Genomic DNA, 72,089 nt, shown 5'->3' with positions numbered 1-72,089 from the left:
GCAGACCGAGAAAGCACGGTTTGTCAAAAAGATGGGCTAATACCAAATGCTTTGGATCTTTCTACATTCATTCCAAATAAGAAATTTTGATTTAGTAGTGACTCACCAAATATTCAGAGACATTAGATGTCCATAAACCAACATTATTGCAAACAATTTCGAAGCTAGATATGAAAAAAATTGGAAACAGCCTAAATGACAGGTTACCGTAACACTATAGAGTCTATACAGGACTTCATTCATCCCACCAGTTTCTTCATTAAGTGAAACCCAATGTCTTTCTATGCTATACTTGAGGATAACATTCTTGACACGGTTCCCAAAGTAATCAGCCATCCCAACGACCATCTGCAATGCTTTGACATTACCAGCTAATATATATTGGTCTAGAAGACCAGCCATGATCTGCATTTAAATCAACATATCATCTAAAGTCAAAAACACAAGCAAGACAAACCAATAGGCAATTCATCTTGAAGAAACTTTCTCGCATTAATCATGTGAGAAAACTCATTAGATTACCTTATGAATGGTATAATAAGGAGCCCAAACACTTACGATAGCTTCAAAACGGTCAAAAAATTCAGAAGGAAAAGCAGAGAGATATCCTGTGCCTATCTTTTTCTGGCAATCATAAAGTGCATCAACAACTAATGACATTTTCTTGTAAAGAGTCTGATTATGGGTGCTAGCCCACATCTGAGCTGATGCACTCATGTAATGGCCTGCAATGTTCTAAAGTTAGGATATGTCACAAGAACATTAAAAAAATCCAAGTATTAAGAATTAAAATAAAAGGAGGAAATTCCAAAAGATACTTGGTTGACTCCATGAGTATGTAAATATAACTAGCATTTAACTTGATTGAGTAATGTCCTTTCTCACCCGTCCTTGCTAAAATTTAATACATAGATGTGGATGTCGACTTGCACATGGAGTTAGTGAGTTCCATGACTCAGGGTCAGTGGATGTTAATGTTTATATTATGGAGTTAGTGGTTAGTGGATGAGAAGTTGGGTTAATGTTTGTATTATAGAGTTATTGGTTAGTGAATGAGGAGTTAGTGATTAGTGGATGGGTTAATGTTGTGGAGTTAGTGGATTATGATTGAGGATTTAATGGGATAGTGGTTAAATTGTTTTAAGTTATGTATTAACACATAAATAGGTTGTCTGTTCATCAACAAAAATAAGTGAGAAAAAGTTATTCCCCTTATCTTCTCTATACTATTTCATTGTTTCTTAACAGTGGTATCAAAGCCTAGTTTCTTAAAGAGTCAAAGTGAAACTGCCATCCTTATGATGGCCACTATGACCATTAAAGCATGCTCATGGAGAATTTCTTAAGGTCCAGAAAAATATTAGAACAACTGTGGTTTCTCGAGTAGCAAAACTAGCAGAAGATGTAACATAAGGACTGACAAAGAATTATCTCTTCCAAGTTATTAATCACTCAATCTTGGAAACAATTCTCTGCAAGGATACCGCCAAGCATATTTGAGATTCCATAAAGAAGAAATACCAAAGTACAATAAGAGTTAAGAGGCAACAACTTCAAGCACTTTGTTCAGGGTTTAAATTTGAGAGGCAGCAGCTTCAAGCACTTGCAGTGCTGTTAAATTTGAGACAACACCATAATTTCTATTATGGGGAAAGGAAAGATGACAATCCAAACGAAAGGGAATTCCACCCATACTATTGCTAATGTTCTTTTTGTTTCCTTTGTGTGGGTCAATTACGAGAAAACAGATATGAGATTTCCATTAAAGATGGAGTATGTCAGATTGAAGATACAAGGGGTTAATTATTTAAATTAACATGACAGCAAATAGTATGCTCCCCTTTATCTCCATACTATAGCTCATTCATGTTTTTCAGTGAAATTAGAAAATGACACATGGTTATGACACTTTCGCTATGGGCATCCAAATTGTTGAGGATTGAGGTGATTCGCGTTCCTCAAATTGCAGCTCCTTCTCAAGTTTGTAAGAATGTGTTGTTAACAAAAAAAACACCGTGCTGAATTCCTAAGAAAATCTTAGAGAGCAAAGGCAACATTGGAGATTGTCCATTTTAGTATTTAGGGGCCAATAATACCAAATTCTAATGGAGGTCAAACAAATTTATGGTTACCTATATTGATAATTATAGTCACAGAATATGGGTTTATTTCTTGTAAGAAAAATCTGAAGCCTTTGAAACTTTTAAAAGCTATAAAGTACTTGTTGAGAAAAAACTAGAAACCCAATTAAAATTCTTCATACAAACCGTGGTGAAGAATATAACTCATCTGAAATGGTAAATTTTTATGAGAACCATAGGATCAAGAGACAACTTACAGCAACTTATACACCACAACAGAATTGTGTATGTGAGAGGAAGGACCTCACTATATGAATATGGTGCAAAGCCTTTTGATGACAAGTGACATTCCAAATTTTTTTGGCTAGAAGCACTTAATTGTAGCATCCATATATTGAATAGAAGTCCGACATTTTTCGTCCAAAATATAACACTAGAGTAAGCATGGAGTGGAAGAAATCCGGCTCTAGATCATTTTCAAATTTTCAAGTGTATTGCTTGTGCCCATATTTCAATTAAAAGAGACAGAAGCTAGACAACAAAGGTGAAAAATGTATTTTTCTTAGTTTTAGTAGTACGTCAAAAGATTATAAATTATACAATCTTAGCACTATGAAAATTATAATCAGTTGTGATGTAGTATTTGATGAAAAAGTTACTTGGTCATGGAATCAAAATGATATTAAAGGAAATATTCCTGTAGGTTTTGGTAATGATGAGAAAGAGCAACAGCTTGTGGAGGATGAGCAACATGAGGAAGTTACTCAAAATGTTCCAACAGCTGATCAAAGTTCACTCGCAGCTAAATCACAAAAGTCACAACATGTTCGATGAAGACTAACATGGATGACTAATTATGTGATTGGAATTGACTAAGATGATGATCCGCTTATGCATTTTACTTTGTTTTCAAATTGTGACCCTACTACTTTTGAAGTGGTTATTAAAGAATCCAAATGGAGAAAGATTATGGATGATTAAACTATAGCCATTGAAAGAAATAATACATGGATGACATGATATATAAATAATTAGTGTAAAATAGGTTTACAAGACAAAGCTAAAGAAAAATGGCGATGTTGACAAGTACAGGGCACGCTTAATAGAAAAGGGCCATAAGTAGGAGTTTGGTGTTAATTATAAAAGAAGTCTTTATCCGGGTTGCAAGGCGTGATATAGTCAGCTTATTGATAGCGATGGCAACCTAAAATTTAGTTGAACTTAAAATAAGCTTTTCTCCATTGAGATTTACAAGAGGTATTTATCGACCAACCCCTAGTTATATGAAACTTGGCAATGAGTATAAAGTCTATAAACTAAAGAAAGCTCTATATGATTTAAAACAAGCTCCACGAGCTTGGCATAATTGTATAGGAATTGAAGCAATGATTTTAAAGATGTCCTTATAGTATACACTTTTCACTAAGATTGAAGGAGGAAAAAACCCATAGTTTGTTTATATGTAGATGACTTAATCTACATTGCAAATAATTCATCCATATTTGGAAATTTTAAAAAATCCATAGTGATTGAATTTGAGATTTTGATCTTGGTATGATGCATTATTTCATTGGCATTGAAGTGGTGCAAGCTTCAGTTGGAATTTTTATTTCTCAAAAGAGGTATGTGCAAGAAATTTTGGACAAGTATAGATGTAAAATTGTAATTCTATAACAACTCCATCTAAGTTTGGAGTGAAGCTAAACAAATATACTGAAGGAGAGAAGTTTGACAACACTTTCTATAAATAGATAGTAGGGATTTTAATGTATTTGATGACAACAAGACCTGAGTATAATTAGTAGGTACATGGATCGTCCTGCATAGATTTATATCTTGTCTACAAAAAGAATTTATAAGGTACTAAGGAGTTAGGGATGTTCTACAACCAATGAGAAAAGTCAAATCTGTATGATTTTACACATAGTGATTATGTAGGAGATTTAGATAGTCGAAAAAGTACATTTGGATATGTTTTCATGTTGGGGGAAAAATCCCTTTCACCATAGATATATAAGTAATATATAGACTTGCAAGGACCCTAAATGGATTGAAGCTATGATGGTTAAGATTGATGCATTAGAAGCAAACAAGACTTGGTATCTTGTTCCCCTTCCTTCTGGCCATCGCCCTATTGGATGTAAACAAGTGTTCAAGATCAAGTATAATTCTAATGGAGTTATTGAACGATATAAAGCTAGCCTAGTTGCCAAAGGCTTCACACAACAATAGGATATTGATTACAATGAAACATTTGCTCCTGTTGCAAAACTTGTCAATCTCCGATATATTCTTGCTATTGCTTCTATTCATGGTTGGGGACTTCATCAAATGGATGTTCAAAACGTATTCCTTCACCCGGTTTTCATTGACAAGGGAACCACTTATGTGTCGACTCCACAAGTCTATATATGGATTAAAACAAACTTCCCAGTCATGGTTTCATAAACTTCTTTCCGCCATCAACAAGTTTGGTTTCAACAATCATGAGTAGATTATTTCCTTTTTACAAAAGTGTGTGGAAATTCTTTTATGGGAATTGAAAGGTTTTCCAATGACTTGAAAGGTTTTCTTGCTAGTTGCTTCAAACTTCAACAATTAAACTATTTTATAGGAATTGAAATATCACATTCTAAAAAGGGTATTATTATCAATCAATGCAAGTATACCCTTGATATTCCTAAAAAAAACAGAATTACTTAGTGCTAAACCGGCTAAGTTTCCCATGGAACAATCTTTGAAAGTCACTTCTTTTGATGGTAACTTACTCAAAGACCCAACACATTATCAACGTCTAGTAGGAAAATTAATTTACTTGACCATCACAAGATCGAGAATCTCATTTTCAGTCAACACTCTTAGTCAATTCATGCATGAGCCTAGACGACCTCATCTTGATGCAGTTCATACTAAGGGTTCACCTGGACAAGGTCTACTTTTTCCTTTTCAAAATAATTTAAACTTAATAGGATTTTGCAACGCAGATTGGACTGGCGATATTACTACATGACGATTTGTGACTGGTTATTGTGGCCCTCATTTCCTAAAAAAGCAAGAAGCACACTACTGTGTCACGGTCTTCAACGGAAGTAGAATATAAGGTTATAGCCTCAATCACTTGTGAGATAATTTGGCTGAGACATCTATTATGAGATTTGTGTGTTGATCATCCTCAACCAGTGACTTTATATTGCGATAATCAAACATCCATACATATTGTTGTCAATCTTGTTTTTCATAAGAGAACAAAACACATTTAAATTGATTGCCATGCTGTTAGAGAAAGAATTAACAAAGGAGAAATTAAAATGGTCTACATATCATCAAAAAATCAAATTGGAGACATAATTACCAAAGCGTTAGGTGAAGCAGCATTTCGTCAACTTGTTGGCAAGGTGAGCCTTATTGACATTCACACTCAAACTTGTGGGGGAGCATTAAAGGAATGATTTATCATCATTTTTTTGATTTCTTTAGTGATCTAAATTTATATAAAATCAATTCCATCTATTATCATTTAGGATAGAAATTTTCTTTTCCATATTTAGAATAGATTTTAATTATTGTACTTGTGTATATATATTTATAATTATCTAATATATTTAGAATTATCGCTAAAGATGAATATAAAGAAAATTTTCATCCACTTTCTTTTACCATTAAAATTTCCACAAAGTGACAGTAGTCTACCAAGGCATTGCTCCTTCTTCATGGGCACCTTTTTCTTGTAACAAAAGATCAACAGAGTATCTTGATGGGAAAAGTTCAAAAAGTATAGTGAAAGAACAAAGGCATTGTCTTCAATTTGAAAGAACAAAAAGTATAGTGACAGTAGTCTACCAAGCCATCGCCTTCAATTTGAAAGAACAAAGAAGATATATATTCATATATACTCCAAGCTAATCTTTCACCTTTACTTCTTAATTTAGTGAAAAAAACAATTAGAGATAAATTGTAAAATAATAACAAAGACTTAGCAGATATAGAGGTGTTAACAAAATACACTTTGAGGACCATGTATGAAAATATTAAAGGAACAGAAGAAAAGAATTAAAGTGAAATAAAAACAAAATATTTCCTAACTTTTGTATGAAGATGAATTCATATATCATTTGCACTTGGGATAAAGTGTGATAATTTCTATGACATATGAAGAGAAACAAGTTGAATTTCCATGAGGAAATTTAAGAGGATACCCTATGTGCAAATAAGGAAATACCAAGGAAAAAAGACAAGAAGTCGTAGTTTTTTCATAAATAACAATCTCAGTTTTTCCTTCATATGCTCCAATCCAAAGACGAGAATATAAGGTAATGTTGATCTAGAAGTAATACATGGATTTTTTGCAAGCAGTAAGGAATAAGTTAATGTGAAAAACAAGTTCATAGTACCATTAAATAAACAAGACAGCAAAATTCATAGCAGTAGTAATGGAACAAATGGTGAACTTATTAACTCCAAACACGTACCCACAAAATGTCCTCTAAGCTCTATGTTTGGACCTTCCCATCCTCCGTAAGGTTGGCCTGGAGTTGGCATATTAGCTTGATTCCTGAAGCTCCAAACTAGTCGATCAACATCAAGAAGCAACAAGTACTCCAGATTTGTCTGTTGTGCTCGTCCAAACATGGTATCCTGGTCAAGGCGGACATCATGGAGAGATACTTCACTAAGGAAATTTACTCCTTCCTGATGCACATTAAACCTGCCAAAGCCTTTCATGCTCCGGTACAACATCAGCCAGTTAAACTCCTCAATGGGGGTGTCCTTGTTCAATAGCTTTCTCGGTAGTAAATCCATCCACGCTGACTCATCCGTAGGATTTAAGTGATAGTAAGAGAGCATCTCTGTTTTCCATGTTTCATTGGTAGACATTGCAAGCTGAGCACGAACTGTGTGAGAAGATAATTGTGTAGGAATATTGGTGCATTCCTTTCCGTGGGTGAAGATTGAGGACGTCAAAAGAAAGAAACCAAGGATAGAAAGCAAGCCCATAATTTTTCTTATGAATCAATCTGATGCACGAAGCGAATCAAATTGATGAAGATAAGAATCGCATGACAATTGAATTGAACTGGAAAAGAAAGAAAGCGAGGTAACTAAGTAGCAAGTCTAACTTACACAACTCCTTCCTTTTTAAATACTCCTCAACAAGTTCCAGTGGAGGAAGTGCAGCTGAATGATATAAAATATCATGCTCAACAAGTCACTGCGTTACCTTGCGGGGGTTTTATAGGACAAACAGGTCAAGGAAGCAGTGATTGCAAGCGAGATGAGTGTGAATTATTATAGTAGACGCACAGTAATACTGAGAGAAAGGGAGATTATTAATACTTTTTTTGTTGAAAGATAAATGAAGAAGATAAAAAAAGAATTGCAGAGTCCTTTTGAATGAAAAGATACCTGGTTCCAATTATGGAGGAGAAAATGAAGTATGAAGCGAAAGAAGGATAAAGCTACAAGCTTTGGCCGACAAGCAGAATTCCAAGCAAGGAAACTGATGCTGAGAGCTGCAATGTGGATATTTATGTCCACCGGCAGTTACAACATGCAATCTGAAGAGGAAATAGAGAGGCGCACAAGAATTGGTCCCGTGAACAAATTGAAAAAGGACCTAACCTTTCCCCCTCCCTTTCCTTTTGCTTCTGGTTGCCGGAATTGTTAGGCGGAGGCAAAAAGAAGAATCGCAATCAGAGGAGGCATCACGGGATGGCCGTGTCACGAAGCCGATCAAATGAGCAGGGATCAGTATACGTGCTCGATCGCCTCGTATTCCTCATCCACCACACATATCGACGCCGTCTACCTGTGACCGCGGTAAATGTTTCCACCGCAGGCCCTTTTGGCTTCTACTTGAGCAAACAAAGCTACCGATTACGAAAGAAGACAACGGATTTTATCGCTTACCTCTTCATCCCTTATCCACCTCCCAGTGGATGAGTAGGCATCGTAATAGGCACTGCATTGTATCCGAAAGGGGCAGGATGAACGGCAGTAGCAGAGTGGAATTGGCACTGCTACGACAACAAAACAAAGGATAGCGACACACCACGCACTCGTTTGTTTGTACGTCTCTGTCGACCCCATGTTAGCATTTAGGCGAAAACAACCAAGATGAAAAGGGTATCGAAGCAATGGATTGTCCTCCCGTCCCGTGAACTCTAGCCATGCCCATGAATCGACTGAGCACTTTGACTGCACAAATTACATGATGAGACCAAGAAAAAAAATAATACAAGATATGGATTCATGCGAAATTAGATGGATCTCCAACCCACCTGCGTCCGCATCTCACGCACAACAATGCTTTTTTTTTTTTTGTCTTTTTTATAATACAAAGTCGGCCGACTTTTAAAATATTCATTCTTATTTTAATAATCTTGATGGCCATGTTCATTCCCATCTTAATGATAGTGTTCCGACTAATTAGAACGGTTAATGCATTCTCTTCTCCGAATTTATGATGATTAATCTCACTGTGCATGCTTGGGCACACACCAACAAATTAATTCACAAGGAACAAATAGGTAGATAGTGCTAAGCTGTTTCAGTAATTGATCTGCCGGCGAATGATTGCCGGAAGATGATCATTTATTAAGGAAGAAAAGACTAAAGATCACTATGCCTGCACGATCCACCATACCCAACTTGCCAGTCACATACTTTGCACCTTTTTTTTTCAAGATAAAAAACATTGGTCAACAAAATAAGGTAAGGAAAGAACGACAATTTATTTAACCACAGTCAAAGTTTTGAGCTTTAAAATTATCACCTTGGGGACATGACTGAGTTGATTAATACGAGATAGATTTGCTGAAGTAGACAAAGATTGAATCTTGACGAAGCTAAGATAATCTTTTCTTTCATAGTGGTCAATTATAGTTTATCGATTTACCTCCTCACAAATAATCATGAGATTGATTATGTGGGACTGATAAGGTGGCGAATTTCACTTTTTTGCTGAAGTGCGTTTTAAAATTATCATCCCCGGAGCATGGTTGAGTTGGTTAGTGTGGGATATACTTAAGTGGACAATGTTCGAATCTCGATAAAGCTGAGACAATGCTCTCTCCGTACGTAGTTGTTAATTGCAACTTCCTGATTTGCCTCCTCACAGATGGTCGTGAGACCGACTGTGTGGAGCCACTGGGGTGACGGATTTTACCTTTATTGAATTGAGTTTTAAAATTATCAAGATTGTATACCTCCATACAAAAAAATTCAATTGTTATAATATAATAGTCGATTAAATTATTATTCATGATCATAAAATTAAATTTAATTGATTGCTATACTACATCAATCGATTAAAAAATTTTATCAAAAAAATATTATTTTCAATACGTACGGTGTATTAAATTAGTGTTTGAGGGTATGAATACATTCAGGAGTACTGCAACTCTCTAATCCATCAATCGATTTTGTGGATGAACTTAAATATCTCAAAATAATATGGAATTAAATCCTATATACTGTAAGAGTGTCAATTCGGATGGATGGATCGGATTGAAACAAAAATATTATTAAAATATTTCAACCTGAACCAAACTCATTCTAAAATCTTAAACTTGAACCTGAATCTATATAATCCAACCAACTTGACAACTCAGAAAAAATCTCTTTTTTTTGCTATTTTTACCAATAATTCTTCACTTTTATCTCAATATATTATCATTGCCATATTAAAATTACATAAAATATCTTAATTTTTAAAATAAAATTTGACTTAACTTAAAAAATCTCCTAAACCCGAATTAACCCAGGTCAATCTACCTGAACAAATCTAACTCAAAAACCTCCAACCCAAATCCAATAACCTGAACTCGAAAACTCCCAACCCTAACTTGATATTTTTTGAGTCAACTCAGATCCGGTTGACGGGTCAGATTAATTTTTGTCACCCCTATCAACCAGTGCTCCCAAATATATCCATGTCTTTAAATATTAATTTGATACACTATATTGAGAGCAACAAATTTTTATCATAAAAGACTTTTAAATTGATTTCTAAAAAAAATTTAATTGTTTGCTACATTGTAGCAATAGATTCGAAATGTTATTGTGACCAATAACTTTAAATGTTTGCTACACTATAACAATCGATTAAAAACATTAGCCTTCCATGGTCAAAAAATCGCTGCTCTCAATATGATATATATATCGAATTAGTATTTAAGGGCATGGCTATATTCAAGAACATTGCTCAAGTACATAAAATCTAATTCTATGTCATTCCAAACTCTTTAGGTCCATCAACCAATTTTGGACAAAATCAGCTAACCTTAACCATTCAAAAAATCAAAAAATTTATATCTTCAAAAAGAGAGAGTCTAAAGATCTTAATTATGGTGTTGATCAGTGAGTATCATCGTTGTATTAATTATAAGGAGTTTCCAACATCATTTTCATACTTGATTCATATTAAAAAATTTGTTGCTATCAATATGGTATATTGAATGGATGCTTGAGAGTATGGATATATTTAGGAGTACTGCCTAAGCATATAGAATCTAATTCCATATCATTAATTTCAAGCTCTCTAGGTTCATCAGTGTGTCGTCTAAAAGTGACTATGCCCTCAAATACCAATTCTATACAATATATTTAGAGTGATGAATTTTTCATCATAGAAGATTTTTAATAGATTAAAAAAAATAATCGATTACACTTTACTATAATGTAGCAATCGATTAAAATTATCGTTCATCGTCACAAAAGCAAATTTAATCGATTGTTACACTATAACAATCAATTAATTTATTTTTTTAACGTATGGGGTACGCGATTAGGTAATTTTGAAACTTGTTTTTGAACTTTGACTATGTAGTTCAGTAAATTACCGAAGAAAGAAAGAACATGGCAGACCTAGAAATCTAGAATAAAAACAATAGTTAAAAAGGGACTTTGGGTATTATTTGTTGTCTATATCCGTGAAGAACATTAAAATCTAGAATGTTTCAAATGATCTCATCTTGATACTCCTATCAAGACGACCCCAGCTTACTGGTATGTCTCCATTCACAGTTTCATTAGCTATCTCATAAATAATGGTCTTATCTTTATTTATACTGAACAAATATAGATTATTATCCATTTGAGAGGACCAATTTTAGCCCGCCAACATGCTCATAAATGGAAGATAAATATGGATTTGCTATAATTAAAGCAAATCAGCTTGCTTCTATGTTTCTTTCCATGCTTTTTTCCTTTGACTTCTTCTTATTTGGGCCTAGCAGCAACAACAATATCAACTCCTTTTCCTTTTCCCTTCTTGTACCATTTATTCTTATTCTTAGATCAAGATGTCTAGCAGAACCTTTAGCTATAAAAGTTTGTCCAAAAATCTTTACGGATTAAATTTTCTTCGCCTCCCGTTCAACATAACGTGAGACATCAGCAAAAGTCTTGATACTTTTGAGTTAGATTTTGTTTCATCATCTTCTAAAAATCAAGAAGGGAACAGATTACTGCTTGAACTTGTTGCTTATGAGGTTGTGCTCTCTGGAATTAGAGTGACTGAGTCGATGAAGGAGTCGAAAAGATTATGTCATTTAAAGTCAGCTATTATTTTACTATCTCTAATAGTAATAGTGCGAAAAGAAGGTCTGTGTTCAAGCCTTGACAGAGGAGGTTGTCGAAGTGGTTGTGGAGGAGGCCACGGTGGAGGTTTTCTCGATGGTTGTGGAGGTAACAAATTTAACCGAAGGAAGTGATACATAATTTTTGAATATATTTTCCTTATGGTAGTTGAGGTTTGAATTTTCAAATAGATTTTATAACATCTCAACTATTGAAATTTAATTAGGGGGAGCAGTGGGGCATCACTGCTCCTATGTAGCAAAATTGTTTGATGTATTATTTTATGTAAAAATTTATTATGAAATAGAAAAATAATTATAATAGTTGTGGGTTTAAAAAGATGGAAAGTATCTCCATTGACATGAGACATTTTGGGGAGAGCCCAAGAACAAAATCATGAGGGCTTAGGCCCAAAGTGGACAATATCATGCCATTGTGGACTTTTATATATATATATATATATATATATATATATATATATATATATATATATATATATATATATATATATATGATACGGACATCCTTATATATATATATATATATATATATATATATATATATATATATATATATATATATATATATATATATATATTAAAATTAAGCCAAACAAATGAACACTAATATACATTAATTTTAATACAAAATTATGTTTATAAAAATATTATAGATTATATCAAATATCATAGAAATAAATTTTGATTATAAATATTTATTTGTAATGAAAATTATTAAAATAAAATTTAATGGTGCATTTTGAAAATATTACTGATAATAATTTTAACATATTTTATTTTATTATTAAAATACCGTTATTTAATATAATCTTTTTTATAATTTTTTTTGGATTTCAAAAATAGAAAGAGAATTTGAATTATTTATATTATCGTAACGGCAGTTGTGCCGCGCGATGCCTAAAATTCAAAACCCTTCGGCTCTTCCCCGTCATGCGATCTCTTCTTTCTTTCCCGCTCGATTTTCCTCTTCGTCGCCGTCGAGTTTACCGCCAGAGATGGGTGTCGGTGGAAGCTTCCGGGACCTTCTGAAGCCCTATGCCCGCAATGAGGGCGTCGACTTTCTCCTCGACAGTCGCGTCGCCGTCGATCTCTCCTATTGGATCGTCCAACACGACGCCCTCATTTGAAGACGAAACCCTAACTCTTGGAACCCTCACCCGCGCAACACCTTCTTCCGCAGGGTCTCCCTCTTCTCCAAGGTTCGATTTTCTTGACCCAGTCCTCCCCTTTTCCTTCCAAATGGAGGAGAACGAACGGTTAGGGTTTGTGCTCCATTGGCTTGATCGGTTGCGTGGTTGTTATTTTGCTTAGATTAGGGCGTATCCTCGTGGTGGACGGGGAGCCGTCGCCATTGAAGTCGCAGTCAAGGATTGAGCGTTTCTTCCGGATGTCGGGCTCGGATCCCTCGGAGCTGCCAAAACCCGTAGAAGGTGAGGGGGAGGAGACTGACCTTGTTTATCTTGTTCTTTATCATATTTGGCAGAAGTTATTACTTTTTTGGAGAAATAAAATTTCCTTTGTGTGAAGTGGAAACCAGAGGCTTGGTTACCTAATAATAATCATCTGTTTGAAACAAATATGATAAATCCCTTCAACATTCATGTAGTGATTATATTATGCCGAGTTAGATTTCTGTACCAAGTCTCTGCCACATGACTCTCCCATGGTAAGTTATGGTTTACTTAACGAGTAACCTTTCTATAATCAGGTAACCCATCTTATGAAACTTCCGTGGGATCGGGCCGGCCACCCCCAGAGATTGAGTCCACGACACTGATTGGGATTTATCATTTTTTTTTCTTTCCTATCGTTAGCCAATGAAAATGTATTTGACTGAATTACACTGTTCCTGACTCCTTGCTGCTACCTGTTGATAGTGCTTATATCACTGTTAATATGCACGTACATACTTTCTACATGTGGTTTGGTTTGCTGAACAGATTGTCTGCGACAAAATAATTGCATGTTTGAAAATTAATAAATAGCACAGTGCTTTGTAGTTAGATAATCTAATCAGTCAGCATTCTTTGCCAACATTAACAAATTTTTTACTTGATTTTCTGTTAAAATTTTATTGAAATTGAAAAGAATGGTTAATGTTGTTTTCCATAATTTAATTTTATCGAGAACCTTGTCTTCTAGATTGCTTTTCACAGTTAACAAAAAAACAGGATCTTTCTTTTAGCTGAAGCTACAACGAAAATTTGTTCTTTGCTAGCTGGGAGCTGTTCACTTAGTTTTCCAGTATTTTCCCCCAACTTCCTGGTTCTTTACTCACCAACTTCTACTTTTGTTTCCTTTTCTTCTTCAATGATCATTTACTTGTTCATATTTGTTAATTGATGGAACATTAACCTACATGTTTCAAAGACAATAAAATTAGTCATGCTTATCTGGTACAGTTTTCTATTTACAGGAATGGGTGATCCCACTTAATATGTTCATAAACATGCTTACTGCTCAGAGTTACATAATGTGAAAGAATGCACAACATTGCATAGCATTACAAACTGGAATGAACCTGAAGTTGCAATTAGAGAAATTGAATTTTGTATATATATTGTTCTTGCATTTTTTAGTTTTGAGTTAAATAGGCATCCTCAGTTTAAACGTCAGTTTTGGTGTTTTGCAGGAGCTATTGACGATTGTGCCAAATAGAAAGCTTTTAGCAGGAAAGATATTCTTGAAAGAGTAGAAAAATGGTTAATGGCATGCGAGGAGTACCATATGACTTCTATATCTTTTGTGCGATCTACTGTAGGATGAGAATCAATACAATGTTGGAAGGGTAAGTGTTTTTAAGTGAGAAGGTCAAATACTTGCTAATGCCTGCCTTGTCACCATGTTTGGTCAGATAGATGTCAAAATTGTGCTGTAGGATCACCAAGCTATCAAGCCCTCCAACGAAAGAAGAGTCAAACTTGCTGTTTGTGAAGGTTTGGGTAAGTGTTTTTAAGTGAGAAGGTCAAATACTTGCTAATGCTTGCCTTGTCACCATGTTTGGTCAGATAGATGTCAAAATTGTGCTGTAGGATCACCAAGCTATCAAGCCCTCCAACGAAAGAAGGGTTAATTTGCTGTTTGTGAAGGTTTGTATCCATATTCCTCTCCTATGTACTCCCAAAGATGTTTTTGTTTGAATTATCTCTGGATAGCAAACCCAAATTTTTGTGGTGTTTTATTAGAAACAATCTTTTGTAAAGCAGGGTAAGATTGCGTACAATAGATCTTCCCCGGGACCCTTTAATTATTAGTGAGAGCTCCATGCATTGGGTTGTCCTTTGTGATTTGCCTAAACTTCTTTTTAGCCAAACTGAATCTTTTAACTGTACTGCAATTTGATATTGAACCTGTTTTGCTTGGATACATTGAGTCATAATTAAACATTAAATTGTAGATTTCTCAAGACAGATCATTTTTCTATTTTGCTTTTTCAATTGCAGAGAATGATTTCAAGGAAATTCTCCAAGTTTCATCGTCCTATTTTTCAAGTTTCAAATACTACTTTCTACATAATTGTAACATCTTAATGAGGAAATTCTCATATATTTGTTTAGATTATAATTCAAGGAAAATGAAGAGGCTACATTAAATAAAAAAAATAAATATGTGTATTAACAGCAAATGTAAACTGAACTAAGATATCATTTCTTTGCTTATTGCGAATTCATTTTTTTTAACTTCTCAAGCTCACACATTTTTCAAATATTCCCTTTAGATTTTATTTCTTTTTTTCCCTTTGGGCCTTTGGTTTCACTTCATGTTTGAGGATTTATCCTCTTGCCTTTCTGAGCACTTATTTTTGACTTTAGCTAAACTTTGGGTTAAAGGTCTTATGCCTTTTGTTTTTTCTGTTAGGATGCCTCTTAGGGCTCTTGGTCTTAATAGATCTGAAAACTTATGTTATTGTTTTTTTAGGATATCTCTTTGGACCTTTGGCTTCCCTTCATTTTTTTTAAACATAATTTTTTTATTTTTTAAATATATATAAAATTATATTATTTTATTATTTTTTATAAACAGTACAACGCGAGCGGGAATGGATTCCCGCCCGCGCTGACTTTTTTATATTAAAAATTTATTTTAATTCTTTTATTTTTTCTATTATATTTTATATATTATAATAATTACTATATTATTATAAAATATTTAATTAATTATTAATTACAACTCATTAAATACTTACTATATAAATATTATATATATATAGATATATTTTATATTATATATTAAAATAAATAATATAATTTATAAATTAATCTTAATATTAATAATTACATAATTTAATATTACTAAAATTTTTAAAAAAATAAATTATAAATAAATTTATAATAAAATAATTTATCTTTTATAATTAAATAATATATAAATTTCATAATAAATAATTTGTACAATATTTAATAAAATAAATTATACTATATTAATAAAATATTATTATAACAGAATAATTGTAAGTTTGAGAGTGATGGTGATAAATGGAGAGAGGTAGTAGTGGATGGAGAGAGAGGTGATGATAGATGGAGAGAGGTGGTGTTGATGGATAGAGAGAGATTGTAGTGGATGGAGAGAAATGGTGGTGATGTATGGAGAGAGGTGGTAGTAGATAAGAGAGATGTGATGGTGATGGATGGAGAGAGGTGGTAGTGGATGTGGAAAGACGTGATAGTGGATGAAAAAAGATGGTGATGGTGGAGATGGATGGAGATGAGAGGTGGTAGATAGTAGATGGAGAGAAGTGATGGTGATGAGAGGTAATGGATAGATGGATGGATGGTTAATGTATGCAGGTTGTAGAGATGGAGAGATGTGATAGTGGATGGAGAGAAGTGATGGTGATGGATAGAGATAGGTGGTAGTGGATAGAGAGTGGGGGCGATGTGATGTTAATGGATGAAGAGAGGTGGTAGTGAATGGAAAGAGATGATGGTGATGGATGGAGAGAGATGGTATATTATATATTATTTTTTTATTTTATTTTATCTATTATTTATTCATAATTTTATATATTTTTTATTTATAAATGATAAATCATTTTATTATAATTTATTTTAGTATTTATTTTTAAAATTCTTTTTTATAAATATTAAATTTTTTCCCTTAATTTATGATTATTTTTAATTTTAATTTTAATTATTTATTTTAATATATACTATATTTTTTATTTTAACTCATTTATTATTTATTTAATAATTATTTAATGATGTTCAATTATTATTTAATTAATTATTTAATAATTTTTTATTAATTATTTTATTCTCTCTATCTATCTCTCTCTACCTTTCTCTCACTCTCTCTCATTTTCTCTCTCTACCTTTCTCTCGCTATCTCAATTTCTCTCTTTATCTCACAATCTCTCTCTCTATCTTTATTTTTCTCTCTCTCACTTGCTCTTTCTCTCTCTCTCTCTCTCTCAGCCTTTCTCTCTTTCGCTCTCTCACTTGCTCTTTATCTCTCTCTCATCTCTCTATCTCACTTTCTATCTCTCTCCATCTCACTTTCTCTCTCTCTCACTCTCTATCTTTTCTCTCTCTCTTTCTTTCTCTCTCTCTCTCTCTCTCTCTCTTTCTCTCTCTACTCACTTTCTCCCTCTACCTTTCTCTCAACTCTCTATCTCACTTTCTCCCTCTACCTTCTCTCTCTCTCTATCTCACTTTCTCCCTCTACCTTTCTCTCACTCTCTCTCAATTTCTCTCTCTACCTTATTCTCTCTATCTACCTTTCTCTCTCTACATTTCTCTTTCTATCTCTCTCTCTTACTCTCTCTCTATCTCTCTTCTCTCATTTCTCTCTCTATCTATCTCTCTCTCACTTTCTCTCTCTCTCAACCTTTCTCTCTCTCACTTGCTCGTTATCTCTCTCTATCTCACTTTCTATCTCTATCTTTCTCACTCTCTTAATTTCTCTCTATCTCACTTATTTCTCTCTCTACCTTCTCTCTGTTTTTTTTCTCTCTATCCCACTTTCTCTCTCTCTCTCACTTTCTCTCTCACTATCTCACTTTTCTCTCTACCTTTCTCTCTCTCTCTCACTTCTCTCTTTATCTCTCTCTCTCCTTTCTCTCTCTCTATCTCACTTTCTATCTCTATCTCTCTCACTTTTTCTCTCTCTATCTCACTTTCTCTCTTTCATTTTTCTCCACCTTTCTCTCACTGCTTTCTATCTCTACTCTCTCTCTCTCTCTACATTTCTCTATCCCTATCTCACTTTCTCTCTACCTTTTTCTCTCTCACTTTCTCTCTCTATCTCACTTTCTCCCTTCTCTCACACTCTCTATCTCACTTTCTCTCTCTACCTTTCTCTCACACTCTCTATCTCACTTTCTCTCTCTACCCTTCTCTCACATTCTCTCTCTACCTTTCTCTCACTCTCTCTCCTCTCTACCCTTCTCTTTCTACTCTCTTTCTCTCACTTTCTCTCTCTACCTTTTTTCTCTCTATCTACATTTCTCTCTCTATCTCACTTTCTCTCTCTACTTTCTCTCTCTCTATCTCTCTCTCAACACTTTCTCTCTCTATCTCACTTTCTCTCTCTACTCTCTCTCTCTATCTCACTTTCTCTCTCTACTCTCTCTCACTATCTCTCTCTCACTCTCTCTCTCTATCTCTCTCTTTCTCTCTCTACTATCTCTCTTTCTCTCTCTACTTTTCTCTCACTCTCTCTATCTCACTTTCTCTCTCTCTATCTCACTTTTCTTCTCTCACTCTCTCTCACTCTCATTTTCTATCTCTATCAATCTCTCTATCTCACTTCCTCTCTCTACATTTCTCTCTCTATGTCACTATCTCTCCTCTTTCTCTCTCACTTTCTCCCTCTTACTTTCTCTCTCTATTTCTCGTTCTATCTTTCTCCCTCTCCTTTTATATATCTCACTTTCTCTCTCTACATTTATCTATCTCTCTTTCTCTCTCTACCTTTCTCTATCTCGCTCTCATTTTCTCTCTATCTCAATTTTTCTCTCTATCTTACTATCTCTCTACCTTTCTCTATCCCACTTTCTCTCACTTTCTCTCTCTATCTCACTTTCTCTCTCTATGTCACTTTCTCTCTCTACCTTTCACTCTCTCTCTCTACCTTTCACTCTCTCATTTTCTCCCTCTACCTTTCTCTCTATCTCCCTTTCTCTACCTTTCTTTCTCTCTTTACTCTCTCCTATTTTCTCTCTCTACATTTCTCTCTCTATATCTCTTTCTCTCGCTACCTCTCTACCTTCTCTCTTTGCCTCTCTCTCTACCTCACTCTCTCTATTTAACTTTCTCTCTCAATTTTTTTCTCTCTTTTCTCTCTCTATCTCACTTTCTCTCTATATATCTCTTTCTCTCATTTTCTCTCTCTCACTTTCTCTCTCTACCATCTCTCTTCTCTCTCTCTCTATCTCTCGCTTTATCTCTCTCACTCTCTACTTTTTCTCTCTCTATCTCACTTTCTTTCTCTCTCTTTATCGCTCCCTTTCTCTCTCTACCTCTCTTCTCTCTATCTCACTTTCTCTCTCTCCTTTCTCTCTCTATCTCACTTTAGGGTTTAGGGTTTAGGGTTTAGGGTTTAGGGTTTAGGGTTTAGGGGTTTAGGGTTTAGGGTTTAGGGTTTAGGGTTTAGGGTTTAGGGTTTAGGGTTTAGGGTTTAGGGTTTAGGGTTTAGGGTTTAGGGTTTAGGGTTTAGGGTTTAGGGTTTAGGGTTTAGGGTTTTTAGGGTTTAGGGTTTAGGGTTTAGGGTTTAGGGTTTTAGGGTTTAGGGTTTAGGGTTTAGGGTTTTTAGGGTTTAGGGTTTTAGGGTTTAGGGTTTAGGGTTTTAGGGTTTAGGGTTTAGGGTTTAGGGTTTAGGGTTTAGGGTTTAGGGTTTTAGGGTTTAGGGTTTAGGGTTTAGGGTTTAGGGTTTAGGGTTTAGGGTTTAGGGTTTAGGGTTTAGGGTTTAGGGTTTAGGGTTTAGGGTTTAGGGTTTAGGGTTTAGGGTTTAGGGTTTAGGGTTTAGGGTTTAGGGTTTAGGGTTTAGGGTTTAGGGTTTAGGGTTTAGGGTTTAGGGTTTAGGGTTTAGGGTTTAGGGTTTAGGGTTTAGGGTTTAGGGTTTAGGGTTTAGGGTTTAGGGTTTAGGGTTTAGGGTTTAGGGTTTAGGGTTTAGGGTTTAGGGTTTAGGGTTTAGGGTTTAGGGTTTAGGGTTTAGGGTTTAGGGTTTAGGGTTTAGGGTTTAGGGTTTAGGGTTTAGGGTTTAGGGTTTAGGGTTTAGGGTTTAGGGTTTAGGGTTTAGGGTTTAGGGTTTAGGGTTTAGGGTTTAGGGTTTAGGGTTTAGGGTTTAGGGTTTAGGGTTTAGGGTTTAGGGTTTAGGGTTTAGGGTTTAGGGTTTAGGGTTTAGGGTTTAGGGTTTAGGGTTTAGGGTTTAGGGTTTAGGGTTTAGGGTTTAGGGTTTAGGGTTTAGGGTTTAGGGTTTAGGGTTTAGGGTTTAGGGTTTAGGGTTTAGGGTTTAGGGTTTAGGGTTTAGGGTTTAGGGTTTAGGGTTTAGGGTTTAGGGTTTAGGGTTTAGGGTTTAGGGTTGATAATTATTATGGAGGTGTGGTTATAATTGAATTTGATTGAGTTACTCAGGGTTTGCATTCGAAGTTATTTTTGAATTTTAGATTTTTGCTCCTATTCATTCTTCTTTAATTTCAAATCTTTGTATATGTGTATAGTCATTATAAGTTAAGTATAAATGAGATTATCAGAGTATACTTGATTAACAATCAACTAGAGGATAGTATTTGACTATATAGTAGAATGAAATTAAATGTTTGATGAATAAATAGTTTTATTCAGGCAACCGTAATTAAATATGATTTTATATAATGAAGGATCAAACTTAATCAATTAATAACATAATTATTAATGGGAAATGAGATATTTTAATGATATTAATTTAGTTTAAATTATATTTTACAAAATAATATATGATTTTTTTTTTGTATTTGGAATATTTTGACTCTATTATCTATTGATATTTTTGAGCCCCAAAAACTATTTTAGCACATAATTTTTAGACTTTTAAGGATCAAACTTGAGTAAAATGTTCAAAATTTTAGCACAAAAAGCCTTTCTCCACAAAGGAATTATGAAAATGATTTATTTATTTGTTTTTATCATTAAAAAATTGAAATTTCTACATTAGAAGCACTAAAACATTATATTTAGGGTTTTATGTTTCGTGGTCCAACCCGCACGTGTACTCGTACTGTCATTGCTCACAAAACGGAGGACCCGAAGTGCAGCGGGTGCACGACACATGGGCATTAGTTAAGCCATTACCCTTCGCTTCCCTACGTTTCCAGTTTCCACTTGAGAGACGGCTCGGGGCGGCAGCAGCCACGTCCATCCCTCGATTCCTTGCTACGCTCGGCCTCCGCCTACACCTCCGCCGATCTCCTTCTAGGGTTTGTAGTATTCTTTCATCTCCTTTTCTTGTTGCCTTTGGTATGTAATTTTTCTCGACATCTTCTGCCATTTCCATTTTGAGCCGATGTACTTATCTGATGGACATCCTGTCAAATTCTGGAACAACATGCCGTGGAATCAACAGGATAATTTTTGATCTTGGTGTTGTGATTCTAAAATTTGGTCCATGTTCCCTTTTTTTATATGTCGAATTGTGGAACCTGTTAATTAGGAGAAAATAAAGCTTCATCTTTTTGTGCTACCCTTGTGAAAGTGCATCTTGTGACATAAAGGTATTTATTTATTTCTGATTGGATATCAGTAATTATCAATTTGTTCAGATGTAGCAAATAGTTGTGTGGCTACCACCTGGGCTGATGATCCTTTCTCGAAGTGTACCAATTTTCTTTGTAAGAGAATGTCATGTGTCATGTAGTGAACTAGAGATGAAGCTACGTGATTTGCATATGTTGGAGAATAGGATATAGCAGAGCTAAGATTAATATTGTGGTTAAAATGTGCCAACTTCTCTATTATTCTGACTTCTGAGCACTACACTGTGGCCAGCTGCTGCATTGTCATGTACAAAAAATTGGGATTTGTACATTCCATCATCGAGAGTTAGTAATTTAAATTAGTTGAAGGTGCTAGCTTGCTCAATTGGTAAGGGCTTTGGAAGTCGTTGTTGATTTTGGAATCTCTTGTCATGTATGTATAACTATTGTTTTGTCGCTCTGGCTCTAATTTCTCAGAAAATAGTTTAAATGGGCTTGTTTCCTGAATTTTTCCTATGGAGTAGCTCTTGATTATAGCAGGAACCTATCCTCATTGTCAATCTTATTAGTTTCTTGTTACAAGTACTCAAATCTTCACCATTAAGATGCTCAATCCTCTAGAAGTTTGATAAAGTTATCTTAACATTTCTGATAATTCTAATAAAAACAACCAAGGCTGGTGCCATGTCTTTATTTGTTGCGAGTGACATTCTTTTGCTCAAACGGTTCATTTCCCAAATTTTGAGCCTAAACTTTTTTGATTCTTAAGGACCTTTCTACCTCTTCTCCATTTTACTTTTTTTTTTTGCATTTCTATTTTCATTTTTTTTTCAGTAGACAGGATCTACCTGATATTGTAGAGCAGTTAAAGACAGTTGGAGACATAAATGTCATACTTACACACCTTTATTTTTATGATGAATTGAATGAAACAAGCTTATGGTCATTTAAGGCTTAATAAGTCTTTCGAATGATCATTTCTGTGATCTTTAGTTATTAGAAATCTTCTCTTTGATGAGCATGCGTCTGAGAGAGAGAGAGAGAGAGAGAGGATCAATCCTTTAATTGTTTTCTTTAACATCATGACATTGGATGCATTATATGCATATTCTCTGTTTATATATCAGTGATATTTCCTTTTCTAGCAGGTTTATTTGATATTCTATAGAGATGGGTATTCTTGAGAGGATTAAGGAGATTGAGGCCGAGATGGCCCGAACTCAGAAAAATAAGGCTACAGGTTTGCTTTGTGCTTGTACTTGTGATGTTCATTCTATATAAATCAGATTATGCTAAAGCAGATACATCAGTGTAGGCTTATGATTAAAATACATTATTTCTTTTGTATTCTCACAATCATTATATCTATTGGATCGACACACATTATTTTATATTCTCATTTGCATTACTCATAACCACTTTATTTGGATGCATTCAGTGCCTATTTAGAAACGGTTGCTGAGATTATGTGTCTTTAGACTTTAGATGCTTCAGCCTTGTATCTGCCTTGCATTCTTTTGATTCAACCAGTGTCTTCTATTACATAATAGAAACTTTGCTTGTTTTTTTATTTTTCTTACACTATTCTTCATGCTAATACATTAACTTAACATAGTATGCTTGGCCACTTGTTTCTTCAATTCACATATGTTTTTTTAACATGAAATTTGGTATCCTCCACTTCCCTGCATATCATGTTATGTGTTTGCATTCTTCAAGGAGTCTGCATATTCTATACTCTTGCCTTATCATATAGTGTCATCATATGTGCTGCAATGTATCAATCTGGTGGTCTGTATATTTGGATACCAAACATCACATTTTCTGATTAGCATGAGTGAATTGGTCAATCCTTGATCCATCTCTTTATCTAGGAAAGCATGCAATTCTTTTTGTCTGCAGTGTCTCGAAATAGTCATCATTTGTGAACTATACTTTGTTCTTTGAGTTAATATTGCTTAACTGTGCTGTAGGAAGATGTATCTGTTTTAACTAAATATTGTACTACTGCACTATGGTTTGAATTTGTTAATTGTGTAATTAGTTATGCTTCTGTTTAATTGTGTTGTCATCTCTGTAGAATATCATCTTGGACAATTGAAGGCAAAACTAGCAAAATTAAGAACACAACTTTTAGAGCCTCCAAAGGTTTGTATATTTTCCAAACATTACTCTGATACCCTGAGTCCCTGACTTCTTATATTTTCCCTCCATACCCATGTTAGCTACCTGACAACACTCCTATGCCAATGCACCATTGCTCACTATTGTTATAAAATGAGATGCTGAATGCTTAGATTCATGTTCATTTGTATCTGATCCAGATTAAAATACTGTAATTTTTTTTAATGTTGATCTGTATACACTGTAATAGGATTACAATGTCTAAGTAATTAGCTTCTTCTAAAGTCACTAACAAATTTTGTATAGGCCATAATTTGTCACCCAAATGTCAATTGCACTCAATCCGGGAAGAATCAACAAAAATTAGCTAAAACATTGTATTCTTATTATTGAAATAGGATTACAATGTATGTATTTATACAATTCAGAATAACTAACTGATTGAAGAACTAGGAAACTTGAGTAGGTAAATATATGTGTCAACACTCGACACCCCCCCTAACCTAGAGCAAAACGAGTTAAGCTGTTCATGTGCAAAACGAATAGTAGTAAGAGGCTTGGTAAAGATGTCATTAATTTTTTTTATGGAAGAAATGCATTGTGTGCTAATTTTCTTAGGCATCACTATATCCCTAATATCCGTAATGAAGTCGCCGTCCACTTTAATGTGTTTTGTGCATTGTGCATTTGTGGAATACTCTCTATTCTACTGCAACATAGAATGTGCTACCATATTTTTCAAGAATCCTAACGTAGATAACATTATTTACATCATAAAAGGCATTTAATTTTAGACACCTATGCTTTTTAAACATTTTCTCAAGACCCTTTAGTATATTGGTAGTTCCTTAACATTACCTACTAACAGAGTGTTAAACACAGAGAAGATTCTACATGAACCGACTTACAAGACCAACTAGAATCGATATATCTAGTATGGTATTATGAGATAGACGAGTCCTCCTACTTCCAAGGAGAGAAATCTCGAAGTCATCATCTGCTGACCATAAATTATAATCCAGTATAATTGTTGTCTTTGTAAGTTTGCATCCACACATATCAACTTCTTGTAAAAGATTCATCACACATGGCATTGCTGGCGTAATGGTCAAGGGTTGATCCCCAGGAAGTGATGACCTGCATTTTTGATCCCGCCATGCGCCTAATGCCTATGTACTTGAATTAATCTCCCTTTATATCCGCGGGGCTGACTTTAGGGGGGCCGTTGAGGTAGTAGATTTACCTTTTTTTTCATCACATATTTTCTTTGAGATAACGATGTTCCTTGAGAGCTATAAGTAACTTTTACTCTAAGAAAGTAGCATAGTCTTTCCAAATCTTTAATGTCAAACTTAGCTTCAAAATATTGTTTTTATCGTTATAATGCGCAACGGTAAAGTTGTTGCCGTGTGACCTGGAGGTCATGGATTTGAGTCTCAGAAACAGCTCTTACAAAGCAGGGTAAGGCTGCGTACAATGGATCCTTCTCCGAGATCTCGCATTGGCGGGAGCTTCGTGCATCGGGCTGTCCTTTGTTTTTATCATGTCTTGCACATCATTTCTTGTTATAATACTATCATCAACACATGCCAAAGTTAGGATAATAGTAGTACCCGTTGACAAAGATTGTTTGATTTGCTTTCGTATACTTGAGGCCAATTTGAGTAAAACTTTTGAAAGAAGTTTTCAAAAAAAATTTAGGAGTTTGTGTTTTTTTGGTCAAAATTTTATGACTTTATGACCATAAATTTCTTTATTAAATCCACTTAGTTTAGTCTCCCCTAAGCATAATAACCTTGTTGCCTATGAACTTCTTGAGAGATGTTGCCATACAAAAAGTACATTTTTGATGATTGAAATATTTGCAGACTCTTATTTATTGTGAGGTTAGAAATTATATAGACTAGGATTTGCAACTAATGGTTTGGAAGATATAAATTATGAATACTCATCAATAAGATATAGGGTGTAAACCTTCGGGATGATGTGTAAGTTCCTACATTCCTTGTGATGAACTCCTTATCTATTAGTTTGTTTTCAATGTGGATATTCAAGAGCTTTGTGATATGACTTAAGAATCTTTAGTTTTTCAGAGACGACAACAACATCGTACACTAGTAAAAAGTTAAGCTCAAAATTTGGAAGGTAACAAAATTTGCAATGAGATGTGTAGTCGTAATTCACTTACCTTTCTCGAGAGCAATAGGTAAGCCAATGTCTAATGGACGATGATTCAATCTCTGAATTGCTGATGCTATTAGTGGTGGAGGTTGCGAATGTGAAGACATCTTAATACATTGGTGATACAACTATAGTGGAGAAGTGATGGATGATTTTAGTTGACAGATAATGCAATTGGTGGTGGAAGTGGTACAACTTCAAAAATGTATTGAGAACAATCCAAGAAATATGGTGTGGTTTTTAAAATATGACATTAGTAGAGGCATAAGGGCAACGAGACACTATATATCACAATGCATGTAGACCTTTTGGTGCAAGAGTACCCAAGAAAGATATAACGAGAAGCTAGTTGGTGGAATTTGTCATAGTACTAAGACATGAATAAAGTATATCAACAACAACAACAACAACAATAACAACCAAGTTTTATCCCATTAGGTGGGGTTAGCTATATGGATCTTTTTACGTCATTGAGTTTTATCCCCTACTCTATCATCATTTATATTTAAATAAATTTTATCTTATTTTATTGTTGCTAACCAAGTTTTCTTTAGTCTTCCTCTTTCTCGTTTGATGTGTACATTTGTCATAACATCGTCTAACCGGAGCCTCTATTGGCCGGCTACATACATGTCCGTATCATCTTCAATGTGTCTCTTGGAATTTTTCCTCAATAAGTGTAATCTCGACTTTCTCTATAATATTTTCATTTCTTATCTTGTCCATCCTTATATGTCCGCACATCCATCTTAATATCTTCATCTCTGCAACTCTCATCTTCTACTCATGTCCACACGAATAAAGTATACCTAACATAAAATTTCATGGTAAAGGTAAAGATAAGCATTATCAATACATAAAATTTCAACAAAAGTGGAAAAATATGTCTAGCTTTTTTTTTGTTGAATACATCAAGAACCTCAAAACAAGCTTTAAACAAGTAAATCCATGTCCATACATGTGCAATCATTAACAAAAATTTAAAAATGATGAAATCCATTGTTATCATGTACAAGATTAGAACCCATACGTCAAAGTGAAGTACGGTAAAGAAGAGATATGTTTATAGAGTACTAGACGAAAATGATGCACAATGATGTTTACTAAACTAGAATACCTCACATTGGAGCTTAGTGAGTAAGGGTGGAATGCATGGTTCACAATTTTATTCCATGTTGGTCTACATGATCAAAACATTTCATTTTATCTGCCAACACATGAAATTGCTCAACACCATGAACTTCGAACGAACCTTCTGCTGATGCCCAAAACCTTTTGATCGACTCCTTGAATCTTGTACAGGCAAAAAGTGAAGTTGCACTCTACGAGTCTTTCATGTGCCCTTAGAGACCTTATCGTAACTTTTGGAACCCTTTGCAAGTCTTCCACACGCAAAACAAAACAAAGTTCAAACTATGCAAGTCTTCCACACGACGATGCAACATGAGTGACATGACAAGAGCGACACAATGACAAAACCCTTAGTGTGACTTTTGTGAGTCTTTTGCTACCTCATCTTCGTCCTCTTCTTCCTTCGCCTCATTGTCCCAAAATGAAGCACGTTCTTCCTCCTCTCCTTCTCCCTTTTCCTTCTATTATGGTGTTTGGCACAGCTCCGACATCAACACTTAACACACTTGATATATCTTAAGATGGTCAGGGATTGAAACCATAGCTCGGCTCAAGATTTAAACCTTGGTGGGATATTAACGGAGTCTCTAATTTTCAAAAAGATGACTAGGGTGACAATGTCACTAGCATGGGGCTATAGTTGTGATAAGAAAGAACACTAGTGGCTAGTGGAGAATTAAATTCATCTAAGTAGAAAACTCCATCATTGGATTCATGACCTACATTATTAATTCTCTTTATTCAATTAAAAAAAAACACAAATGAGTAGGATAAAAAGTTACACATAATTTAAAATTTTGTCAAAGATTAATGATGACATAGGTAAATAGCCTTGCCTTTTGATCGGTATGTGAGAATGATTAGGATTAGAAATATATGGTAGAGTAGATACAACGAGGGTAGAAAATAATTCATGTTTACTTGTCATATATATAAAGATGCATCCATGAAATCTTAAATTTTTCATGCAAGTAGAACCAAAAGTGGAAGCAGTTATATTTTGAGGAACTAGAAGTGTTTTAGAGTAAAGTCTATGATTGTTTGTTGATAATCACTTTTGTGGATATTTGAGTAAACTTGAAAAATGAAGAGGTTGGTCACATACGGGTATGGAGGATGCCCATGTCCTCATCCTTATCCGCAGTCTCGTCTAGTTGTATAAGTCATAGTTTTGAGTGAAAGAGGTAGGTCACCTGTGGTTGCACAAAAAAACTCAATGGTACAATTGCATTGATAAGTAACTATGAGTGGCCTGTGTTATTAGAATCATCAGATCACACATGAATTTCATCAATTGAAATTCTTCATGTTGGTGATTCAAACTTTTGGGATTTGTGGAAATACGATGACATATGATCAGTTTGCCCTACTTGCCTCAAAGAACAACCAAGTATCCTTGTATTGAGTTGCCATCTTAAATTAAAAATATATCTAATGTATGTGGGTGATATTTTACTCACGTGAGTACATTGGCCGAAGAACATCCTAATTTCTTTGGAAGTAGAGAGAAGCATCACTAATGAGGTACTACTGTTAGTTCCATATTGTTGAGAAGTCGTGTAAACATAGTAAGGTCCAAACTCTGCCATGCTAAAAAGACCCAATTTTCCTCATCTAAAGGTTTAATAACTTTAAATGCTCAGACTTAAATGATGTTAGGATATGCCCCTGTAGGGCTAATGAAGCTGACCATCAAGTTGTAATGCAGATAACCTTGTATGTTGAATGCCATGTTTCATGAGAGGATAAAACATATAGAGATTGATTGCTACTTCATTAAAAAGAAAGTGTTATAAGGGGATCATCATTTCTTTAGTTCTAATGATTAGATCTGTTGACCAAATCGTTAAGAGAGTCTATAGTTGAATATATTTGTAATAAGTTGAATTTCTACAATATATTCGAGGAATTTGGGAAAGCGGGGGTTGTATGTGTTGATTGGGGGCCTATTAGTAATATGTAAAATATAGGAGTCTGCATATAATTTTTTTGCACCCTTAATAATATCATCTATGGGTAGAAAGGGCTTTCTAGGTGTCCCAAAATAATTTCCCCTAATCTCAAGTGCCCTTTTGAGCATGAATCTGATTGCAAACGATACATGTAACTCAAAAGGACTTGGAAGATTGGAAACTATGGCTTGTTGTACTTGATCTTATAGAAATAAGAATGGATCTATTTACAAGACCATATAATTAATTCATCAAATTTCCTTTCCCTTTTGTTCATCTATTTATGATTTTTTACAGCCATAATTGTGTTTGCAATCAGGGTTCTAGTGGAGCTGGAGAGGGCTTTGAAGTTACAAAGTTTGGCCATGGTCGTGTTGCTTTGATTGGTTTCCCAAGGTTTACTATTTTTCTCTCTTTTAAGTTTCAACTTATGTCTATATTTTTATTGGTTACTGTGACATTTGTATAGAGCTCAACAATTCATGTGGTTTAGTTGGAAGATTACAGCTTTCTGTCTTGTCTGTTGTTAGTATGAGAGTGCTAACTGAACAAATAAAGTAGTTGCTCAATGACTCCTCCAAGTGCCTTAGCTTGGTCCCTTTTGGTGAGCATGAGAACTAACTTTTTTTTTCTGTATGCATACAAGTTGCAAGGACTTATCCTCTATCTTGGATGAATACCGTGTGAGAGAGGCAAATAAAGTTATATTATTTTGAGATTCTTTTCAACGAGTTAAACACTACTTTCATGCTTTTTCACTTTTTAATACATCAGTGTTCCTATTTGTGCATTTAGTGACTTTTTTTTTAATCCCTTTTCAAGATATAAGACAACATAATTATTCAAACCTAAGAGTTGCAACAATTTATTCACGCACTAGGATATTGTAAAAAGAATCCAAGTAGACACAGCACCCATCTTTGTGATGTACCTTCAAAATAACGCTATTGGCCCCTAAGACCAACTCTTGAACCCCTTCTAAGCTCCAAATCTAAAAGACAAGGTCGTTGCTACATCAAAATATGGTTTCTAATCCATATACTAATTATTGCAGCAATAAAGTCCTTGCCACAAGGATGAATGTCATCTATGCTTGGAGTAAACCCCTAAATTCTCCTCAATAGCCAATGTCCTAAAAGGATCAAAGGCACCCAAGCAAAGGTGGTTAGACCTAGAATATCTTATCTTGAAGAAGAAAAACCTGTAGGTGTACCCTAGACCTTTAAAGTCCATAAAGGATAGAGAAATGAGTTTCACCTTAATTTGAAGAGGAGAATCTCATCATTGTCACAATTTTTCAATGCTTCCCACCACCAAGAGGGTTGCTGGGTCCTTAGGGATGAGAAGGCTCACAAGAGGAGGAAAAGAGAGTATTCTTATGTGAGGAAGAGATTAGGAAGGATGAGATGGAGGGTCTCAGACCAATGAGAGGGCTTTGTCAAGGGAAAGATCTCATGAGCAAGATAGGGAAATGTGTCAACACCTCGATCTCTCATCTCAATGGGAAACTCCTAGTCATTGGTCTGAGAAGATTAAACCAAAACTCACAATACACCAAAATCAAATTAGATTTAGTTTTAATTAATAATTAATTTCAGAAGATTAATGAGAAGATTAGGTAGAAAATAAGGTATTCTATAGTTGAAAACCAAATTCAAAACTTAAGTGTAAGTAAAGACTAAATGTCCTTGGTAATTTCAAAACTTGAAAGTGGTGAATGGACATTAAAATCTCAGTAATGCCAATACTGGCAGTTTGTGTACCTGGCTGATATACACCAGACTGACAAACTGTGAAATGCCATTTCTGGCCCTCAGGGCATGTTGTGGTGGTAAGAGGCAGGGTGCTTTTCTCAATTGGGTTTCGAAACTCACGCAGCACATGCATGCGGTGTTCGAATGACTAATAATGTTGGGGCACCACGTCAGGAGCCACCTCGCTTCCTGAATTTACTTGGTGGTTAGAATGTGTGGTTGAACCATCCACCTCAGGATTAGTCGGGGTAAGCTGGATAACTGGTATAAAAAAAAGGTGAAATGCCATTTCTGGACTTATTTTTGGTCCAAATTACTTTGTGTTGGATTTTTATAACAAACACTTTCTGCTGTAAATTTTCTAATGCAATTTATTGAAAGGTCACTTTACTATGGTAAGCCACTTTTGGTTGCTAGTTAGTTATTCGTTTAAATTTGACAGTGAACTCGTTTTGGTCCAAATTACTGTGTTGGATTTTAAAAGTCCATACAACAGTTCACACTTTGCACATAATCAGCAAACATTTGATTATTTTTTAATACAAATTATTTACTGGACATTTTACTATGAGTAACTTATTTTGATTTCTAATTAGTTATGCGTTTAAATTTGGCAGTGTAGGGAAGTCTACACTTCTAACAATGTTGACTGGAACACATTCAGAAGCTGCATCCTATGAGTTCACAACTCTCACTTGCATACCAGGAATTATTCACTACAATGATACCAAAATCCAACTTCTAGATCTTCCAGGAATCATTGAAGGGGCTTCAGAAGGCAAGGGACGTGGGAGGCAGGTCTAGTTACTCTTTCTCTTAATGTCAATTTTAATTATCTACCATTTGCATTCATTCCTTTTTTTTTCTCCCTCCCTTTTATTAAAACTTACAAGTAGGGCTAGCCTTTTAAATTTTTCCTGAGGAGATTTTGAAGTCTGATATGTACTCTTGGGTAGGCTGTTGCCTATGGTTTCCCTCAAAAGAAAAGAGTGATCTGTGGCTGGTGATGTTTCCAGTTATTTCAAAGTATTATGTTATGTAATGAGCTATGATATTCGTTTAAGAATGCCTTGGTGCCAATTATTTGCCATTCCATAAATCAGTATCTCACTAAGAAAGCATGGAATGTTCCAATTACATAATGGCCACTGTAAATCTTTCTGATTGGCATGCTATTTCTAGGATAGTAACTGAAACCAACTGTAGAATGTTTTTATGAATACACAAACCATCTAAGTTTTCCTACAATTGTTTACACATTTGGTTTCTATGTAAGAGAGGGAGGAGGCCAACTGCCATTTTCTTGGTCTTGGTTGCTCCTTTATACTTGATTTTCTCAAGCAGTAAGTGAGATGAATGTAACTTTCTTCTAATTTGGTCTTCTTCGTCTCCAGGTTATTGCTGTTTCCAAGTCCTCTGACATTGTGTTGATGGTCCTTGATGCTTCGAAAGTAAGTTTATGTTTTACCTCGGGCTGTTTGTTATTTCATTGCCCTTTTTGTCTATATAGTATCATACCAGGTCATTGCTGTTTAAATCTTGATCTTATGTTATATCTTATATGTTATATGAATTTCTTAAAATGACTAATTTAATTAATAAATCATAATATAATTTTTATAGATTTTTTTGGTTTATTAGTATGGTATGATACTAGGGTGGTAGAAGAAAACATATTCGTGACACATGATGTTATGCATTATTTTCAATACAATTTATGTTGTTTTTTCTAATATGGAACACATAAGAGCCTCCATATACATTTACATAGATAATGGTGGCTCAACGGTGTACCCAATGCATATGCTTTTAAAGACCACCTTGAGACGTTGGGCAGTTTCTGAGACTAGGATAATCTACCTCTCCAATTTACACTTCACTTATGTCTATGCATATCTTTGAAGGTTGTGGAAATTTTTGAACAGTAGTAGTCAGATGCAATTTCGAATAGTGATTTTCTACAATTTTTTGTGTACATTTGTGATATACATAAACGAGTTTACTTCATAAATTTTCTTATATATCACAAAGTTGCATTTAAATTTCTGATTGTTTACTTCTTGGGATTTAATCCTACAATTATCATGTTTCTTACAAGTTTCTTAGATCTTGATCATTACTGGGTATCCATGCAACAAATGTTTATTGTGTTTTATCCTCGATACTTTTAGTAGTTGTGCATTCTGTTTTTGATAATTTCAGAGTGAGGGACATAGGCAAATATTAACAAAAGAACTGGAAGCTGTCGGCCTAAGATTAAACAAGAGGCCACCTCAGGTACTATTGTTTTTGCTTGGCATTTTTCCCCAATAATTTTTTCTTCCAACATTTTGACATGCATTTCAGAATTTATGATTGCAAGCTTGAAAGCTTGTGTATTGCTTCAGATGCCAGTTGCATTTTCATTACCAGCTATTGCTGCCATACATGTTAACATAAATTGGTTTTCAATCAGTCATTTGGGGTTTGATTCTCATTTTTTTTCCAACTGTCAGTGCCATCATGTTAATTAATTTGAACATTAACAAACCATGCTATAAAATTTTAGATAACATCATGGTTTTTGTTTGCCAGTTAGACTTGAAATTAAACTGTTTTAGAATGGTTCATTTGTGAAATTCCCCAGAAACATGTTATGTTTTCTATTAAAAAGACATGCCATGACTTCTGTTAATTGCATGCATCATGCTGTTAGCCAGAAGTAAAATAAGATTGCTTCATGATTTCTTGGCTGAGATAAGCCCTTTTTTGTTTCTCCAGTAGTGTAGATCTCTGTTTTTGTTCTTCATTTATCAATTTTTATGGTCAAGTCACTTTATAATGGAACACCTGAGAATCCTCATTTCAAGAAAAACTTGAAATCTAATGTGACTTTCTTTCTTTTAAAGATATATTTCAAAAAGAAAAAGACTGGTGGCATTTCCTTCAATAGTACGTGTGCTTTAACTCATGTCGATGAGAAGCTTTGCTATCAAATTCTACACGAGTACAAAATACACAATGCAGAGGTACTCCCCTTAGTATAGTCTTACTTTTTGCAGCAAGTGATTTCTCATAATTCTTTTATCCTTATATTTTATATGAAGTTTATGGAATATTGTATGCTGTATCTTGTTACCCTTTAGACTCAGATTTCTGAAGTTGTGCTCCATTTCTCTTCTATTTGCATTCTTGAAATCATGCTGTTTTTCACTGAGGATATGTTTCTATCTTGCTATTTTAGTAGTTAACAAAAATGAAGGTTACACATGGCGTAGCAATGTAAATCTGGTGTTCCAGTTAACACTAGCGAATAACTTTAGCATAATAATCTATCTTCAATTCACTTAACTTCAATAATTTTATCCACATAATTTTTACTTAACAAAATATCTAGTCTATCTTATTTAAAACTTTTCTAGTATACTGAATTTCAAAACATGGTTTGCCTATAATCTAAAATCATACAAAAAACTCGTGTTTGGTTCTCCTATTTGGAGAAGAAAATCAAACCAAAGTCCAACTCTATATTGAATTTTTCAAACTGAACTGAAGTTACTTTTATTTTTTGGTCTGGATTCTGGAAACTGGACCAAAGATTGGATTTTCAATTTGAACAGGAGGGCCTTGACTGCTGATCAAAATAAAAGTTGGGATAAAACACAATTTCCTTCCAAGTTCATCAATATACCTGCAGATTGTTTTCTTTTATGTAGTTCCACATCCTTTTGACATCATCAGCCCTTGAAAATGCATCTTCACCAGTGCCAAAAATTTTCTGAGATAATTGGAACCCCATGTGTATTACCCGCATGTGTAGAGTCCCAAACATGGTAAGATCAAATGAAACAAGAAATAAAATTGGATTTTTATTCTAGTTTAACCCCATAAAATTTATCATTTTTTCTATTGCATCATTAAACATCACATTTAACTTTCCTCCTTTTGCAAACAATATCTTTACTATCTCATGTCATAACATATTTTAGTCATGCACATGCAAGAACACCCACCTAAACAAGGAGTTATAGTGTTATGGGCTCACCTTAAAAAACTCTAAACTCCTCAAACCAGTGATTGAACTAGTGGGTCTACATGGATACATCATAAGAAACACTATCATGCACCAAAACATGAAAGCAACAATTAATAAAAGAAGTGACTAAAATACACTAATTCTAACCTTCTATATGATATCACTTCATACAGCTAGGGTTAACAGGCTATTCAAGATAGGGGTTACTCTCACACTTACACAATTTAATTGCTCATGTGACAAAATAAAATGCTCGAATCAAGCCAACGAGATAGCAACATTCACATAGGACTCATTAAAAGGGTTTGATTCACCCTTTGTAACAAACGGACTATAAAAGGAGCAAATCCGCTGCTGCCCTAAAATAACTAATCAACCACAAAGATAGGATTTGAATACCCACAAAAACAAACAGAAAAAACACTCATCAGCATGCCGTCAAATTGAGATAAGAGGCATGAACGTTTCCCCAATAGACATAACAAAGGTGCTAAACAAGGAAGTCACTCTTTTACCTTCACATATCTCTCCAATCTACTCAGAACAAACCAAAGACAACAATTGCAGGGTGAGAATGCCTGCTGCCCAGGTTTAGTAGTAAGTTTATGACTATGAATTCAGAATCCAAACATGGAATCGGGAAGGGAAAACACTCACTGGTCTAAGCGCAATCAAGGACGGTTTTCCAGCTACCTCCTTTGATGGTGACAAAATGAGCTCGGTTTGGCTCGATTTGGATGAAGGTGAAGGAGATACCCACAGTCTAGCTTCATAGCAGTCGCCAATAGCGAAGAATCGCACAAGGAGAAGACTCGATGGAAGGCTGTACTGAATAGAAAAGGGCATTGAGGAGGGAAATCTCAACACCAGAAGGATTCAGCGGCGGGAAATCTTTGTGAGGGGACTGCTAGGGTTTGGGTTTGCAGGGGTTGGGAGCTTACCTTTGGGCAGCGGAGTACCTTTGTTTAGGGTTGAGGAGACAACATGGTGGCTGAGATGTCGCAATGTGAGTGGGGAATCTGCTGGAAACTTTGCAAGTCAAGTTCACAACTTCCTTGAAAAGCCAGAGGCAGATGTGGTCAGGATCTCGTGGCCATATCTATTGGTTGAATGCTTGTAGGATTAAGTTCATGAAGTAGAGACTTAATTGGAATTGTCTTGCAAGTTGGGTGCTGTCACTCTATATTCTACTTCTGCACTAGATCAAGCTGCAACCATATTTAGTGAAGTGTTATAAATAAGTGGTTTCCTAAAGATTCTTTAATGAACTATAAGTTTCTTATCGTTGATGCCTATTAGCACATCTTAGACTTATGCATGAACAGATTTACAGTATCAACAGTAAAAAAGTATATCTGACTAATGAGTATAAAAATTCATGAACCTAATTATAGTTACTTCTAACCAATTCATAGTTTTATTTATTTTATTTTGCATATGAATCTAAACGATACATTTCAATACATAATATATAGTGATTCATGTTAACCAACCTAGGTTGTCCGTATAAAGAATTACATGTTGATCTAATCAATGTATAGGATATGTCTTTTTTAACTTGATTTAATTAAATCAATATTAACTTGGACATGATTTGGAGTGTACTAGTTAGGACAATTTGGCCTTCATAAACCTTTTGCAGTCATTAGTGTATTCATGGAGTGTCACTCCATAAACATATGTGGCCACATAAATGCAGATTCTTTTGAAATAAATTATTTAGTTATTCTAGCATCTAAGGCAGATTTCCAAACAAAGGACTGTTTATACAAACCTTTTTTTCTCTTATTCTTCCCTCAAAAACTCTTTCTTGTTTCCCTCATATAATACAAGGATTATAGTATGAGAAGCAAACAGGGATTATTTCAGCATGTACCTTCCTGTGATCATTGTAATGCATCCACCAGCCTTCAGCCCTTCTAATATGATAATATCACTGTGTTTTGTCTTGCACATCTCTAGCGGTTTCCAAGTCATTTAGGATGTTAAACCAGATTATGTTCTTTTACAGTTGAATTTTCTAAGATATAAGATTTGTATCTGTGGCCTTGTGACAATTGTGAAATTTTAAAAATATGTAGTTGAAGCATATGTAAATATGCTGTTTTTCATTCATAGTTTCACTCTTTGTTTGCCTTTTAGGTGCTATTCCGTGAGGATGCTAGTGTGGATGACTTTATTGATGTCATTGAAGGGAACAGGAAATACATGAAGTGCATATATGTTTATAACAAGATTGACGTTGTTGGCATTGATGATGTTGACAGACTTGCCCGCCAACCAAATTCAGTTGTCATAAGCTGTAACTTGAAGGCAGGTTCAAATTCTGGTTTTGACCACAATTTTATTTTATTTTTCCTGGCTAGCCTACCCAGCAACTACATGTTCACACAACTTATAAGGTGAACCTGAAACTGTTCCATTTCTTTGCTAAAACTGTGGCTTTCTTTCCATATTTTCTGTTTGCAGCTTAATTTAGATAGATTATTAGCTAAGATGTGGGAGGAAATGGGTCTTGTAAGAGTATACACAAAACCTCAAGGTCAACAGCCGGATTTTACTGATCCTGTGGTCCTTTCTACTGTAAGTTGTTTTTTTTGTTTACTGAGTTTATGAATAGAATCTCAGTAGGAACTCATGTTCTGCTGCATCTTAATATTAGGATAGAGGAGGATGTACAGTGGAAGATTTCTGTAATCATATACATCGAAGCTTAGTCAAAGATGTGAAATATGTGCTTGTTTGGGGAGTCAGTGCCCGGCATTACCCACAACACTGTGGTCTTCAACACAATCTTCAAGATGAGGACGTAGTTCAAATAGTAAAGAAGAAGGTTTGTGTGACCATATTTTACTTAACATGGACTCTCATATTGTTAGTCCCTGCCATTCCATCTTGCTTGAATGTTTAAAATTAGCACTTCATCTGTGTGATTCTCATCGCCTCAGTTCCCCTTTGGCCTTTGATCAATTCATATGCAGAGAATAGGTAACTGATATTGACTTTTCGCGTCATTCAGGAGAAGGAAGAAGGGGGGAGAGGCCGGTTTAAATCGCACACGACTGGCCCTTCTCGAATATCTGATAGAGAAAAGAAGGCTCCTCTTAAAACATAAAGCTGTTTGCATCTGTAGACAACAGTCGATCGTGTTTCCATCTAGGCATGGAATTGGAATTCCATTATGAAAGCATGCAGCATGTAGTAGACGCACTCTTTGAACCTCAGCTGAGAATTATCAGGGAAGCTGATATCAGAAGCATCTATATTTAAGCAGTGCCCTTGTTACGTCTTCAGACCTACCTATTTTTGATGTAATATCAGGAGGATGCTTTTTTTTATTTAAAACAAAAAAGCTGAACGCTATTTTTCCAATAATTTGTTACTGTATTGGGAGGATTTCTCAACTTTTTTTTTCTTTTTGACTTGAATAATTAGGATTTCACTGTTTAACAATAATCCTTCATGATCACTCAACTCTGTTATTTGATCCTTCGTGTTATTTACTGGGTTCGTGTGCTGACCTTGAAATCGTTCGGATTTGCAGTTGTAGACGGTTTAATTATCATGACAGTAGGTTGAGCAGCATCAGATAACTTATTCTCCAATAGACGATCCACTGTACTGGCTTGAAATTTAAAATTATTTTTCTTAAATACTTGATAATTAAAGTCTATTATTTCTAATACTTTCTCGGAAATTGGAGTATAAATATCTTTCATGTGTAAATTGTTACATAAAGACAAAATTTGTTATTTGTTGTTCAGAAGTGTGACATGTTAATGAAATATTTACGGTTTAATGAAAATTTTAAATGTGTAGTTAAAAATGGTGAAATGAAACTAAAATAATAATAATATTAATGGTGAAATCTGCTTAAGAAACAATTGACAATCCAGTAATCTGCCAAACCAGAATCAGGTTAAAAGAGACTAACAAAACCAACAGCGAAGACCAGAATGATATTATCATATTAGGTTTTGATTTTTCCAAAGCTGGCATTTTCTATCGAAACACAGACTCATCAACTTTTTCCTAGTTTTAAACAAGATTTCTTATACATTGCTCGAAATGACAAACAAGAGTATTGTACTTCACCCTGAATTTTCGGAACAAGGACTCTGGACATTGCATGATAATCATAATAGAAAGGATACCCATCAAGATCAGCACCTTACTGCTATGATCGATCGCTTGTGCCCCTTCAGCAATTCCCTGAGCTGAATGTAGCCATCACGGTAATGCTCCAGTGAGAAGCAAAGTTGCCTGATTGCCTCCCTTTTGCCCTCGGCGCCATCCCAAATTACGACCTTCTGCCTCTCCACCTCGTCCTCAAGCTCCTTTAATCTTGACTTCAAATTTGAACTGGCTTCTGTGGTTTCCTGAATCTGCATGATTAGCTTTGCGTTCTCTAGGTGCAACTGCTGATTGTGGTAATCGCGGTTTTTGATGTCATTGAGCAGAGAATCCACCTTGGAAGAAACCTCCTCTTTCTTGGCTGTCAGCATATCGAATTTGAGCTTGAGATCATCTAGGTTCCCATTTAATGCAGTGATGAGCTTCTGTTTCTCATCGCATTCTTGAAGTCTTTCAGCTTCAAGCTGCCTCGTTTGGTTGTCAAGTATGATTACTTTAGCTTCCAGGAGTGTGTTCGACTGAGAGAGAGTTGAGAGTTCAGCTTCAAGTGCTGACTTCTCCTTGGAGATTCTGTCAACAGAGAGAGTGTGCGAGGCATTCAGCTCCTGAATTCTATTTTCTAGCTTGGAAACGCAGGCTTCGAGTAACAGTTTTTCCTGCGATATCTTTTCTACTTCAGCTCTTAGTCCGACGTTAACACCTTCAAGGTCTGATATTGCAGCTTCAAGGACAGACTTCTCCTGGCCAAAGATTTCTGCAGCATTGACTAGTTCAATTTTGAATTCTTCAATGATGAAATCACGACTCAGTAATTCGGCTTCGAATTGCTTAGCAGAAGATTCTGCTAAGCCCTTTAGAATCTCAGTTTCATTCTTGAGAACTAATATTTGCTCTTGTAGCTTCAAGGTGTCTTCCTCCAAATCAGAAACCTTCTTCGTTTCCAAATTGAACTCTATGATCTTAGTATCTAGAGAAGCACTGGTGTCCTCAAGCTTTTTCTTAAGGTCCGAGATATCAGTTTCAGCAGAGTGAAGTTTCTCATTTGCAGCTGATAAATCTTCCTCCAAAGATTCAATTTTAAGTTCACACTGGTCATGATAGTTCTTCTGCTCTTCTGTGTTGAGCTTCTCTTTCACCTCCCGGAGCTCATTTTCAAGTTCCTGAATCCTCTGTTGCAGCAAAGAGGAAATGCTATCTCCATTTTCCTCATTTATATCATCAAGGTCAGGCTCCAAATCAGATTCAGAGGACGAAAATGAACCATCACTGTCTTTCCTGGAAAGATCAGAGCTACCACCAGATGCGAGAAAGAAATCAAACCCAGCAGCCTTGGGATTGGTCTTGAGTTGTTGCAGCTTCGAGTCAGGGGTGAGTTCTGCAGAGTTCCCAGACGAAGGAGAAGGTGGGTCTGAAACAAGATCAGATCCATCGCCTGAAATTTGAGATTTTAGTTCTGATTCCACATTCTTGCGAAGGTCACCAGTTACTTGGTCATAACGCTCAGCAAGGGCACGATACATGCGATAGAACTCCTCAACATACGATATCAACGAAGGACGTTTCTCATAATACATCTCAGCTTTCTCTGCAAAAGAATCTCCTTCCTCTTCAATCAACTTTAGCATCTCTTTGACACTAAGGTCCATCTCTACAGGAAAGATGATTTCAAATGATTTTCTCAAGTCAGAGACTTCAAATGATTTCACAATATGATCAACAATAGTATTCACGTATTCACTAATATCTAATAAACAGAGAGAAGACGAGAAAATGAATCAAGATGAAACTCAAATATGAAAACAACCAAAGAAACAGAAATAAGTTACACTATCCTTTGGTTCACTTACTTTCAAGATTGTCTGCAAGCCATTTGGAGTTTTTCCGGCTAATATGGCTGTCCCACCACCATGAGTGAGACTTTTTCGACAGCATCCTCTTCATCCTTTACCAAGTATATTATCGTATGAGCAATCCTGCAATAAATGAGAACATAGATGTCAGGAGACAATAGAATATATGAGAAGAAGAAAACAATATACTAAGTCTCTGATACGGTATATCTGTTAATCAATAGAGTAAGCCATTGATTACTGATAGATTTAGTGATGATATAATTATGTAGCTTCAGTTTTACAGAAGTTAAAATTACACGCCAATTGATGATCAGCACAGATCAAAGAAATTAAGATATCGAACATGCTGAAAAGGAACACAAAAAGATAATTTCAATGTTAGAAATAGTTTTCACAAATAAGGTGTTGTTTTCATCTCTAAGAAATTGACGGATGATAATTACGTTCCAAAAAATGTTAATTATAAAATGTGTTTAGTTCAATTTATCATGTATAACTTTGATTATGTGATAATAGGTAATCACATAATTAAGATTATAAAAAATAAAATATAATCGTTCAATTTAGATAATGTAATAAAAAATTATTTGATTGAAAATTTTGATGTATAACTTAGTTTAAGGATTTCAAGGTTTAGAATTTAAGAAATAAAATATATAATATTAATATTAATATTATTAATGATATATATATATATATATATATAAATTCAGATAATATTTTAGATTTTTTTTATTATTTTAATTTTTTTGGAATAATTTCATTGGGTTTTAGACCCGATCTATTTAGTTTATCTCAACTATAATTAAGAATTGATTGATTCAATTAATCAAAACTTAAGTTAAAAAAAAATCGTCGTTCCCTGTACTCACGCATGCCTACTGCCATCGCCGTTATCGCCTGTCATCTCTGGCTTCGACAAGCCTTCCTCACCAAGGAACGACAACGACACCAAACCAACACCGCCCTAGTTGCTCACGCTTAACGACCAACCCCCGAGCAAGCCGACACCGCCCTCCTTCTGCAGATTGCTCGAAACCTTGATCTACAAGAGATTGCTTTGTTGCTACAACACTGGCAACGTCGCGTGGTCAAACCCCGACTAACACTCGTTGTTGTTGTTCAGAGGCCCTCCCAGCGACAACAAGAAGAGGCTTTCGATGGTGTCGTTTCTCTTGAGCAATCGGCTAGGAGATTAACAGAATTGGAGGGAACTTGACGACGCCTAATCGACATCACCGCCCTCGCTATTCGTTGTCGAAGACCTACCGCGACCGCCCTCGTTGTCAAAGACCAACCGTGGCTGATTCTCGTTAACTCCGAAATCGACAAAAACCTTACTCTGCCTAAAACCTTACTCTGCCTAGATAATCATATTCTGGGATTATAACCACTTTACTTACATTTTGCTGACATAGCGGTAATATTGTATTACTCAAGAATTCATCATAACCTGAACCAAACGTTGATCACCTTAGACAGATAACCAAGATTACAACCCCAACCAAATTAAATGTCCCCTAACAAATTATAACATTTAAATGAAACTAATATTGGTAGGTGAGTTTGCAAATCCACTTTTAGATATGAAAGTGATATACAAAGGCCTTCAGAAATGAGGCACACTAATCATGCGTGATTAGGTTAGAATAGAGCAAATGTTTAAGGAATGAGCATCTTTCAAGCAACAAGTTGGCCAACTGTACAACTCAGAAATTCTCCTTTTTTACAATAAAAATAGATAAATAAACATATAAAACGTTCATACAGATCGCATATGTCTACAAGACCACTATAAGAAGAGCGTAGTGTAGGCAAACAGATATAAGGGAGCCCTGACGAACTGTTAAGTGCTAACATGTAAATGGGTCGCCTATGCAACAAAAAAAGCACGAAATCATGTGACTGCTTGCTTAAAGCGTAAAGAACAACGGAAGACAGTGTATTGACATTATTCTCTAACAAAACCTAACACTTGAACGAGTTCTAGATGTCTATGACTCACAACACAGGCAGTACTAGAAGTGAGGGATATAAAGGAAAGGAAACAAGAAATTTTGATGTCAAATCACAATTCTCTTGCATGCGTCACAAAAAAGAAACGAAAAGATATTTAATTTCAGACACAAAATAATGAAGAGTAGTCATGGTGAAAAAAGAACAATGGATTTGACAAAAATTTCCTGCAAAAGCAACAAAGGGTTGCAAGGAGACACAAAAATCTATGGAACAACAAAAGAAATGCATAGTAAACGCATAGACCTCTCGAGTATGGATTCCAACAAATGAAACAGAAGGGCAGGCAGAAGCAGCCTGATGGCAAAACAAACCGATGGGATAATGAAAAGCAAATCCAGGCACTTGGCAAATTGAAATATGAAACTCCAACCATTCTAGTCGAAGGGATGAAGGTGATACCATACTTGGGGAAACTCCATTTTGTTAGGTGAGATAGATCAGCTCTTGGCCAATGCATAGTTTATATCACTGATCTCTTGAAATGAACAAGGAAACATGGATTAGCCCACTTGATGGGTGCAAATTCTTTTTATTTGCTTAGAAATTTATAAAGTTAACTTGATTCATGAAAATAGTTTCTAAATGCTAAAGGTTGCGTACCATTGGGCCACGGTCAATTGCAACTTGTCATTTTCTTTCCAGCCTTTCTGATCATTATCACCACCTTAAAACCCTTTTCATACTGGGAAATTTAAAATAGCAAATGTACTCATACTACCACGTATCCACATGGTTCATGGTTGTGGGTAGAAGACAAATAAAGCAAACAGATGCAAGCTACCATGCATTAAATAACAACAGTTCGAAGCTCTTGTCGGCTATCATCCCTTGTCATAGATGGCAACGCGTCTTTCTTCATAGGACTATGGACCTCAAGTTCATTATCATCTTGCGCAATCTGCGTGATTTTCCATCATCACCAGACTCCAATGCCCTTTGTCAAGGCCATTAAACTGACAACCACAGTAGAAAAATTCCCACTTTGCCCCTTAAATAGTCAAAAGTGACAGAGAACACATCCGACACATGAATCGCGTTTGACAGTGGACCTCAAGCTCATTATCATTTTGCCCAATGCCCCAATCTGCGTGACTTTCCACCATCTCCAAACTCCAATCCCTTCTGTTAAGACCATAAACTAGAAGTACGAAAAATTCCCATTTTTTCCTTTCAAAAGTCAAAAAGTAACAAAAACACATGAATCGCTAGTTCGAACCAAATGGCAATCAAATATGAACTGCTACCGCAACCAATAGATTCATCAAATCATCAGACGGATGATTTTTAAACCATTGATTAACTATGGGCGTCATAAAAAGGAAATTAAGAATCTACTGGAGAGTCGGCCCAGTAAATTCCAAGATCCACGGATTGCCCGTAAAATATTACCTTGAAGAAGGTATTAAATCAAAGATAACAATGATAAGACGCGAGTAGAATCATACTCAAAATTGGAATTGAAGTCGAAAATCGAAATGACCACTGAGTTTTAAGAAACAAAAATGAAGGAAAGGACACTTCAAAGAATCACAAAGAACTGGATAGTCTGGATGAGCAATACCTCTCGGATCAGAGCTTCCTGGAGGGAAACAAGTTTCGATCCTTCTTTCCTTTTGGAAAACACCACTCCCCAGAGATCGATCTGCAGAAGCGCCTAGATAGAGATCAAACGAACCACGCAGGAGCGAGTGGAGCAGGCGCCTCCTCTCCTCGCCCGTCTTTTATCGAAGCAGTCGAGGCGTCAATCTCAAGAAAATCGAAGCCTCGATTGACTAAACTACCCTTGGTCCACGAAGGTTCTTGCTTAGATTGATTTCATCAACAAAGGGTGAAGATCGCACGATGATATACGTGGCTATATCTCATTGGTTTGAGAATTGACTTAGTGAGGGGTATTTAGGGAAATCCGATGTGCCTGGTACGTAACAGCTCACAGCTGGGACCGTGTGGGGCCGGACTCGGACGGCATCCTTCTGCGGCGTGAGGCGCGGGCTTTAATTCAAACAGACTCAGGGAGGCGCGAGGAGAACAAGGCCGTAGGGCTGATGTCATCAGACACGTAGGCACGTGGCCAGGCTGGACTACCCGCCATTACAGTAAATGACCGAGGAGCCCTTAAGCTAATAATGCACCTGGGGCCCAACATGCGGTCTCAACTGGGCTCAGATCCAAAGCAGATTGGGCCCGCAGGCCCACTTTCATGGTATGGCCCAATTACGAGCCCGGTGTAACTTCTCACCTCAAATCACTTTGCGTGGTATGCCCTAAAATTTATTAATTATCTAGTCTAATTTATCGCTTATATTCTACAATTTTTACAAGATTACTTCGACACTTATTCCTCCTTGTAAATATAGAATATTTGGATAATAAAATCCAAAACATATTAGCATAAACACATTCAGAAATATTTAAGCTCAATATCCACTCTAGCACATCCACAGGATTGGATACAAAACATGCTGCAAATAAAATTTATGTTCAACAAGTCATGAAAAACAACAATGTACAATAAATTACTGATAAAAAAATTTTATCCTGAGCTCGCGGCCGGCCAACCTCGCTGCCAAGGTTGTGCCTGGCCTCGCCGACATGGCTGGCGGTCGTGGCGGTGGCCAGGGCGCCTGAGGCGACGACCATGGTTGCAGTCGAGGCAGCGGCCAACCTCGTGGCTAGCCCGAAGCGACGTTAAACGCCGACGAGGTACTGGCGGGCGTCGCACCTTGCCGTGGCCAGATTAGAGTACTGGTAAGCGGACGGGGAAGGAGAGGGGAGATAGAGAAGCTTACGCCAGTCGTCGCCGTCGCCAAAGAGGGAGGGGGAAGGGTCAGGCGGTCGCCAAAGATGGGAGCGGATCAGCCGGTCGTCGCCGTCACTAAAGAGGGAGGGTGACGGGTCGTTGTCGTCGCCAAAGAGGGAGGGGAAGGGTCAGCCGGTCGCCAAAGAGGGTCGTCGTTATCACCAAAGAGGAAGGGGCACGGGTAGTTGACGTCGTTTGGGAGGAGGTGAGGAAACGGGAGGGAAGAGTAATTGTTTGGGATGGATGAATACAAGATGTGAATAAGAGAGAAGGGTTTCTTGCATTTTAATTTGGGGTATAAAAAAATAAATTTAAAAATATTTTATTTAATTTTTATTTTAAAATATTAATTTATCTGCTTACATATTTCATCTTTGTGTTATTACTCCTCATATAACGTGCACCGTCATGGTCCAGTGCCCAATTGCTTGCACTTTACGATGTCGACACTGACCCTCGCCACAAATCTTTTTGAGAAACAGAGTCAAGAGGATAAAAACAAGTAACATTAATCTTCTTCTTCTTCTTTTCATCCTCCAAGGACAAAGATTTATCTAAAAAACATGTGTTATCTATTTTAGGACATTTTATATCCTAGGTTTTACATTCAATACTGATAAAATTTTATAATTTTTCATATCATCCTCTGCATGCATTATCTTTTTTAATTAGAAGTGAGAGTATTTTTATAACTTTATATATTTAACCTTTATTCTCTTTCTTTTCCTCCTAAGATAACACATATTACGTTAACGAACCTTCCATTCCTGTCAAACAAGAAAAAATAAATACTTTACTTCTCCCTCCCTTTTCCTTCTTTCTCTTTCCATTAATAAACTTCTCCCACCCCCATTCAAATAGAGCATTAGGGTTGGTCATGTATTTTGGGGAGAGATTTTAGCACAGGTCGAAATTTAAGTTTTATTAGGCGATGAATTTTGAATTTGTTGTCAAATTTGATGATGAAAAGAGAATTCATCACCAATTTGACAACGAACAAAGAATTCATCGCTAATTTGGCGAAGAATTCAGAGTTTATCGTCAAATTCCTATCACATGGAGCGGAAATTTAGAACGGAAATTTGAATATTAGGATCTATTTGGCCAATTTTGGCGATAAATTAATATTTCATCACAAATAGACAACGAATTTTAAATTTATCATTAATTTGGTGACGAATTGATGAATTTTCAATTCGTCATCCATTTGGGATGAATTTTATGATAAAAATAATTTTAATGACGAATTTGACGATGAAATTTATTTGTTGCTAACTTTACGACTAAATTATTTTTATCATAAAATTCATCATCAATTGATGACGAAATAATTTTTCATCATTATTTTTATTATAGATTTATGATGAATTATTTTTATCGTTAAAATTCATCGCTAATCAATTTTTTTTTAATGGATTGAGTCTTGTTGGGCTTTGTCCGATACAACTCAATTTATAATGGGTTTAGGTTTGACAAACTCCTCTAATATTGGAATTGACACATCGTGTGCTCCTATGTATTGCAATTTGGCTAATAACAATAGTTAACATTTTGATAGATGTCTTACGTGTTAGAAAAGATCTTGATAATTTTGCAAAGATCAAAATATTTTTAAATATTTACACAAAAAGAATAATAAATCAAGAACACATTTCTCTCGGCCTATTTTAGTTGAAGCAATGAAACAAAACAGTGCTCTTACCGTTGACCTCTATTTTATTCTTTGTGTAAAAATTCCATAGAAATTGGCTTGAAAAAATTATTAATTTGTCCTTTATTAAAAATCCAAATCACATATCACAGAATTTCCACACGACAAATTAATCATTTGTTCTAATCAATGAATTAAAATAAATTAATGGCAAGGATAATTATATGCTATATGTAAGGACCTTTCTTTGACTTTTCTGGAAAAAGTCAAAAAAATTCTATGCAAGGACAAAAATACTACTGAGTCGTGGGGGAAAACAAGGTCGGCAGAAACTGAGAGTTTATCATCAATTTTTTCAGAATAAAATTTTAATCAATTATTAGACATATCATAGATTTTACATATTTTATAAATTTATTAAAATTATGAATTTATCAAAAAAATTCTAAAATTTTGGCAACTCAATTCAATTTTAATTAAATTATTAATAAATAATAATGTGACAGTGTGTCTATTAATAAACAATAATATGGTAAAATAATTTATTATTCCTTTTTTTTTTACTCCAATTTTGACCCTCCCTTATCAATCCGTTTGTTTGTATCACAATTTATTAGCACTGTCCTCGATGACTTAAGTTCTATTTCCTATGGGGGAGTTTTTTTTCCAATAAGAGTGAGCAATTGTTTAATAATCAAATTGATTTAATCATTTAAATTAAAATTGAATAAATTAATTTTTTAGGATCTAATTGATCAATTGAATTTTCATATAAATTATAAAATTAAATAAATTAAATCGATAAAATATTATTTAAATAGATTGAAAATTAAAATAATCGAACTTTTATTAAATCAGAACTTAAGAGGGGGAGAGAAATTACAAATTACGAAATTAAAATTTTTAAAATTTCAATTCCGATTTAGACTAATTATATTTAATCGATTTAATTTAATTTAAAATTGAGATTGATTTGATCGAAATAATTCACAGTAAAAAAAATGGATTTCTAAATTAAGCGAAGCGTTAGCTCCTCTTATTTGATGACAGCTCTTATTTGATGACAGCTGGCATGCGTGTAGCACGTTAATCCTCGCGTCGTGCCGTTTCAGGCTGACTGGCTCACTGACAAAATACATTTGTTGTCATTTTCTTTAACAGTTGGGATCTTTGTCACAATAAATTTTCGTCATAAATTTATGATGAAAATCTGGACTGTTCAATTTTAAAACAGAAGATTAAATTCAGACCATCACAATCACCCATTCAATCTACGATCTGAATTTAATCTTAACTTTAAAATCGAACGGTACAGATTTCCGTCACAAATTTATGACGGGAGTCTATTGTGACAAGCAGTTTTTTTGTTTCTTTTATTCTGCGCCGTAGTTCGTTCGTCCCGAGGTCTATTCATCACCACTGTAAGGGCAACTTTAGCATGTTAATAACACTAAAAAAATTAAAAAAAAACATATGGCAATAGGAACGCGTTCAAAACATTGAACGTGTTCATGTGAATCACTCCTCCACGTCATCCAAGAGATGCTCTAAACGCTCCATTTCACTCCTCCACGTCATCCAAGAGATGCTATTAACGCTCCATTAACGGAGCATTACAGCTGCTCTAATACCTTCATCCCCCCAATTTTTGTGGACCGAATTTGTGATTGACTTCGAGTCGTACAGAACAAGTCTATACCCTCTCAGTCTTTCAATTGTAGTAAATTTATTATCCTCTAACCAACTGAACACAGACATATCTTCTCAGTCTTCTTACAGTTCATTTGAGAGTAGGTGAGAGAATCTGGGGTCCGGTGCAAATCCTTCGACCTCATGTCCTGGCCGGTCCCGCATTCACCGTGATTTACTCCCCCTCATACTTGTGGGGCCGGGGTGGGGGGCCGCTAGGTTGGCGGTTCCAACCTTTTGCAGCGAGAGTAGGTGAGAGAAAAGAACAGAAAAGGATAAGAAAGGCTTGGGATCGAGTGAGTTAAGAAGGAGAAGGGGAGAGAAAGATAAACTTTCTCCTTGTATGTTTAATAATCAACATAATTTTTTACATCCCGATTTAGAGGGTAAGAAAGAGGAAGGAAAACTTAAAAAATATTTATTTTAATTTTATCCTTATGTTAAAATGTGTATTTGGATGCTATGTACTTAAATGATTTTGGATGTTTGTTAAACTATTATTATTTAATGAAAAACTTGTTACTTGATGATTTTAAATGTTTGTTAGTTTTAGATTTTTACATCATTAATTTTTATAAAAATATATATAAAAATATTGATTTATTCTTTATCGTACTAAAGTGTACAAAGTCTACATTTTATATATTTATTATATGTCTATTCATTATTTCTTTAAATTTATTTATTTATTTAAGTCATAAATATTAATTTTTGTTAATCTCATAAGCTATATATATATATTTTCACATATAGGTTTATTTTGAAAAGTAAAAATATTTTTATAATTTTATATATTTAATCTTCATTCTTTTTCCTTTTCTTCCCTCCCTTTCCCTACCTTCCCTTTCCTTTCCCTTTTGTTAATAAACCTTCTCTCACCCCATCCAAATAGAGCATTAGATCCGTTGCATACTTATCAAATTAAATCAATACACGGTGTTTTATTAAATTACTTATCTGATTTTTATTAATATTTAAATGACATATCGTATTTTTTTTATATTTATTAAATCATGGACTTCTTTTTTAAAACGTCCCTCCCTCTGTGCGTTTATCTAACAAATTTAAGTCATTGAAATATATTTAAAATCTTAAAAAATTAAATCACATTCTAGTGAATTTTAAAAGTACCATTTCTCTTTTTCTTAAAAAAAATTAAAATCTCACATTAAATATAAGGTGAAATCAAGATTGAACAATATAATTATACTTAAAAGAGTCTCAAAAATATAATAATTTTGATTTTAATTAAATATGACAAATTTAAAATCATTAATGAATTTTGATTAAAATTCATTAATAACTTTAAACACATCTAAATCAATTCAAATCAGAACTAATACACTCTTAAAAAAAGCTCCTAAAATCTTATTGTGTCCTAGCTAAACCTTAATTTTATAGGCTTAACATGTTTTGAATTTATAAAATTTAGACAATTTAGTATAATTTTGACACAACTCATTATTACACTGAAGTCTATCATATTCATTCAATAACCATACAAATGTATTTCTAAGACTCTCTTGACTCTGATGATGCTAAAAAAATTTAAATTTAAACATTATACTATTATAAGTGAGTTTTGATGAAAACTCACTTATGATCTTAGCCACATTAGAATCAATTCACTCCTATGAGTCTCTTAAGTTTCACCATGTCTAAAATTCCATATTCTAGAGTCATACAATTATTGGTGAGTTTTAACTAAAATTCACTAATGATCATACAATGTCTAGATAGATTTTAAAATTTTTGACATGATTAGAGTTCAAATCGTGTCGGAAATATATTAGTGTTATTATTGAATGGATATGTTATGTCTAACATTGACTTTGTACAAAAATTATATAAAATTATTTAAAATTTAAAACTCACAATATGTTATCTAAATTATAAAATTAAGGTTTAAGGATATAATCAGACTCGAGAGGCTCTTAGAAGTGCATTGGTTATAATTTAGGTTTATTCTAATATTTCTAAGGTTATGAATGAGTTTTAATCAAAACTCTTACTAATGATCGTAGAATGTCCATATTTTAAAATTTTTAGCATAGTCAGAGTTAGGAGAGTTCCAAGAACATATTGTTGTTGTTGTTGGGCTAACATTGATGACTTGGTGCAAAATTACATAAAATTATTTAAATTTTAAAAACCCATAACACATGCTTATTTAATCTGTGGAATTAAAGTTTGAGGGTATAACAAGACTTATATTACTACGAGAAAAGAAGGATATATTGTTGTCTGATAATCCTATTATTTTAGCTATTAATATGGATTACCTACCAAAAAATAATTTCACCAAGACTTTGCTAGTAATCCATGGCCGATAAATTGTTGGGTTGCAAGGGTGTAAACATAGTCCCACATCTAAAGTACATGAAAAAGATCATGGAGTTAAAAGGATGAAAAGTATCTCCATTGGTATGAGACTTTTTGAGGAGAGCCCAAGAACAAAGCCATGAGGGTTTAGGTCCAAAGTGGATAATATCATACCATTGTGGAGATATTTTGATTTCATCGGTACTAACAAGTGGTATCAGAGCGAGACCGCTCTTTACCGGACTAATCGCCAAATGAGCCATGATCCAGATCTAACCATGTGGTTTGAACCTTAAACAAAGGAAGTGAGTGCTCCCGTGTCTGAATCAAGAGGACCAAACACCAGGTGAGAAGTCCTAGTAGGTTGGGTGGACCGAGGGGCAAAAAGTCCTAATTGCGACTAGGTGGGAAGTCCTAGTAGGTCGGATGGACCGAGGGGTAAAAAGTCCTAGCTGCGGCTAGGTGGGAAGTCCTAGTAGGTCGGGTGGACCGAGTGGCAAAAAGTCCTGATGGGTCGAGGATTCAGACATCAAAAACGACGTTGAGGGAGGCCTGTGGTCCTTTGTTTGAGGGGGGGATTGTTGGGTTACAAGGGGCGACTAGGTGGGAAGTCCTAGTAGGTCGGATGGACCGAGGGGCAAAAAGTCCTAGCTGTGGCTAGGTGGGAAGTCCTAGTAGGTCGGGTGGACTGAGGGGCAAAAAGTCTGGTAGGTCGAGGATTCAGACATCAAAAATAACGTTGAGGGGGCCTGTGGTCCTTTGTTTGAGGGGGGATTGTTGGGTTGCAAAGGTGCAAATATAGTCCCACATCTAAAGTACATGGAAAAGATCATGGGGTTAAAAGGATAGAGCCCAAGAACAAAGCAATGAGGGCTTAGGCCCAAAGTGGACAATATTATATAATTGTGGAGATATTTTGATTCCATCGGTACTAACATAAATATCATTCCCTAACCATTATTTTGGTCGGTATTTTTTATAAAGTTATTGGCCAAATAAATGGGCAATAAACTTTTTAAAAAATAGACACCAAATATATATTTGATTGATAATTTTTTAAAATAACTGGATGTCATTTTTTTTAAATACCGATCAAATATCTATTTGACCGATACTTTTTTAAAAAATTATCAACCAACATATATTTGATTGATATTTTCAATTGAGTTACTAGCCAAAATACATTTAACAACTAAATTTTTTAAAAAATACTGAACTATTTTTATAAATTGATCAATCATTTCTACAAAATAATAATAGATAAAATTTAAAAAAAAACTAGTTAAGTAACTAATAAAAAAGTGAATTTTACACAAAGGAATGGATTAGTCATGATTTGAATTGATTAATCAGTTTTGGCTAAAACTTACTAATGACTATGTAGTATCTAAATTTTAAAATTTTGGGCATGATGAAAGTTAGAGGAGTTTCTGGAACACATTGATGCTATTGTTGAGTGAATATGATCATATGTCTAAATCTAACAGTGAATTTATTTCAAATTTACTCAAAGTTGTATAAATTTTAAAAATAATAATCCACGTATAGGGTATAAAACTAAGGTTGGAGAGCATGGTGAGACTCAAAAAGACTACTAAGAGTGCGTTGATCCTAGTTTGAGTTGATTTAGATGTGACTAAGGCCATTAATTAGTTTGACCAAAACTCATTCATGGCTATGCAATGTCTAGATTTTGAAATTTTGGACATGATCAGAGTTAGGAAAGTTTCGTGAACATATTAGTGGTACTGTTGAATATAAAATGCTTAAGTCCAACAGTAAATTTATGATAAAGTTTATCGGTGCAATCGACCTTGAGTCAAGGTTGACCAAGCTCTAGTTGACTCGAGTTAGGTTTCGATGTTTGATCAATATATTAGTTGGTTGAGTGAGACATCAGGTATTTCAAGGTTAATCAGATATTTGACAGTTGATCAATATGTTAATTAGTTGAGTGAATAGTTAAGTAGGTTAAGGTTGACTGAACACTTGACGACGAAGAAGTCCAAGCATATTACGATTGACAGGACACTTGGTGATCAAAAGTTCAACAAGGAGTTGACATGTGACGAGAAGTCCAATAGGGGCTTGGCAAGAAAAAAGTTCAAATGGGTCATGGTTGACTAAACATTTAGTGTCAAAAGTAAAAGGTCAAATCAAAGTGGGTCATGGACACTTGGCATGAGAAATGAAATTTAACTTGATCAAGGTTGATCGAACCTTGGCATTGAGAAACAAAATTTAACTCGATCAAGGTTGACCGGACACTTGGCGTGAGATTGATGAAGTTCAAGTAGATCATGGAGGATTGAATACTTGATATGTGGATGAAAGCCTAATAGGTTAGGGAGGACTAAATGTTAGGTAAATGTGAAATTCTGTAAAGTCAAGGTTGATTGAATGCTAGGCAACATAAAATCTCGACATATCAAGATTGGCTGATTGCTAAGTAGTGGTTAAATCTCAACAGGTTAAGGTTAACCGAATGCTAAGCAACAAAAAGTCTTGACCAATCAAGATTAATTAGATATTGGGTCAAAGAAGTTTCGATAGATTGAGGTTAACCAGATACCAGATAAGATGAAAATTTATCTTGTTAAGGTTGAAACAGGAGTATTAGTCATTTGATAAGGTGTATCAATCAACTAATAGACTCTAAATATCGAAATTGAGGTTTGAGGTATTTTTTAAGATTTACTACAATAACTAGGATTTCTGCTACAATAACTAAGGTTGCTATAGTACAGGGGATTTATACAATGTTTAAGGTTTATTGAAATCGCGAACCTTGAAAATTATGATTGTTACAGTAACTTCAGGGTTGGCTACAATCCAAGTTAGGGTTTTCTGCTATAGTATTTTTACTACAGTAATAATCGATTGTTGGGTTGACTAGAGATGACAATGAGTCAGGTCTGGATCAGAGTCCATATATTTTATACCCATCCTCATCCCCATCGGGTATTCAATTTTTATTTTCATACCCATCGGAGGATCGGATATTCATCTCCATCCTCATACTCATCAGAGAATCAGATATCACTCTATACTAATAATTTTCTTAATTCTATCCAACTACCATTATTCAACAAAAACTTATTAGAATTAACATTATATATATATATATATATATATATATATATATATATATATATATATTGCTAGGTGAAAGTTATCTGGAACAAGAGCCTTACAAAGAGGATTTCAAGTGGCGATTATTGAGGGTTTGAAGATGAAATGCTATATTTTCTACCATCAAGAAACAATCAAAAGTAATGAGAAAACCTTTCAAAGTAAAGAGTAAAACTGTTACTTTCATTTGTATTTGTATATTTATGTTGTTTTATAAGAAACATGTTGTAAGAGATTTCTTCGCCTTCAGAAGGTGTCCGAGAAGATTATAGTGCTGGTAGATCAATAGAGCTAGGCCTTGTAGTAGTTGCCTTGGGAGGCGATGAATCAAATAAATTAGTTTGTCATGTGCTTGTGTTTTCTTTTATTATGTGTTTTATTTCCATTGCGTGTTAACCTTTTGTAGACGAGCATGGAATTGAGACGTATAGATCGAAGATCTTCACCCCCCCCCCCCCCCCCCCCCCCCCCCCCCCCCCCCCCCCCCCCCCCCCCCCCCCTTCTAGTTCGCATATGCATAAACAAATTTACTTAAAGTTGTATAAATTTTAGAAACTCACAATAACCTATCTAAGTGTAAAACTAAGATTAGAGAGTATTGTAAGACTTAGGAAACTCCTAAAAGTGGATTAGTCTTGGTTTGTTAATGAGTGAATTTTAATTAAAATTCATTAATAATTATACAATGTTTAAATTTTAAAATTTAGTCATGATCAAAATCAAAAGAGTCCTAACATTTATATATTAGTATTGTTGAATGAATATGATATGTCTAAGTCTAATAGTAAATTTGTATCAAATTTATTCAAAATTATATAAATTTTAAAAATTTAAAATAATCTAGGTAGGATGTGAAACCAAAACTGGAGATTATGGTAACACTCAAAATTATATAGATTTGAATTGATTGATTTTAATTTTAGATAAAATTCATTGATGAGACCATTAATTTGAGTCATCAATATCAAAATTTATTTTTGATCTTGGACAGATTCGATAAAAACAAAACTACCATATTTTGGAGATTCTTCTCAAAATAATTATGTTATTCAATATTGATTCCATTTTATATTTAATCTGATGTGAGATTTAAAAAAAGCAATTTTGTTTCAAAAAAAAAATAGTACTTTTCAAATTCTATAAAATTGATTTATTTTTTAAAATTTTTAATATATCTTAGTTATAGCAAAAGGTGACTTTAGACATCTCATAGTTCGTTCTTAAATTTATAATTGACTGTCAAGTGATTAAGAGTGAGAGAGATTTTTTTTAAAAGATATATGCCCATTAAAAATTAATCTTTTTATAAAAAAAATGATAAATAGTTAGTCTCATGAACTCAATTTTTTAATCCGGTCCCACAGAAGTTTCTCACCGACCATAAAAAAAATTAATCCCTTTACTCATTATAATAAATGTGTCACTCTCTAATATAATTAACAGGGGGACTTTAAATATGTTTTAGTGATGCAGTGGGTAGTGAGTTAGAAAAAGGTTATTTATAATTTGATAAAATATAAAAGTAAATTGTAATAGGAAAAGTCAGATAAGCCGTTTCCACAATCATTCAGTTCCACTTTGGAATTAAATAGCAGTGGCCGTGCCTGACGCGTTGCATGACCATAAAGATTCTGTGTAGAATTTGTGCTGGTTGATATCGGTAAGCACTGAGCAGTCAAAAAGCTTCTCGTCTCTCACTTCTGTCACTCGCGTAGTTCTACGATCGCAGGCACTCTACTCGATCCGTCTGCTGCATCTGGTCAGGTTTTCTGTTTTGTGTTTTAGGTGTTCTTTTGCTTGTGATTTTGATGCGGCGTCTCTGCTGGTGTCTGCTTGGTTGCTGTTGAGTGTTTTAATTACTAAAGGTTTTACCTTTCTGGTACAGGCTTGGCATCGTTACTCGCTCTTCGATCTTCTCCTTCCACAGAATCTGCGAAGTTGGTCTGCGATTCGATTCTCCAAGAAGCTTTTTTTTTTTTTGAACTTTCTGCGTTATCCTTCTTGTTTATCGAGAGCAGTGATGGAAAAATCGAATCTTTCTTGAGGTTCGAGCTCTTCCCCATGAAGAATCCTGTGGTTCTTTCCTTGCGCCCTCGTCTGCGTTTCTTTGATAATGTTGTCGCTCGCTCCTGCCACCTTAGCTGCTGCTGATAACTCCACGATCCTCCTCAGTTGTGGAGCTTCTCAACCGGGCTCCGACCTCGATGGAAGAGATTGGACCTCCGACTCCGATTTCAACTTCTCCCTCCCTTTGAGCGGCGAGAGCGTCCGAGCTGCACGCCAAAGTTCATCGGTGCCTCAAGTACCTTACTTGACGGCTCGGGTCTTCACTTCCCCTTTTACCTACAATTTCTCTCTCGCCGTCGGCGGTCGGGTATTCCTCCGCCTCTATTTCTACCCTTCCGATTACGGCAACTACACCTCTGACGATGCCTTCTTCTCTGTCACAGCCGGCACTTACACCCTCCTTCACAATTTTAGTGCTTCTCTTTTCGCTCAAAATATACCTGTCGACTCCTTCACCCGTGAATTTTCCCTCAATGTCTCCACCGGAGTCCTAAACCTCACCTTCTCCCCCTCCCCCACTCATAACCATTCTTATGCCTTTATAAACGGCATCGAGATTGTGCCAATCCCTGACATCTTCAACTCCGGCAATACTATGCTTATCACTGGTGACCATGTCATTTCCATAGCGTACGAGATCGATCCAGAATGGGCTATCGAAACTGTTTACAGGCTCAACGTTGGTGGCCAAGCAATCAGCCCTCCCAATGGGGGATTTTCCAGGCTTTGGGAAGATGATACACGTTATCTTTTGGGCGCTGCTTATGGTGTGACATTTTCTAAAGATCCAAATGTTAGCATCACATACGCCCGCGACGTTCCATCTTACATTGCGCCAGCGGAAGTCTACGAGACAGCAAGGTCAATGGGTCTAGAAGCATCAGTGAATTTGCAGTACAATCTTACATGGATTCTTCAAGTAGATGCTGGCTTCTACTACCTTGTCCGGCTTCATTTTTGTGAGATCCAGTATCCCATAACCAAGACGAACCAAAGAGTTTTTGATATTTTCATTAATAACCAGACAGCACAGAAATACGCAGATGTTATTGCTTGGAGTGGCAATATAGGTGTTGCAACGTACAGGGATTACGTGGTGATTGCAGCAGGAAGTGGGCAGATGGACTTGTGGGTTGCCCTTCATCCACAAATCGCCTCGCAACCAGAGTACTACGATGCAATTTTGAACGGGCTCGAGGTCTTCAAGTTGGCGAACAGCAGCAGCAGTTTAGTTGGTTTTAATCCAGAAGCACATGGTGGTCAGACTTTTGATAGTCCCAATGGGAGTGCCAATCAGAAGAATCATACGGCTGTTGCTGCTATTCTTGGTGGGTTAGCTGGGGGAGTTGCCATTTTGCTTGTTGCTTTAGGCCTCGTTCTATTGTGCAGGCGCCGGAAGAAGCAGAAGGTGAAGGAAGCAGTCACCAGTGAGGGGACTTCTCGTGCGTTACCTCTCGCCGCTTTCTAAGTGGGCAAGACTTGAGATCTGTATTGGGGCTGTGCTTGGACTCTCACACTAAAAAATGATAATCCCAGTAGCCACATCTCTTGGATTTGGGTGTAGTGGTTGTGGAAAGATATAATTCTGAAAGAAGGCATGGTAACTAAATAACTTTTGATGTCGCATTAGTTATAGTTTTATATTCAACTTTAGTGCTTGAGCAAGAGACCATAGGTTGCTTCTTTAAAAGTCAAGAAATAAGATTTTGTCCTAGGAATATGATATATCCACTAGTAGAATGTATGCCTTCAAAAGATCTGACTCAATCTGCATCACTATAGATATTCAACTCTAGTGAGGACTAACGATATAAAAGAATACAATGTAAAATTGTAATGCATATATTGACAGACACGATTAATTAGAAAAAGCAATGTCGAGTTGTGTGATGGTAATATATTATAGGACCACAATAATACTTTGGTAGATTTGGGGTCAGCCATTAAAGGAGAGGATGAAGGTGCAGTAAAACCTCCTTCAATGGTCGGTGTGGAGATAGGGTGTGCACCATTCATTATATCTCATTGAAGAAGTCTAGTAATATATTTGCTCTGGGAGAGAAGATAACCTTTAGAATGTCGAAGAAACTCAATGTCAAGGAAAAAGCAAGCATTGTCGAGATCCCGAATAGGAAACTCTTGATTAAAAAGATGAAGTAAAGAAGCGATGTCTTCTTGATCACTGTCGGTTATTAAATGTCATCCACGTAAATTAGAAAAAAATGATAAATTTCCCATTGCATTTGTGAAATAGAGAAGAGTCAGTTTTTGATTGAGAAAATCTTTGAATGTGAGGCCAATTAGATAGATAATGAAACCGTACATGAGGTGCTTGCCAAAGACCATATATAGATTTCTAAAGTTGACAAACATGTATTAAAAGTTGTGGATGGATAAAATCTAGTGGTTGCTCTATAAATACAATTACTTCAAGTTGATCGTGAAGGAAAACATTGGAGACATCTAATTATCATATCGACTAATTGGAGCTAATAGCTATAGATAGTAACAATTTGATAGTTGTAATTTTGAGGATATGATAAAGTATTATTGAAGTCAATACTATAGTTGTCGACTAAAACATTTAGCAACAAGGCAAGTTTTGTAACATTCAATGGATCCATTTGTGAGATATTTGATTCAGTAACTCCATTTAGAACCCACAATATTCATAGACGTAGTATGAGGAACTAAACTATATGTTTCATTGTGGAGAAGAGCATCAAACTCTCTAACTATCGCAACATGCTAATTTGGGTCATTGATTGCTTATGTAAAGCTAGTCAGTTCAACATAATTTAAAGAAGTATTTAGAGCTTGTTGAAGAGGATATGGGTGGAAACTAGTAGACATATTGAGTATAAATCTCACTTAGAGCAACCATACGATGAGAAGTATCATCATTGGAATTACTCGGAGATGAGTGGTCAGATTGAGCGAGACATCACTAAGTGTTGAGTCTGCAAGAATTGATGGAGATGGAGCAAGACCCAAAATTCCATCCTCCCTTAGACTTTGAGTATGTCTTGTTAGAACAACATGTGGGGATTCTGATATACTATTAGGGGAAACAAAAAAGGTGACTTGATTATCTGAATGAGTGTCCAAGGGAACAACTACAAATGGAAAAAAACTCATCAAAAGTAATATGTCAAGAAATATATATCCGTCCAGTTGATATATATAGGTAACGATACCCATGATGCAAATTACTATAACCAAGGAAAATACATTATTAAGAATGAGGGTTTAGCTTGTGTTTAGAGTAAGGTCATAACCAAAGATAACATGTGCAACCAAAGATATAGAAGAATGAGTAATTTGGAGAGCGATTATAAAGTCTTTCCAAGGGGCTTTTGTTTTAAAGTAGGGGAGTAGATAAATGATTGATAAGGTAGACTGAGGATGGTGTCATCCCAAAATTTAAATAGAATTGAGGCATGATTAAGAAGAGCTAAGACATTTTCAATTACATGATGATGTTTTCTCTCAGCGGATCTATTTTGTTCAGGAGTGTGGGGACAAGCGACTTGATGAAGGATGCCAGAGGAGGTAAAATGACAATGAAGCGCTTGGAATGGAGGGTATTTTATGATTAAAGTAGCATTCAACACACTTTTGAAAATGACAAAAAATATCAAAGAGAATAGACTTTCCTTTTACAAGAAAAATCCTAGTGAACTTGCTAAAGTTATCAATAAAAATAACATAATAAAGGAAACTTTGATTAGATAGAATAGGAACAGGACACCACACATCAAAGTAAATAATTTTCAAAGGAAAACTAGAGGTGCGAGTAGAAGACACAAAAGGTATAGCTTATAAGATTTTGCTTTCTTGCAAGCTTCATATAAATGAGATGAGGAGGCTAAAGAAGTTGGTAATACATATTGATTAATGATATTTTGAACAAGACGAATAGATGGATGGCTAAGACATGTGTGTCAAGAGAATTTGTAAGTGTTCTCCAACAAATGCAATGGTAGATGTGGGTTGAAGATGATAGAGGTCATCTCGGAGTAGAATAGTCCTATCGTAGGATCTTTTATAAGATAATGATGAGGATGAAATTCAAATAACACATTATTATCAAGACCAAATTGACGCATGGGAAGTAAATTTGTGATGATAGAAGGAGCATGATGAGTGTTGCACATGTGAAAAGTTCGACCACATGAGTGAAAGGATGTGTTTCCAAGGTGAATAATTTATAAACCTGAGTCATTACCTATCTGTACCATGTCAGGTCCATAATAAGACGAAGCTTCTGTGAGAACATCATACTCCAATGTAACATAATGAGTCAATCCAAAATCCGAATGCCATCCTTGGTTCTTATGAGCTGATAAAACTATATTAGGAGGGATGAAAAGTGAGAATGCTCCAAAATGAGACGAGAGCTGTAGATTGTCAGAGAAGGGTGAAGGTTGATTTGAAGATGTAGGTCCTCCTAGAAAAATTGAATTAGACCTTTTATAATAATTTTGAGTGAAATGATCATAGTTGAGGCAAATTTAGCAGGTCCCACATTGGAAATATATGAAAAAGATCCTGGAATTATAAGATGAAAAATATCTCATTGGTACGAAGTCTTTTGGATAATATCCAAAAACAAAACCACGAGGGTATGGACTTAAAATGGATAATATCGTACCGTTGTAGAGATATATATAGATTCCATCGGATCTAATATCATAACCTCCACAACGAGGAGGACTGGCTCTTCTCAGAGATCATGAACCCTATAGGACGTTGAGAGGCTCGCCTTCATCTTTACTCTTTTGCCACATCAGTATAATGTCATGGCTTGTTGTTATAATTTTAGTTTTGGTCAGTTTATTTTTATCTGCAAGAATGTTATTGTCTGCCATATTGAAATGTAAAGCCATACTAATTTTGCCTTAAGGAAGTAATCTTTACTAGTGCAGGTGGTGGCCGCCATTGACGGGGAAGTGGAACATGCTGTAGAGCACAGTCTATATTACAGAAGGTGGAAGAGGACAGCAAAGAGGAAAAATGTGAAGGTGGAGATCGATCAACTTGGTTACGTCATGACTTTTCTCTCTTTGACCTTTTCATATGAACGCAATGTAGAACTGCCTCCGTGTGGAAATTCCATGGAACGAATGCACCACTGCTCCCATCACCGTTTCTATCGATAGCTACTGTGTTGGAATCTCGTGAAAGTCGTCCAAAGACTTCCAAGGGCTCATCTTGTTTTCCAACGTAGACTCTAACTGTGACATCCATCAAGTGACCAATTGCTTCAAACCAGTGGTTCACAGACAGTTTGGTAACTCATGACAATAAATCGAAACGGCTAGGTCTCTTAATTAGTTCCATATTCAACAGGTTAGATCCTAAATCTTAACTTGCTTTGAGTCTTCACGCGATACACTTTTATCATCAGAGGAAGCTTTGATTATTATCACTTGATAGATGATGATTTCTAAGTAGCTAGGATCTCAACATCATAAGCATCTATATTAAAGATAATTTCTTTAAATACTTCCATTTTCTCATGCACTCCATTGTCCTTCTCTCCAACATATTGAGTTGATCATAATATTTTACTCAACCAGCAAACACACATGACTCGCCAATGGGATAGAGCGCAAAACATGGGACACCAAAGAAGCGTCAAGTAGTAAGTCATAGTTGACTGACTGAGCATGGAACTCTTCCATCCCACTGGTCACTTCGCCAGTTCTATCTATCACAATTATTCCATCCCCCTAAAATACGCCGTCCAGCGAATTTTTGTGTACCGAATTCGTGATTGACTTCGTGTCGGACAAAACAAGTCTACGCTGATTGTCCGTTGTCCAATTAAATCAAAACAAGTTCTACATTGCCTTTGACTGATTCACTTTGGAATTCTACAGCAGGAGCGCGTTTGGATCACTACAAGATTCTATGTAGAAGAATATAGTGACATGGGCGAGCACTGAGCAGCCAAAACGCTTCACGCTTCACGCTTCTCGCTACTGTCACTCGCGCAGTTCTACGATCGGAGGCACTCGATGCTCGATCCGTCTGCTGCATCTGGTCAGGTTTTCTGCTTTCTATTTTATGTGTTCTTTTGCTTGTGATTTTGATGCGGCGTCGCTGCTGGTGTCTGCTTGGTTTTTGTTGAATTTTTTTGCTAAAGGTTTTGCCTTTCCGGTACAGGATTGGCATCGTTACTCGTTCTTCCTCTTGTTTCACTGAATCTGCGAAGTTGGTCTCCGATTCGATTCGATTCTCCCAAAGCCCCTTTCTTTTGAACTTTCTGCGTCATCCTTCTTGTTTTCTCTAGAGCAGTGGTGGAAAAATCGAATCTTGCTCGAGGTTCGAGCGAGCTCTTCTTCCCCATGAAGAATCCTGTGGTTCCCCCTTGCGCCCTCGCCTGCGCTTCTTTGATAATCTTGTCGGTGATTCCGGCCATCTTGGCTGCTGATGATAACTCCACGATCCTCCTCAGTTGCGGAGCTTCTGAATCGAGCTTCGTCCTCGATGGAAGAAATTGGACCTCCGACGCCGATTTCAACTTCGCCCACCCTTTGAGCGGCGAGAGCGCCCGAGCTGCACGCCAAAGTTCATCGGTGCCTCGAGTACCGTACTTGACGGCTCGGGTCTTCACTTCTCCTTTTTCCTACAATTTCTCTCTCGCCGTCGGCGGGCGGGTATTCCTCCGCCTCTATTTCTACCCTTCCGATTACGGCAACCACACCTCTGACGATGCCTTCTTCTCTGTCACAGCTGACACTTTCACCCTCCTTCACAATTTTAGTGCTTCTCTTTTCGCTCAAAATACAACTGTTGACTACTTCACCCGTGAATTTTCCCTCAATGTCTCCACCGGCATCCTAAACCTCACCTTTTCCCCCTCCCCCACTCATAACCATTCTTATGCCTTTATAAACGGCATCGAGATTGTGCCAATCCCTGACATCTTTAACTTGGGCAATGCTATGCTTGTCACTGGTGGTGATGTCAATTCCATAACGTACGAGATCGATCCAGAATCGGCTATCGAAACTGTTTACCGGCTCAACGTTGGTGGCCAAGCAATCACCGATCCCAAGGGGGGATTTTCCAGGCTTTGGGAAGATGATACACGTTATCTTTTGGGCGCTGCTGTTGGTGTGACATTTTCTAAAAATCCAAATGTTAGCATCACATACGCCCGCGGCGTTCCATCTTCCATTGCGCCAACTGAAGTCTACGAGACAGCAAGGTCAATGGGTCTAGAAGCATCAGTGAATTTGCAGTACAATCTTACATGGATTCTTCAAGTAGATGCTGGCTTCTACTACCTTGTCCGGCTTCATTTTTGTGAGATCCAGTATCCCATAACCACGACGAACCAAAGAGTTTTTGATATTTTCATTAATAACCAGACAGCACAGAGATACGCAGATGTTATTGCTTGGAGTGGCAATATAGGCGTTGCAACGTACAGGGATTACGTGGTGATTACGACGGGAAGTGGGCAGATGGACTTGTGGGTTGCCCTTCATCCACAAATCACCTCGCAGCCAGAGTACTACGATGCAATTTTAAACGGGCTCGAGGTCTTCAAGTTGCAAAACAGCAGCAACAGTCTAGCTGGTTTTAATCCAGAACCACGTAGTGATCAGACTTCTGATAGTCCTAATGGGAGTGCCAGTCGGAAGAATCATAAGGCTCTTCCTGCTATTCTTGGTGGGTTAATTGGGGGAGTTGCCTTTTTGCTTGTTGCTTTTGGCCTCATTATGTTATGCAGGCGCTGGAAGAAGCAGAAGGCGGAGGAAGCAGCCACCAGTGAGGGGACTTATGGTGCGTTGCCTCTCTCCCTCATCGGCAACTCACATTTCGCTGCATCAGCCAGGACAACAACCGGGAGCAACGCCTCGCCACTTCCTGCTAATCTTTGCCGTTACTTCTCCTTTGAAGAGATCCAAACTGCCACAAAAGACTTTGATGAATCTCTCCTTCTTGGTGTTGGTGGGTTCGGGAAGGTCTACCTTGGGGAGATTGATGACGGAACCATGAAGGTGGCGATCAAGCGTGGCAACCCAATGTCAGAGCAAGGTGTCCATGAATTCCAGACCGAAATCGAGATGCTATCCAAGCTCCGACACAGGCATCTTGTTTCTTTAATCGGTTACTGTGAAGAGAACTATGAAATGATCTTAGTCTACGATTATATGGCTCATGGCACACTTCGTGAGCACCTGTATAATACACGAAAGCCACCACTTTCATGGAAACAAAGACTTGAGATCTGCATTGGGGCTGCGCATGGGCTGCATTACCTTCACTCAGGTGCGACATACACCATCATACATCGAGACGTGAAGACCACAAACATATTGTTGGATGCAAATTGGGTTGCCAAAGTTTCAGATTTCGGACTTTCGAAAGCTGGCCCGGCAATGGACGACACTCATGTCAGCACAGTAGTGAAGGGAAGCTTTGGCTACCTTGATCCAGAGTACTTCAGGAGGCAGCAGCTCACTGAGAAATCTGACGTTTACTCTTTTGGGGTCGTATTGTTCGAGGTCCTCTGTGCTCGGCCAGCTCTTAACCGGACACTTCCAAAGGAGCAAGTGAGCTTGGCTGATTGGGCACTGCACTGCCAAAAGAAGGGCGTTCTCGAGGATATCATGGACCCCTGCTTGAAGGGTAGGATTGCTCCACAATGCTTCAAGAAGTTCGCAGAGACTGCAGAGAAATGCTTGGCTGATCTCGGGGCGGAACGACCTTCCATGGGCGAGGTCGTTTGGAACCTTCAATTTGCCCTGCATATCCAGGAAAGCGCAGAGAACAGCGGCAACATCATCGACGGCATATCCGACGACGCAATACCACTCGGCATGTTCCATAAGCAAGACCTTAACACTCCGACGACGGAATCAACTACCGCAACCACCATAAGTTCCACAGTGAGCATTCAAGACCGGAGCATTTTTGCTAGCGACGACTCTCAAGGACTGGCTCCTAATGCTGTCTTCTCAGAGATCATGAACCCTGCAGGACGTTGAGAGGCCACATCAGTTAATGTCAAGCATGGCTAGCTTGTTGTTATAATTTTAGGTCAGTTTGTTTGTTTGTATCTGCAAGAATGTTATTGTCTGCCATATTGAAACGTAAAGCTATAGTAATTGTATGATGAAACGAAAATAGTTGTATGATGAAGCTTTAATCATCAGGCAAAGCTTCGATTATTATCACTTGATAGATGATGATTTCTAGTGAGATCTTAAGATCATAAGCATCTGTTAAAGATAATTTCTGTAAATACTTCGATTGCTCATGCACTCCATTAATTGTCCTTCTCTCCAACATATTGAATTGATTCCACACTGTTGTGGTGATCATTAGACTAATGTTAAAACTATGCTTAAGGTACATAATACTTCTTATCTCGTTATACCTTCTCTCACTTATTTCCAAGGGTGTAAATGAGCCAAGTTGTTCGTGAGTTATTCGAGTCTCGATTCGAAAAAAAATTCATTTGAGTTCGTTCGATTAAGTTAACGAATCGAGTTCGAGTTTGATTTCGAGCTCAAAAATATTATCGAGGCGAGCTCGAGCTTAACAATATTTGATTTGTGAACTCACGAATATGTTCGTTTAAAGGCTCACGAACATGTTCGTTAAAGGCTCGCGAACGTATATATATATATATATATATACAATATATATAATATTTATAATTCATATATATATATATATTATATGAATTATAAATATTATATATTAACGAGCCAAGCTCAAATTAAGCTCGTTTAACTTTTAAACAAGCAATTTTTAAACTAAGCTCAAACTAACCTCATTTAATTTTCAAACAAGCTATTTTTGAACTGAGCTCGAGTCATTCGTGAATTATTTAATTTCATTACGAGCTGAGCTCGAGCTTAAAATTAAAGTTCGAGTTGAACTCGAGTCGAACTTGAACTTAGGAAAAATGAATCGAACTCGAACTCGAACCTCTTACTATTCGATTTGATTACACCCCTACTTATTTCTCAACCTTAATTTGGTTATTGACTTGCACCAAGCCCTTTTTATGTCTTTCTTTTCGAATTTAGCTACTAGTCAATGATCTTGAACATGAGTGGTCTTCTTTATGGGCATGTTATGGGTGGTGATTTACACTTATCCCTGAATTAAGTTCTAAATCATTTGTGAATCTATTAGGTAGTTGTTAAACTGCAAGCCTGTGGTGGTTAGCGACGTAGCGAAAATTATTAAATGTATTGATTCACATACGAATATCAAAAATCATCTTCTGCGATATATTGATTTGTCAAAAAAATCATATCATAGACAATCAAACTCGTATTTGAATTTTTTTATTTTTTTTTGTTTGCAGACCCAATCAAAATGCTATCTATAAAACACACTTTGACCATATAATTTCCCTTTTGGGGAGTGTCAAACTCTGAATGCGCATTATATTTCAGCATTTAAGCACATGTTTATTGACTTATTATGTAACGGAAGACTTTGCTCCTTGGCAACAGCCGCCAGATCTCCACTGGTAGATTCTGGGGATCTTCCATTACTGCCAAGTTATCCTAGGCTCCTCCATTGCCATGAAGGTGATGATGGTGAGTTATTTCCTCCGGACCTGGAATTGGCAGCTCCGGTGAACCATAGGATCGGCTCCTTTGGACCGCGGAGCGAATGCTTTGGGGGAAGAGCGAGGCCGCTCGGAGGCCGCCCATGCTTTGCTTGATCTCCTAGAATGAATTCCGACGAGTTCAGATAAAAATCTCATTTTTACAAGCTTAGCAGATTCTTGAGGTGCTGCTACTCACTACTAACAAATGCTTGATGGGCCTCCGGGCCGCAGATTCTTCTGCCATCGGCTTCTCCTCCTTGTTCGCCGCCGCCTTCCCCTCTTTCGATTTGCCGCTCGAACGAGCACTCGGTGAGTTATCTTGATGCCTGCCTCTGGCTACGATCGGCGAGGATGACTGCTTGCGAATCGAGCTCGACACCGGAGCGACGCCCTGTGAGTTCGAACCGGTACGAGCCGTCGATGCCGTTCCCTGTCGCGGCGAAGCAGGTGTCGGCGTTCTAGCTCGGCCTCGCGGCGCCGGGGAGCTCGGACGGCTCGAAGCGCCGTTGGATAGGTGATTTGCTGCTGGAGCGTGGCTGACGGATGCGGATCGGGTCATGGTTGGAGGCGAGGCTGCCGTTGTTCCGCGATGGATTGGGGTTGAAGGCCGGGAATTTGGTCGAGCAGCTGCTGTGCAAGACATAGAGTTCTGCGGCTGTTTTGGTTTATCAGAAGTAGACGGCGGGGCGACTGGAGTCTTGGCGGGGGTAGATGGCCGTGATCTGGAAGCGGAGCGATAGCCGGGGTTTGAAGCTTTGGAGGTGACCGAGGCTGTGCTAGTGTTGAGGATTGCTGTCCTGGTGCTGTTTGACAAGTATGTGGAGGATGATAGAGTGCCGGATACAGCAGACCTTGATGTAGAGCTGCTTCTCGTTGGCTTAGCAGAACTCTCTCTCTCTGATTGTGACTGAGATAAATGGAAAAAGGTACTCTCAAACTACAACACTTGCTTTAAAAAAAATGGAATTGCTCAAAATTAGGTGCTTGAAGAAATTTGGAAAAGCATGTAAACTTGAATTGCTCCTCATTATAGGCTAAATTTATGTAGCTGTTCTAGAATAGAGTTAATATAACTTTGAAGAGGATAACTCACTCTTGAAGCTTTTCCAGTAGAAACTGATCTAGCATTAGCTTTGCTACTTGTTGCTGCTTTGGTAGTTTGGATGTTGCCAGCGTCTGAGAAGGGACATAGAGGGGTTTCAGGAGGAGTGAGAAGCCTGTCAGCATTTTAATTTAGATCAAACACTTATTAGATTAGATAATTGATTCAAATAGGAATTTTTGAAGGAAAAAAATTCATTGGGCTTTCTGCATTTCAAACATACTTCAGAAGGTAAACCATGCATAAGAGAGAGAGAGAGACAGAAATAAAATTTAATGTTGTGTTTGTCCTCCCACCATAACCAGACTTGAATTATTGCTGTAGCTTAGTGAATTTTGTGAAAATTTGTAGAATGATTATAGAGAAGCTAAATTTAGAGGTTTGATCAATGATACGGCGGAAGCCTGCAGCTGCCACGTGACCCGCGAGATCCGGAATGATGTGGGGTTATTAATCAAAATCAAAGAGGATTAGACAAATTTCGAAGGATAGCAAGTTGGCAACTTCAACCTCGGGTTCCAACCTCAACCTTTGCTCGATCTCGGGTCCCGAGCTCGACTTTAAGCCTCGGGATCCAAACTCGACCTCTGCTCGGTCTCGGATCCCGACCTCAAGTCTCGAGTTCCGACCTTGGCCTTAAGCCTTGGACGTCGACCTCGACCTCAACCTCTGCTCAGTCTTGAGTCCCGACCTCGACCTCAACCTCAACCTCAACCTCAACCTCAAGCCTTGGACACCGATCTCGACCTCTGTTCGATCTCGGGTCCTAATCTCAACTTCAAACCTTGGGCGTTGACCTCGATCTCTATTCGGTCTCGAGTGCCGATTTCATCTCAAGTTGGCAACTTCAACCTCGGGTTCCAACCTCAACCTTTGCTCGATCTCGGGTCCCAAGCTCGACTTTAAGCCTCTGGATCCAAACTCAACCTTTGCTCGGTCTCGGATCCTGATCTCAAGCCTCGAGTTCCGACCTTGGCCTCAAACCTTGGACGCGGGACTCGAGACCGAGCAGAGGTCGAGGTCGAGGTCAACCTTGACCTCTGCTCAATCTCGAGTTCCGACCTCGACCTCAACCTCAAGCCTTGGACGTCGACCTCGACCTCTGCTCGGTCTCGGGTCCTAATCTCGACTTCAAACCTCAGGCGCTGACCTCAATCTCTATTCGGTCTCGAGTGCCGATCTCATCTCAAGTTGGCAACTTCAACCTCGGGTTCCAACCTCAACCTTTGCTCGATCTTTGGTCCCGAGCTCGACTTTAAGCCTCGGGATCCAAACTCGACCTCTGCTCGGTCTTGGATCTCGACCTCAAGCCTCGAGTTCCGACCTTGGCCTCAAGCCTTGGACGTCGACCTCGACCTCAACCTCTGCTCAGTCTCGAGTCCCGACCTCTTAACCTCAACCTCAACCTCAAGCCTTAGATGCCGACCTCGACCTCTGCTCAGTCTCGGGTCCTAATCTCGACTTCAAACCTCGGGCGCTAACCTTGATCTCTATTCGATCTCGAGTGCCGATCTCATCTCAACCTCGGGTGTCTCTTCGTCCGCTTCTAGGTTGAGTCCATAAGGTCGGTTTGCCTGCAAAACCATGAAACCCTAAGACTATTTCTCTTGAAAAGCAAGAAAATTATCTCAGAAAATATGGACAACAAGAGTGTATATATCAAAATATACCATAAACAGTCACGCGTATCACAGAACAAACCTTAAACGAATGTTTATATTTCGGAGTACGGAGATATTGATAACTCTATAAAATGTTGCCCATATCTATAGGCGCAGGTATGCACACACGAAACTCTAATTTCCCTAAGTCCTTAATTTCCTTTCTCTAGCAAAACCTAATTTGAGCATCGGAATGACTTGTCGGGATCCATCCTCGACGTCGTTCTAACTCTCTTTTTAGAGTGCTTTTTAGGTATTTTCGTCATCTCTCATAACAACCTCTGAGGAGCATGCATATCAGCCCGTTCGTTAACCGATGAGCTTGATCATCCACGGTATTTGGCTGGAATAAATTGGCGCCGTCTATGAAAAATCTAAGCCAAGACAATGCGATGGTTAACACAGGAAGAACTAATTACAACCATGACTCTGTTGGGGAGAAAAGCTACGGCAAAGTAATAGCCATCGATCGTACAACCATGTTAACAAGATCGCAATGTGATCTCTCTTATTAATGCTCAGTCAAACAATATCTCGGTCGGCGTGATGATTTAAATTCAATCGTCATATGCAAAAATCATATAAACTGCAAACCAGCATCACCATCCGATTTGTGACTGCGTCAGTAGAAACATTCTCGCACACTGTTACCATCACTGTGGCAAGGTATACTGGTGGTTCGAGGAAGATAACGCATGTCGGCTATTAATACAACCGTGAAACGTGCCAATGATAAGGTTGATACGTGATTTTGCATATCATGATCATTAAATACAATATCTTATCCTCTCAGGAACAAGGACTTGACTAGTTGTCCAGATAAGGTGTCGACACCATGGCTCATCGGGTTGTTAATCAAATTCAAGAAAGATTAGACAAATCTTAAATGATAGCAAGTTGGCAACCTTAGCATCGGATCCCAACCTCGGCCTCAAGTCTCGCCTCTGCTCGGTCTTGGGTCTTGACCTCAAGCCTCAGACGCCAACCTCGACCTCTGCTCGGTCATGGGTCCTGACCTCGATCTTAAGCCTCGGGTCCTGACCTCGACCTCAAGCTTCAGGCGCCGACCTCGATCTCTGCTTGGTCTCGAGTGCCAATCTCATCTCAACCTTGGGTCTCTCTTCGTTTTCTTCTAGGTTGAGTCCATAACGCCAGTTCGCCCACAAGACCATGAAACTTTAAAACTATTTCTCTTGAAAAACAAGAAAAGTATCCAGGAAGACATGAACAGCGGAAGCATGTATATCGGAACATATCATAAACGGTAGCGCATATCTCAGAACAAAGCATAAATGGATGTTTATGTTTCGGAAAATGAAGACATTGATAACTCTATAAAAGATGGCTCATATCTATGGGTATATGTATGCACACACGAAATTCTAATTTTCTCATGCCCTTAATCTCCATTCTTTTGCAAAACCCTAACTTGAGCGTGGGAGTGGTTTGTCGGGATCCATCTACGGCGCCATTCTAACTTTCTTTTTCGAGTGCTTTTCAGATATTTTCATTATCTACAGCAGCAACCTCCAAGGAGTGTGCACATCAGCCTATTCATTGATCGATCTTGATCATCAACGGTATTTGGCCGGAACAATCAAGAATAAAGTAGATAATGTCGTAAGAAGACAATCCTCCAATCTAAGGAATTTGATAAAATTGACCTTGGGAGAGTTTCTTGCTTTTTAATTGGAGTGTTGAATTAAGTTGGAAATAAAATATCTCACTCCTGATAGTCTGTGATAGAATGGTACATTAGTTACAACATACAAGGTTATACTCAGTACTGCAAATAAATGCAATGAAACACTACGTATTTGAATTCCTTGAAGGAAAAGAACACCTATTAGTCCTATTGCAACTTTGATGTAAACTCTTCACTTTTAAATAATGTTTCGCTACAATGAAGCCCAAACTTATTATTCTTAGAGTTTGTTATTATTAAATAAATTACGAGTTTTTAACTAAGACTGCCAGTTTTAGAGATGTCTATGTGAAGCTCTCCAATTATATTCACAAAAAATGAATACTCAAACGATGGTAGAAGACTAGAAGCACATCAGATGCAGATGCAGTTTCAGAAAATTTCGGAAGGAGGAATCCATTTTTTTTTTCTTTGGGGGGAAGTAAAGAACACGTTAATGAGAACCAAAATAAAAAGGTACGGTATAGGATTGCTTACCAATCATAATCATGCTTTCCAACCTCAGCAGATAAAAGATCATCCATTCTGCTATTTGTTGAGGATTGCATTTTATATCCTGTCCTTCTATAGTAATTGACACTGCAACAGTAACAAGTTCAACTTCATCGATAAAATGGTTGATAGTTATTCCATAAACAATGATTCCAAAAAATTAAACATCAGAACTTTACTAAAAACACAGTTGTCTAAAGATAAAACACATCAAGTGTAACAATATGAATTCTTCAAAGGAAGATGTATTGTTGAAACAAACGTTTCAATGACCAATTATGTAGAATCCAATCTAAACCATAATTAATGAAGAATATCAAAGTGAATCTGTAACAAGAGGGCTCTAATACATACAATTTTT

General features: G+C 36.5%; 5 protein-coding genes and 1 pseudogene across 9 annotated transcripts in view; 3 read left to right on the top strand and 3 right to left on the bottom strand.

Moving 5' to 3' along the window:
* The window catches only part of LOC141839164 (uncharacterized), a 12,188-nt gene extending 4,213 nt beyond the window's left edge, over positions 1–7,975 (bottom strand). The window contains exons 1-5 of one of the 3 annotated variants that reach the window (XM_074726848.1): positions 7,203–7,975; positions 6,551–7,096; positions 523–725; positions 208–405; positions 1–61 (exon numbers count right to left, since the gene is read on the bottom strand). The exon at positions 1–61 is cut by the window's left edge and continues 11 nt beyond it. In XM_074726848.1, the coding sequence (XP_074582949.1) occupies positions 1–61; positions 208–405; positions 523–725; positions 6,551–7,076 (988 nt within the window). In that variant the 5' untranslated portion in view covers positions 7,077–7,096; positions 7,203–7,975. Of the gene's footprint in view, positions 62–207; positions 406–522; positions 726–6,550 lie in introns of all 3 variants that reach the window. The other 2 variants (XM_074726847.1, XM_074726846.1) reach the window with 2 other exon arrangements.
* A 12,980-nt stretch (positions 7,976–20,955) lies between these two features.
* On the top strand, positions 20,956–37,997 carry LOC141838640 (developmentally-regulated G-protein 2). Of its 2 annotated transcripts, none has more exons than XM_074726175.1 (12): positions 20,956–21,074; positions 22,499–22,590; positions 23,431–23,498; positions 29,058–29,134; positions 31,110–31,290; positions 31,887–31,943; positions 32,695–32,769; positions 33,381–33,500; positions 36,650–36,820; positions 36,977–37,090; positions 37,170–37,340; positions 37,527–37,997. In XM_074726175.1, the coding sequence occupies exons 2-12, from the start codon at positions 22,521–22,523 to the stop codon at positions 37,620–37,622; spliced, it is 1,200 nt and encodes a 399-aa protein (XP_074582276.1). In that variant the 5' UTR covers positions 20,956–21,074; positions 22,499–22,520; the 3' UTR covers positions 37,623–37,997. The 2 variants fall into 2 exon arrangements, with proteins under 2 accessions (XP_074582276.1, XP_074582277.1); XM_074726176.1 differs by having other exon boundaries at positions 20,987–21,074; positions 22,496–22,590.
* A 440-nt stretch (positions 37,998–38,437) lies between these two features.
* Positions 38,438–44,213, bottom strand: LOC141839948 (protein NETWORKED 4B-like). 2 transcript variants are annotated; one of them, XM_074727811.1, is made up of 3 exons: positions 44,075–44,213; positions 40,489–40,614; positions 38,438–40,289 (listed from the first exon to the last, which is right to left on the bottom strand). In XM_074727811.1, the coding sequence occupies exons 2-3, from the start codon at positions 40,580–40,582 to the stop codon at positions 38,671–38,673; spliced, it is 1,713 nt and encodes a 570-aa protein (XP_074583912.1). In that variant the 5' UTR covers positions 40,583–40,614; positions 44,075–44,213; the 3' UTR covers positions 38,438–38,670. The 2 variants fall into 2 exon arrangements, with proteins under 2 accessions (XP_074583912.1, XP_074583914.1); XM_074727813.1 differs by lacking the exon at positions 44,075–44,213 and adding an exon at positions 42,918–42,999.
* Positions 44,214–55,753: 11,540 nt separating this feature from the next.
* On the top strand, positions 55,754–57,721 carry LOC141841673 (receptor-like protein kinase FERONIA; annotated as a pseudogene).
* A 4,400-nt stretch (positions 57,722–62,121) lies between these two features.
* Positions 62,122–65,463, top strand: LOC141841672 (receptor-like protein kinase FERONIA). The gene is made up of 2 exons (XM_074729853.1): positions 62,122–62,222; positions 62,346–65,463. Exon 2 carries the CDS (start codon positions 62,528–62,530, stop codon positions 65,180–65,182), a length of 2,655 nt encoding a protein of 884 aa, XP_074585954.1. The 5' UTR covers positions 62,122–62,222; positions 62,346–62,527; the 3' UTR covers positions 65,183–65,463.
* A 1,051-nt stretch (positions 65,464–66,514) lies between these two features.
* The window catches only part of LOC141837497 (uncharacterized), a 6,062-nt gene continuing 487 nt past the window's right edge, over positions 66,515–72,089 (bottom strand). The window contains exons 2-5 of the mRNA XM_074724883.1: positions 71,714–71,815; positions 67,862–67,985; positions 66,965–67,699; positions 66,515–66,886 (exon numbers count right to left, since the gene is read on the bottom strand). Coding sequence (XP_074580984.1) covers positions 66,722–66,886; positions 66,965–67,699; positions 67,862–67,985; positions 71,714–71,815 — 1,126 coding nt within the window. The 3' untranslated portion in view covers positions 66,515–66,721. The remainder of the gene's footprint in view (positions 66,887–66,964; positions 67,700–67,861; positions 67,986–71,713; positions 71,816–72,089) is intronic.

This window comes from Curcuma longa, chromosome 11 (genome assembly GCF_044706935.1).
Source record: "Curcuma longa cultivar G26 ecotype Majalengka, Jawa Barat chromosome 11, ITB_CL_G26_1.1, whole genome shotgun sequence".
NCBI classification, from domain to species: domain Eukaryota; kingdom Viridiplantae; phylum Streptophyta; class Magnoliopsida; order Zingiberales; family Zingiberaceae; genus Curcuma; species Curcuma longa.
The sequence above is the reverse complement of the archived record's forward strand: the minus strand, read 5'-3'. Positions and strand labels throughout refer to the sequence as shown.

Excerpts from the sequence above, each read along its gene's own strand:
- LOC141838640 (XM_074726175.1), top strand. The coding sequence starts at position 22,521 with ATGGGTATTCTTGAGAGGATTAAGGAGATTGAGGCCGAGATGGCCCGA. Across the intron at positions 23,499-29,057 it reads AACTTTTAGAGCCTCCAAAG|GGTTCTAGTGGAGCTGGAGA; the intron begins GTTTGTATATTT and ends GTTTGCAATCAG. Across the intron at positions 37,091-37,169 it reads ATCCTGTGGTCCTTTCTACT|GATAGAGGAGGATGTACAGT; the intron begins GTAAGTTGTTTT and ends TCTTAATATTAG.
- LOC141841672 (XM_074729853.1), top strand. The coding sequence starts at position 62,528 with ATGAAGAATCCTGTGGTTCCCCCTTGCGCCCTCGCCTGCGCTTCTTTG.
- LOC141839948 (XM_074727811.1), bottom strand. The coding sequence starts at position 40,582 with ATGAAGAGGATGCTGTCGAAAAAGTCTCACTCATGGTGGTGGGACAGC. Across the intron at positions 40,290-40,488 it reads GCTTGCAGACAATCTTGAAA|AGATGGACCTTAGTGTCAAA; the intron begins GTAAGTGAACCA and ends TCTTTCCTGTAG.